We start from the raw sequence: 60,948 nt of genomic DNA on the forward strand, positions 1-60,948 counted from the left end.
TCCTTGTTAGAATTAAGGGTGATCATGACAAAACTTTTTAGTTTCTGTTTCATGTGGAAGGCAGTTCTATTTCAGAATTTTTGATCCTTTAAAAAATTTCATGCCATAGGTAACTTTTCAAACATCAAGCATTCGTAGAAACATGGTATAGTTGTGCCAATCTTTGTACCTCTAGGGTGGAATTTAATGAGACCTGGCAGTGCTCTCCTAAAAGGTCACAAACCAGGTGGTTGTGTCATCCTGCTCAGGAGGAGAACTCAGCATCTTAAATTCTTCTTTTCCTATTCAGGTTGGGGATTAGATTGAGAGTTTTTAATGTCTCTCCTGTTGTACCCTCTGAACTGTCAGAAATGGCTGTAACCACACAGGATACTGAACTCCTTGGCCTGATCCAGATTAGGAATAGCTCTGGGCTGTCACAGCTATGGACACAACCACAGAAGCAGAGGGTTCCTCCTTCAGCTTATTTGGAAAAGGGTTTGGTCTTTATCTCCTCACAGGACAGGAAGATTATTTCCCACCTGTTCTCATTTCTTTGACATGGTTATTTTTCAATAAGAGATGATGTATTCACAAAGGAATTTCTACAACATAGTTCTGTCTGGGCTGCTTCTCTCTGTGGGGAGTAATGGAGTGAACACCTTGTTTGACTTGTTATTGGAAAATATTTCAAGGTAGTGTTGTAGGAGGACTTCTGTAAAGTGTTGTGTGTTACCCTACATTTCCTGTGCCCACCTGCAGCCCACCAGAACATATCCCAAGCCTCCCAAGCCATGAATTTGCACCTCTGTACCTCAGAACATACTGTTTTCATGAGAGTTTTGTCTGGGCTGTGAATTAATCTTCCTGTGAATTCGAAGCCACACAGAAGCTGGGCTGGGCACTGGACTGGGAGCTCACTGCCATGCCTGGGTGGTGCTGAGGGCCAGCACAGCTGAGCAGAGGAGAATGCAGCCACTGCCCAGCCTGCAGTGTCTGGCTGGGATGTCTTCAGCAGGTTACCCAAGTTTTTTGGTTATTCAGAGTAACCTCCCCTTGCCATTACCCCTGATAATGGGCAAGTGGTTCATTTTTGTGGTTGTAATTAACATTGTCTGCCATGCTGTACAGTTCTCTAGATGCATAGAAGTAGGAATAGTCTTTCCTTTAAAAGTCATGACTGCAGGTGCTGTGAAGTAGTGGCTCTTTGAAATTATAAGATATCTATTTTGTATGAGAAATGTGTATCTTTGGCAGACTGCTAAATATTACTGCTTAAATCCATTACAAGGAAGCACAATTTTCTGTAACTTAATTTCCTAAGCCTAATGAACCCAGTAAATTTCCTCTGATGTCTTCCCAAGTTAATATATTAAATCTAATTTATTTGGCAAAAAATTGGACAAATTTCTTCTTAATTCAATTAACCTAGAAGAAAAAAATGTATTGTTGTGGAAATCTGGGACTAACAATTCACAGATGTGAAAGTCCTGGGTTTGGTTCCATTCATTTACTAGCTTACTATTGCTATTTTTGTTTCCTATAATTTAACTCAAAAAAGTCCATTGTACCACGTATGTATTTGAAAAGCTTGATAAATGATAACAAATTAATTTCTTGTCAGTTAATGTTGCAGAAGATTTTTCTGTCCTAAGTGATTATTTGCATACTTATTGAGTATTATATTCTCCAACTGATTTCCTTGATATGTTACTGATATTCCGTGGGCACTGCTAATGAGTGGATGATGCATTTTCATCAGCAATAGTGTATCCCTGGCAATTTGCTAGAAATCAAAGTGGTACAAAAAGAGTTCTCATTGTTCATGTCTTAATGCTGCAAAAACCAAAGCTCTAAGTCCCCACAAAAGCCAAGCCAAGCTGTGAGTGGGAGTGGGTTCAGCAGCACCACACAAACATAAGCTCATCTGTGCTGCTACTTTGATTTTATGAGGACAAGATATGGATAAGAGGGATATAGTTGCATATACTCTGGGAAGATAATTCATATTCTTCATGCCAACAGCTATAGTCCTGCTTTCCTGCCACTTCCTTAATATATGTGGAGAGGTCTAATATAAACAATGGAGCCAAAGCTCTGACAAATAAATTACAAGGGCCACTAATGAGTGCAAATCCATGTATGACCTTTAGAGCATTCGTGCAGCTGTCTCCATGCTCTGATGTGGCTTGTGCTGGAAGAAACCTACGGATACCCAGGATTTCAAAATGCCTGTGTACATCAGCATAATAGAGTTGGTTTCTTTCTGTTTGTGCGCCTCGATCAATTTCAGAATTGCTCAGGACAGGATTTGGCTTTAAATCTGTAGGGCAAAGATCTTTAACATTCCTGCATTTAAAGTGACTATTAGTGATATCCAAGATGATTTTACAAATGGTCCAGTTTTCCTGCTATAAATTTTTATCTAGACATTTGCATCTTTTCCAGCACAGCAGCAATCTTATGAAAAATAGTGAGGAAGCTGTAATACTAAGGTCAACATTTTTAGTATTAAAATCAGTTTACAGTATGTTTGCTTGAAGTGCACATAAATTCAAAGAGGCAAGAAGTATAAACAGAATAGCTGGTTTCTTGGATGCACTCCAATATAATTATAGCTATTCACCCTTGTGACTATTTGTGTGTGTAGCTTAAAGCTATTTGCCTGCCCTAAGGTACAGTAGCAGTATTTTTATACATCTTTGTATCTGATTGAAATGCAAAACTCAGTAAACCTGGAAAGGATGCTAACAAGCTTAAAGAAATGTATGAGTAAAATTAACCAGCAGATTGAATGTGCCTTTTGACATTTGTTAGCAGCACCACCCCATTCGTAGCACAGGTACTTCTCATTCCCTTCAGTTTTGAAACTGAGATATCCCTTAAGGATTTGTCACCAAAATAGTGTATTTCTAATAGGCAATTATGAAAAAAAAAATCATCATCAATCACATTTATTGCAAACATCTCATAAAACAGTAAAACATTTATGTGGCTATGGAAGGCAAGTATGTTGCCATGTAATATATTAAGATTTGCATATAAAGAACAGCAGGCAGCAAACAAGTCTCTTTCCCTTTCTTATGCCATTTATACAAATGCCTTTGATGCAATGTATCTATTTAATTTCCATCAAAATGTTATTGCTGCAACACCTGAGTGATATTGGCTGTCGTTAGGTCTCAGAAGCACGCCCTGGGAAGGGAGCGGCTGGTGCTGCTTCCTCCAGGTAGGGTCCGTCAGCCGTGTCACACCTTGTCACAATCTATCTGTCACCCAGGAGGCAGACCTTGCCTCAAGCTGATGTGCACCTGTCACTGAGATATACATATATATATACATATATATATATTTTCCACTTCCCCAGTATCAGCTTTTCACCCAGACCAGTTCTATTAGTATTTAGCTCTCAGACAGATTGCGGGGATATTGGGATTCCATATTGTGTCAGTGTGAATAGGAATAAAATGCAGTTGCTTGGAAAGGAGCACAGCTCTTTTTCTCTTTTTGCAGGGGACATGGCAACTGCCTGTCGATACCAACATCTGCTGATCTCCTCCACAATCATCTGTACCTTGTGCTCAGCAAACACTCAGAAATAATTTCCTTGAAACTTTTTTTAATAGCTCAGAGTGCATCTACCGTGAGGCTGTAGGATATAAAATGACTAATAAAATGTAGGGTTATTTCCATGTCAGAGTTGGTAACAACTGTCTTTATCTGGGTTTTTCCACAAGCCTCAAGGTAAAATGAAGCAGGAAGCATTGCAGAGAAGAGAGAAATGAATGACAACACATTGTACAAATCTGTGGGATTTTCTGACACTTGACTTTGTACTATCATTTTAAAAAATTCTACCTTCTATTTACTTGTCAGAACTGGATTTAATTCTTATATGCTGCAAGGAATTCACCATGTTAAGATATTGATATAACAAATTGCCAAATGTTTTAGAGATTGATTCTTGCTGACCAAAATGGGCTTTCAGATTGGAAGTCTTTTTTTCCAGAAAAAACCTGCTGAGATAGAAGTCTGACAGCTGCACAAAAGAAATATACAGTTTGTTTAGTCTGCTCCTATCTAGCAATCGGCAGATGCTATCAAAAATTGTGGTTTTAAAATGAAAATTACCTAAGGATTTGGCAAAGGGTCTTGCTTAAAAGGGGCTGAGCGGCCACTGTCAGGTGAGTATTACCAGGCTGATTGGTTGTTACTTCTGTCAGTCTTTCTTCAAAATTATGACAGGCCACACAGCAGGGAGCAAATGATCATTAATACTTCATCCCCTGGGACAGAATAAACTGCCATTCACTTGCATACAAATAAAATACATAAAGCTTGTCAGACAAGGTGACAGAAAAAGGGGCCTTTTCAAAATTATTTTATACTACAATGGGATGTGATCAGTTAAGACACATTTCTGTATTGTGTGGTGTATGATCTTGACAGCAGCACCTTTGAATTCATTCCGGTTTAAAAATATATTTCAGTGCTTTTCCCTGATACTTATTTTATTTCATTAGAAGAACATAAGATTTTGAGCACTCCTCATCTCTGCAGTGGAAACTTAAGAATGGGTTTTGCAGGAAAATATCCCTCTGGAGGCAGTGCTCTTTGTGCCATCTAACCCCAGAGCAGAACAACCCAGGCTTTCTGTGTGTGCTGCTGAGTGCTCAGCACAGGTGAACACTGAGTCCCCCATCAAGGGATGGCCACTGCTCAGACTCCCAAGCTAAAACACAAGCTGTTCTAAGCTTGAATAAGCCACTTTCACAATATTTTTGCAAGCAAAAAAGATCTTAAAAAAACCCCAAACAACCCAACAAAAAACTGTTATGCTGTATTATACTTTAGTTAGGGTCAGAAAGAGGCTAGAATGTGAGGTATTTGTTTAGTCACTGCTTCCAGTAATGCTTTTCTGTTCTGGGAAGTGCAGTGAGAAAGATAATTACTGATTTATGAGGAGACTTAACATATTCTGCCTATAGGGGTGTTTGGGTTTGTTTGTTTGTTTTTTTGACACATCTACCAATGAATTATTAGGTGGTTACTGCACTAAAAGTTTTATGTAGGCAAGGCACATAGGGTTGCCTAACTAGTCATTGTGGAGCTTCATAATCTTACTGTATTGGCAATGAATGCCTTTGGCTTTTACTGGAAAAACAAATTTTCTCTCATGCTCTTTTTGCTTCAACCCCCTTTACTCCTTTAACATTTCCTATAGAAATATCTGGGATGCACTGCATAATGCTTTGTGTAAGCTTTTGTTTGAAATATTTCAGTTTCAGTACTAAATTTTTTTAGGAAGCCAAAGATGTGTTATCAAATATTTTCTCTGCTTTGAGAAACTATAGCAGCTTCTATCATACTAACAGGTCCCATTTACACAATTTTGATGCTATACTTCTTTGCTTATTTCATTTTCAGGGCAGGTAAAGAAATTTTCCCTTTTCCTTTGCCAAAACTGATTCTGAATTACTGTTTTCACAGTTTGGTTGTGCTTGTGTTTTTCCTTCTCCCGATCTGGATGGCAAAGAGAGAACTGACTAATGAATGCTGTCTCATGACTGAGATAAAGAAACACTGGAAGTTTCACATGAAAGCTTGGTAGATCTGCCTGTGCTCTCTCCTTGGGTTTCTGTCCCCTCTATGTCCCAGTGTCACTGTTGGTATTGTAATGTCACCTACTCTGAAGATCTATCAATGACAATGCTATTTAGTACCTGAGAATCAACTGATTGAAAAGTTTTGATGAGGAATTTGACAATATTGTGTAAGAAGAAAAATGTTAGTGAATCCACAGCACCACCTGCCATGTGTATGACTGGGCAGAGAGGAAAGTAAAAATGCTACCAAGAAATACTTACATCACTTCTGCCACAGCTCTCATTTCTGTTCTTCCTTTGTACACTGAATTACCCTGATTCTAAACAACCACTACACAATTTGAGAATGGAGCAACAAAATTAAGTAGCACCCTGTAAAAAATATGAGGAGACTGAAGCAATGTGATTTTTTCCCTTTTATTCACATGCACTAAAGCAGTTGTGGGTTATTGTTTTTTAATAATTGAAGAAATTGAAAAATACCTGCTGGTTTCTGGCCTAAACAGAAGATTAAATAGTATTTTTAATAAATAAATTTTCTTTTGGCAGAAGTTTAATATAAAGATGAACTTTCTAACAGAATTTCAAAATAGACCTTTTATATTAAAGTCTATATTAAGGAAACATTCCATAGAGCAAACCTGGAAACTGAGAGCTGTCTGGTTAAGGTAATGACTGCCTTGAATTCAGTGTAAAATGTCATTAAATATCATGGTTCACATTGTTTGGGGATTGTGAAGTTCAGTGATGAAATCAGGATGGGATTTTTTTTGGCATAGTAATTTCCTTAAGTCCTATTCCTTCTGCTTTGTGCATGCAGAAGCATGAAAGCTAGGACTGATTAGGTGGCACTGGCATTGCAAAATCCCCAGAAAAATACTACTGTTAATGAGAATTGTATGTGTAACCCCCTGCTTACTGCAGTGACAATTCACTCAATTCACTCCTATGATTCTGTCAAACATTGCAAAAACCAAATAAACCAATAAACCTGAGAGCCCAATAATAAATAACTGCTCAAGATGCCTTTTTTTTTTTTTTTTTTTTTTTCTTTAAAATGCAATAGCTAAATCCTCAGCCAGATTGAATTCACCTCTCTCCATTGAGTTCAGTGCTGCTAAATTGATTTACAGTGGTTGGTGAATTTGGCAGTTGTGAACCAAGCTGTGAAGTGTGCAAAAGTTTTGTCAAATCTGTTTGGGACATGGATGGAAATGAATATGGGGTTTCAAATGTTAAAAAGCAGTGCTGGTTAGAAAAACTCCCAACAACTCAAATCCCTGCTTGAAAATCCCAAACTACCACTGCATATGTTCCAGTAATTTGCTCAGCCATGCAGTACGTTGTACTCAGTGAATGAAGAAAACTTCTCGTGAGAATGTTTCAAGTGTCACTGAGGTTCAGTCTGGATCAGGGTGCAGGTGGCTCTACAAAGGCTTTGCTGAGGGGATGTGTTTATACAGTTGCTGCTGACGGATGGTATTGATAGGCCAGGCCACTCATAAAACAAGCACCCTCACTTTCATCTTTGTGCTTTCTGTTCCTTCAGTAGATAGAAAAGTGGTTTTAATTATTCACATCATCCATTTTAATATTTTTTTTACTCTTATCCACCCACTCTCTTACAACCAAGTAATATTCTCATATTCTCATTGTGGAAAACCTGAAAAGGGGGCAAGAGTGGGGAGATAGATAAGAAATTTTTGAGAATTAAATGTTGATGCTGCCTCACTGATATGATTAGCAGAAGTGAAAATACGCTGAAACCTCCACCCTTTGAGATTGCCTGAGTCACCTTCAGGATGACAGAACACTTGACAGCAGCTGAGACTTGGGTATTGTCCCAGTGTCTCTGGTGTTCATTTCCATGTCTCAAAGTTTGTACAACATTTCCCTCCAGCATCAGTCCTTGCAGCCCTGGAATACCTCCCGCATGGGCACAGATTGAGCTCTCAACACTGCAGTGATACAGCTCGAGCTGCTTTCCACCAGAGAATGGATTTTTTCTCCCATGACATGTTTTTCAGCTTTCATATAGCTTGGGGTTGTGATAAGAGCTTGAGGTCTTTTAACGCTGCTGAGTTTTGCAGCTTGTTCATCCTTAGAACAGAGAGAATGTAATGGGAATTTTGATCTTAATTACAGTTGTCCATTTTTAATGTTTTAATGGCTAATGAGAGGAAAGTGATATCACATGGGTATGTGCAAATCAGAAGACAGTGCCCAACCTGACAAAACTAGAAGGAAAATTCTTCGTTTTGGGAGCAAAATATTCTTTGGCTGATTTACAGTTGCCAGCTTTAGTCAACATGTGAGCGAGTTAGTAGATGCATGCTGTCATCAGGATCTGTATGTTCTACTCATCATCTTCCCAGACAGAGTTACTAAGAAGTACTGCATGGGCTACCTGCTAATTTTGTCACACCATGGGCTTGAGTCAGGCTTTCTGATGAAAGAGACCTTGAAATTTGAGGGTTTTATACTTCATGCATGCTTCCCTGGAACTTCTCTTTCAAAAAAATTGCCCTTAGAGCTGTGAGTTATTCCACAATTGGTTTTTTTTTTAAATGCTTGCTTTTAATAAGCACATGTAAAAATTATGAAAGCTACAAAATCTTTGCTGTTTTCTGGTTTCATAAAAAAAGAAAAATGGATGAAGTAAAGAAAGGAGTTATTCAAGAGCAAAGAATTTCTAGGTGGACTGGTTGACAACTCCAAGGAAAAGCAGCAGGTAGAGAAAGCATTGCTCCTGTCCCTGGAATGGCCTTACACCAGCTCTAAAGCAATAACAAAGTCAGCTACAGTAAATAAAAATACACAGGTGTGTTTGCATTCAGAAATAGCTCCCTATATATGGCATAACAGTAAAATGAGATGGGAGAGTTCCTTAGTCAACTCATAGAAGTGATTGTTCAGACAAAGTTGTAGGGAGAGTGACTTTTCTGTGGTTTTTTTTTTGAGATGCTCCATTTTCCTTCAAGCTAATTTTAACTCTAAACCAGCTGTGATTGTTTTCTTTTTAAATCAGGTTGAGCCTTAAGGAGAAAAGGGCCAGGGAAACAAGAACCAAAAGCTACAAAGTAGAAGCCTTCCCTCCTGTGTGTGGAGTCTGCTGGAAAGCACAATTGCAGAGTCCTGTTGAATGGTAGGAAAAGCTGCCTCAGTCTCCCATGACAAATATACAAATAAAAGGATTAGAAAACCCAAAACCAAACAAACCTTACCCCCCCTCCCCACCCCTCCCCCCACCAAAAAAAAAAAAAAAAGAGAGAACAGTTTTGCAAAACCTTATTTTATGCCTCCTTCATATTTAGCATCCAATCCTGAATGTACAGTACTGATTTTTAGGGTTCTGTATATTCGTTTTATGCTTCTTTGATTCCCCTGTCACTTCAGACTGTCTGTCAGTAATAATTTGTGAGTGGGAGAACAAAAGTTGAGCTGCTAAGAGAGGATGCATATTCCCCATCCCCAGTAAAATAACCCAGGAACCCATGTAAATGAAGCATAAGGCTTGTAATGAATTGGGCTGATGGTGATGATGTGTTCAAGTGTATCTCCCAGAGTTCATTAACTTAATGTAATATACAGAGGCAAGAATGATACCTATGATCACTCCAATTAAAATTATAGTTTTGTGCTTCTCTGTGATGCAAGTTAGTGCTGTGAAAACATGAAACACACCTCATAAATGCCACCCAGCTGCAAAAGTGACAAAGTGAGTCTGCCAGCTTTTCCTAGTGGCAGTGAGAATAATAGGAATGGCTGCAACTGGCTTTTGTTATTGCTGGAAGCTCTGGCGGCTCACCAAGCAGGGCAAGACCAAGGCAGTCAGACTGTCATTGCTCAACAAGTGATTAAAATGCACTAGGGAAAATGTTAAAAATATACTCTTAAATGGAAATGAAAATAATGTAAATATCACTGTAAGTATATGGTATGCGGATACCACTAAGAGAAGGCTGTAAAAAGTGAGGATAGCACACCATCCTGCTCAAAAGAAGCACAGGATTAAAGCTTTGTTCTGTTTTGAGCTCACTGCTTATTAATAAAGAGTGGATGGTAACTGAGGAGATGAAGAGACTGTATTGTGAGATACCACAGAGCACGGCATGTGTGATGTTCCTTCTGAAGCCATAATAACCATTTGATTTCTGACCCTGAGGTGAATTTTGTGTACTCATATGCATGAAGGAGGTGAAAGGATATGCACTGAGCTGTGCTCTTCTTTCCAAACTGTGTTTTTAGAAGTAATATAATTGAGGCATAAATAAAATAACAAAGAAGACTTTTGTAGACATGTATTATTATTTCAAACTACCAACAGTTGTCTTTGCACTTGCTGGTATTTTAGAGTCCTGAATTTTAAATGGCACAGCTCTCCTTACCATCTCCTGTAAAAAACACTCAATAGGGAATACATCTTAAGGGAAATTTCCAGAAGCCAGGTCTGTATAGCAAACAGCCCTAGGAACTCTGAGCTCCTTGCTCATGTCCTATTTGTCCTGTGCCATCTCTGGCACTGAGTCCATATCCTTTCCCCAGAATTAAAATGGGGGCCTAGGGCATGGAGGTTGAAATGTCTGCCATTATCTGGGATGCCAAGAGCCCACCCCCTGCTTCTTTCTATTCAGAGGAACGGGAGACCTACGGATAAATCTCCGCCTGCATCGTGTGGTACAGACACCGTAAGCAGCTGTCACAGGCTCTCTGTAATTGTGCAAGTGTTCTGCTAATAATGTAAAATCAGATGGCCCCATCTCCCCTCCTTTCCCTGGATAGTGTCTCTGTAGGTGTCAGGAGCGCCGAGCTCTCCCCTTGTCCAGTCACTTGTGTCTTTGTGCAGCACAAGCAGCACCTTCCCAAGGGTCCTGGGGCTGGAACTCTTCCTGTGCCAGAGCCTGTCTTCTGCTGCTTGCTCAGTGCCTCATTAATGGGTTGTGTTGTGGGCTATCCAAACCCATGGTGATCACTGTCAGCCCCCACACCTTCCTTCTATTAGAGATTTCAGGCACTGTTTGCCGTTAGAAAGGTGCAGCTGGCTTTGTTCTCTTCAGCAGAAGCTTTTTGCCAGCATTTAGTGGCTGAGATGTGATGTGAGACCCAGGAGTATCAGTACATCCTTTCTGCATCTGAGGGATCTCTGTACTGAAAGCAATGGGAGAGAAACTGGATGGTGTGATGTAATCCCAACTCTTTCAAAATTAAACACAGAGTGGAGTTCTGAAGAACCACCTTAGAATCAAATTGGTAGTTTTTTCCTACAACTGGTTCAGAAAAATTGCATTTTACCACAAAATGTTCCTGCCTTTCTCATTATATTATCCTTCTCAGGATCACAGTCTATAATAAGCAGTGAATTTATGAATACTAAAAACTTAAAATTTCCTAAAGATTTTTAATAGTAATGGCTGATATTTCATTTTTTCATTTTTTTCCCTTGTAAAATCCAAGCCTCAGTGCCATTTTACAGTCTAATTCTTTAGGTTTTGTCCAGTACTCCTGGTTTTTGTTTTGGCAAGCCTTTATTTGAACAAGGAACTGGACAGACCTCTTGATACCATAGAGGGTATCAAATATCACCCTGAGAGATTGATATTTATTCTGAAGTGGTTTAAATATTGTTTGTTAAAACAATCTACAAAATACACCTTTTTTTTTCTTCTGTATTTCTTAATAAAGGAAACAAGAGCATCTGTTCTTCAACTAACCTTTTCCTATCAGACTAAAGTTTGAAATAAGTTTAGATTCAACACAAAGCCTGCTACTTAATGCCTGCTTTTTAACCTAAATTTTGGCTAAATCACAGTGACTTTTACCCTTTAAAGACTTCCTTCTTGCTGACTAAAAAATAATTCCTGTAAGCAAAAATTATGAGGCGGTTTTAAAATTGCCTTTATTTCTGCTGTTTACAGGATCCTCAAACCTTCTTACTGCAGAAAGCACAGAAAGCTTTTTCTTTGGGAAAACCCTTTTTCTTTGTGCTTTGGGAGCACCTGTAGCCATGAGCCCTTAACCTCCCTCCATGGACACCTGGCACAGACTGGGAAAGGTTTGTGGAAGCCACTGTTTTAGAGACCTGTCAGTTTGTGCAAGCTGCAGTTGCATTTCCTCTCAAGTAAACAACGAGGGAATACTTTCATGCTGTGCAGAGATGGACTTTTTCATCTCTTCCTGAAGTGCAGTCCCTTGCTTTTACATTCACTCAGATTTATGACACTTTACTGATTAATCTGCACATCTCAGAGATGTAAACGGATCTAAACAAAGTTGCAGATAAAAACATGCACATCCTGTGCTTTGAATGTCCTGAAAAGGACTTTTGAAACAGCAGACTATGTAGAACATATTTTTATGTTCTGTTCATTTCTTACATAGGTGTAAAGACAGGGATTTTGAGAGCTGGATGAATATGACAACAGCAGAACATAATTTTAAATTGATAAATGAGAAGAACAAACCATGGTAACATAATGCCCCCTATGGTTTGTAAGGCAGTATTTACAACAGCTTTAAGGGCAATGCTTTCCTACATACCTTCTCTTAGTAGAATCAGGAATTATCTGTTGTGCTCCTCAGCTAGAGAGGAAAAAAAAATACCTGGTTGGATTTTATTAATAAATAAGTCAGATAATGTTAATTTAGATGCTTTAAATATCCTCCTCCTTTTTGGAGATTCAAAGCAATTGGGATCAGAAGTGTTTTTTGAGCCATGTAGAAGCTGCTGAGCTGTTGCAGTCACTCAGCCCGGCAGCTCAGGGCGGGAAACATCCCGGGAGCGGCGCGGAGGGAAGCGCCCTGTAATTGAGGGAGCGGCCGCTTGATGGCAACATCCTCCCGTGCATGGGGACGGCGACAGGGCTGGGACCCGGGGACACACACCTGAAGCTCTCCTCCCCTGTAAAAGGCTCTCCTCTGCCCTGTCCTGTGGATCTGGAGGGAATGATATCTTAGCAATTCCCTTGTAGTTGGAGAGTTTCGTTCAGGCTGCTGGGGGTTCCCTCAGGAAGCCGGACCTTGCCAGCACCATGGGATATGCGTGTTTTTATCTGCAACTTCATTTAGATCCATTTACATGCTCTGAAATGTGCAGATTAATCAGTAAAGTGTCATGAGTCTCTTTCTGAGTGAATGTAAAAGCAAGGGACTGCACTTCAGGAGGAGATGAAAAAGGTCATCGAAGAGTCCTGTGCTCTGCACAGCATGAAAGTATTCCCTCATTGTTTACTTGAGAGGAAATGCAACTGCAGCTTGCACAAACTGACAGGTCTCTAAAACAGTGGCAGGTTTGCAGAGTGGGGACTCACCCCAGCAGTAAATTGTGCAGGAGAGAATGTGTAAATAATGACAAAATGTTTTGCTGATAAATCACTGCTGGTTTTTTACCCTGCTGCTCCATGTCTCATTTAAAGGCAAGCCTTCCCTCTTGTGCCCTGCATCCCTTTATGGTCTCATGGTGCAGTGAGGGCAGAAGCAGCACAGCAGAGCCGGGAGAGGAGCAAAACTGCCCCTTCAAGCACTGTGGGGTGAGAGCAGTTGTCAGAGTCTGTCCAAGGATGTGATATGCCTCATGACTGTCTCTGATGGTTGGGGACTGGGACCCTGGACTCTGAAACAAGCCCCTGGCCTGGCTGAGGTGGAACGTTTGCCAAGTCTCAGAGGACTGGTCTGCATCTCCATGAGAACGGAGTGCAAGAACAGTGGAACTGGTCACAGTGGACTGAGCCAAGGCTGGTCTGTCCAAATTGGTCTGTCCGTACCAGAGGTATGGTTTGCAGATTGTTCCTGAGCACCCAACCTCAACACAGGTAGTTCCTGCCTTGGCTCTGTGTCCCTCACTTTGGTTCCCACCTTGACCAACCTATAAAACCTCTGGAGACCCTCCGCTCACTTTTGTGTACATCCCACTGGAGAAAATTATGTCTATGGGCATCTCTAAGCCTCAAGGACTCGTCCCTCCATGTTGGTAGCTATAATCCCCTTCCTCTCCTTCTCTTTCTTTCTTACTAGTCTTTATTTCTCTCCCCACTATCACATTTATTGGCACTAAATAAAGGTGCATTTTTTGACTGAGTAAACTGAGTTGTCTCCCGCTGTGTCTTTTGCGCTCTGAGATCCTTAAAATGAACCATCAGGTTCCCCGCATATATTTGCGGACCCTGATAGCAGCGCCTGCCCAGGCTTCCCTGCCCTGCCCTGCCCTGCCCTGCCCTGCCCTGCCCTGCCTTGCCCTGCCCTGCCCGGGATGCCCAGGGTGCTCCATGGAGGATACTGAAGTGATCCGAGACCCAAACTGGATTAAATTAATTATGTCCACCTTTGAACTGTGGATTGGTAAACACCCCCCATTTATGATAATAATCCTCTTGCTACCTTCCAGGTGCTGCCAAGTCCATATCTGGAGCATCTGTCTCTTCCTCACTTCTTCTGCAACAGTCATTTATGTATTGGACTGGGACTGAAAATACATTTCACAGCTAAAATTGCCACAGTTAAGGTTGTACAAGTGGTTATTTGTTATTTCAGCTACTGGTCTATGGGCATATATATGGTTAAAGTTTAAAATCCACAAAAAGACATATTCACAGGGTTTGTGAAAAATGAAACAGTTTTCCTTCCCTTAATGACAGGGATCTCAAATGAGTTGTGTTGTCAATGGGAGAGCAAGAGGTTATATAGTTTTCCATAATCTATAAAGCTTCTTCAGAATCATGTCATTAGCTTTCCTGTGGTAGAGCACAGCAGAGCTAATAATGCAATTATGGTTCATGTAGTTAAACTATGCTATTGATATTTTTTTTTTCCCAGGAGGCCTTCATTTCTGGCAATTCTAATCATCTTCATTGTACAGCTGTATGGATTCCATGTTTCACTCTGAGGAAAATAAAATTGCAAATAAATACCATCTTTCCTAATGTGTCTGTAAATGCCAGATTTAGTAACCATTAACCAAATGTTGGGGTCCATAAAATGTAATGTATAATTCTGTATATATATACACACATATATATACATACACATACATATACAAATATGCATATATGTGTGTGTGTGTGTGTGTGTGTGTGTGTGTGTGTGTGTGTGTGTTTATGGAGGCCACATTCACATACCAGTCACCAGAACAATCTATTATGCTGGAATAAACAAGAGTAGAATTTCCTCCAATATTTCATTATTCTCATTTCTTGCTGCTATAATTAATGCATTTTCTGGTTTTGGCATGTTAAGTCTCTCCCTGTCTTTCTACTCTATTCAAACTGTAAGTATTAGAGTAAAATAGTATAATTACAATGGTGTGTGTGTGTTTAGCAGGAGTGGGATTCTTCTTTTAACTCCCCATTCTTTTGAATAAATCTGGAACCTGGAGTTCTGCATCTGGTTCTATATTACCTGATACACAATAAGCATGAGAGCTGGCAAGCACAGGCTAATTAAGATGTTATTTAGTCTATTATTAAGCATTCATTTAGTCCTCCTATTAATGAAAAATTATTTTCAAAAAAATCTATCTGTGCCAATCCCCACTACAGCAAAAATATCAATCCTGAGATGTTGAAACCATAATTAAAAAACATAAAATATGAAACAAGGATATTCCTTGCTTTCGCGATCTCAGTCTTCCATAATTCAGATTCTTCTGAGAAGCTAAATCTTTAGAGCAATGAATCTGAAAGCACTGCCCTGCTTTCTTGTGTGGAGGGGAAAGTTTCTCTAAACTTCTGCATTTTTCTGAGTAAACTACCAAACACATTACACAGCCTTTTTAAAAGACACATAATAAAGTGGTGATAAGGCATGTTAATAATTTTGCTGACAGTCATCCTTCTTTAACATGCCTGGAACATAAACAGTAGGAAATAAACACAGACAATAATTGCTATTAGGTGCCTGAAGAAAAAACAAAGATATGAGAGGGACATGCTAATTAGGCTTACTCAATGGACCACATGGAGATGAAAAGGAGATAAAAATAAAAATAAAGCAAACAAAGCTGAAGTGTTTAGACAGCCTTGCAAGAAGTTGTTGTCTATAACAATGAACTGTCCATGGTCTTAAAGTCTTTAGAGACAATATCTGAGACAATATCTGTCATTTTTCTGCATACATCAGAGGCAGGGTAGCACCAGGGTGTCACTTTGCAATCTCGTGGGGTATAAAACAGAACTGATCAATCCTGAGGGAGCTGAGATGAGGAGACAGCAGGAACAACTTTCCTGCCAGAGCATCTTGTTAGGGGAATAGAGCAGCTCCTGCCCTTCCCCCCTCTGTGACTGCTGGAGGAGAGAGGAGCTGTGTGGCCATGGGGCTGGCAGATGTGTTAGGGAAGTTCATATGGCTCTTCCATTACAACACAGATTTTTAAGTTGTTCAACTCTTTCTACAAACTCTGTTCTTGGTATTTGCCTTTCTGTTACACAGTAACTGTTTTGGCTTCTGTACTTCAGTAAAGCATTGAAAATATTCATTCTCGGAGTTTGAAATACGTAAGAAAAATGCTGTCAAGACATACTAATTAGAAAAATTGTGCAAACACAACCTCCAAGTGTTCACTTTTGCTCTCATTTGTTTTACAGATGGTGCTAGGTCAAACAAAGCCTGTCTCTGCAGGACAAGCAGTTCTGAAGTTCTGACCATCTTTACATTCTCATCTATGCATAGGTTTTCTCCTTAGCTTTTTTTGCTTACCTAAGCCATTGGTGATTTGCTAACATTTTCCCCTTCTCTTTTACTTTGTATAACAGGAAATCTGCAAAGTGCTTTGCAGGAATCAAAAGTACAGATTTGTTGGTTTTGGGATCAAAAACAAATGGAAAAACTTGTTGTGTTTTTTGGTTGTGTTTTTTTTTTTTTTTTTTTTTTTTTTTTTTTTTTTTTTTTTTTGTTCTTTACCAATAATTAACTTGTGAAGAGAAGAAGAGAGGAATATAAAACAAACCTGAGAAAAAAGAATCAAGTTTCCAGATCTGCTTTAAGCAGACTAATGCATGGACATGTCTATAAAAATGAGTGATTGGCCCAGTAGTAAAGTGGCCACTCAGTGACCACTGAGAGGTCCGGGCAAACTGAGGCACAAAACACCTACTGTACAGTTTGGTGTCCCAGACAAATTCCTAGGATTTTATTTGACCCAGTTGGGATGCTAATGGATAACTGTTACTGTATGTAAGTGTACTGTATGTAAATCCACATTAGATAAGGATTGTAATAAATTCCATGTTTCCCCTATTGGTTATCAGGAGGAAATAATATGAAAAATAAAATTACCTGGAATCCTGCAAGGATTACTTTTCTTAGTGGACCACTAGCACTAGCACCCCTTCAGTAGGCAGACTGTCATAAACGCAGTAAATGCAAAACAAAAAAAAATTCACATTAAAAGAAAACATTAATAGTTGGGCTGTACTATTGGGTAGAATTTCAAAACATTGGTACTAAATGTAGAAAACAAATTGGATTGAGATTCTTAATTCCTTTTATTATTTTTTTAGGGGATGAAAAGCTTTATCAGAACTAAGCTCATCTAAAACTTATTATTCTTTCAGTATGCTAATTAATAGAGCAGGATCATGAATTTGTTAATTAAAATAAGATACCTCAGGGAAACTGAAATTAATTTTGCTGTCCTAATAGAGTTACCATTATGCCATTAAATCTTATGGATGTCTTATCTACTTCTCTTTTTTCCCTTGTCTCTAAAAGTAAAAAAAAAAAATATATATATATATATATATATATATATATTTAGTTTGAATTTAGAATCAGAATATTGAATGGTGACTGTCTGAAAATGTGGAGAAGACCAACAAATGATCTTGAATAGCTTGGATTTCCAAAAATCTTGGAATGTGGCCTTCAGTTGAGTGTCAGGACTGATCCCCTCATGTGTTCACCTTTGGATCCCCAGGTCTGAGCTGCTCTGTGTAACCTGTGAACAGCCACTCCAGCAACCTGCTAGAGTCAAGTGGTAATGTTGGCTTATATTTTCCAGAGATGGAACTAGCAAAACTGAACCATTGGGAAGGCATTGTAATGGCTGCTAAAAACATATTGTACCTTAAATGGGATGTCTTTGATGGAGGGAAGGTGGTATCTGACAGCAGGTACTGTGGTGGGCTGGGTAAGTCCATGTTGGTGATTTAGCTCATAGAGAGTGTTTTAGGGGAGTCTCCTGGTCATCCTCTCTTGCTGTGATTGAGAGTAGTTTTGGCTCAGCCCTGGAGTGTGCAGACTGATTTCTGCTGGTGGGACTAAATGGTGCTCCAGGAGAGCACCAAAAGCTGCCAGGGGTGTTGGGCTGAAGAGTCCCCTGAGAGCCAAAGCAAAGCCCAGAGCTCCTGAGCACAGTGAGCCCTGGGTGTCTCCTCTTTGTGCAGGTTTGCTGCTGCTGTGCTCTGCTCTTGGGTGAAGTGGGGCTGAGCAGACCTGGCCTGGACCTGCCTTGGCAGGAGCTCACACTGCTGATGTGACAGCTGGTGCCAACCTCAGTTTCAAAGTAAGTCATTTTTGCAGAAGGAAAAGCACCTGACATATCCTCAGGGTTTTCTGATGCTCTGGCTTTTCAGTACTCTTGTTTCCAATTTAGATGCTTCAGAGAAGAGAAAGGGAAAAGGAGGGGTAAGTGTGAGTTTTTCTTCTACAGCAAAGCACTATTCTTCTAATTTTGCTTGATGAATTTTCAAGGCCAGCAAAGAAGTTCTCCATCATCACCATGAGTGTTAATTGCAATTTGTACTCAAGACTTCTGTCATTCAATGTACTAGAAGACACAAATAATCTTATTAATATACCTCAGTGTATACTGAGCACCTTATCCCATTTTATCATAGGCTTAAATGTGTAAAATTTAATTAGAGACAAGCACTAAATCAACTTGTTAGGGACTGCTGAGCAGTTGCAGTTTGGTTAGTCCTGTGAAAGCTTCTGACTTCCCGGGAAGAATGTCTGCTGTTTGCTTTCAGCCTGTAAACTGTTCAGAGGCGTTGGTTATGTGTTAGACAGGCAAGATGCAGTTCTGTTGCTGTTCCTAACAGTCTGTGTTTAAACAGGAGGCAGAATTTGAGATGTTTTGCGAATTTCAGTTGAACTTGGCAGATGGTTTCAGGGAAAAATAAAAATAATAACGGGTGAAATTAATCCCAGTTTCTAAAAGAGTAGATAATGACAGTTTACTAAAGTAAGCAGAAGAGCATCCCAAAATATCTTTGTTTCCAATGTACAGTCAAATCAAGTAAACTCTGTACCTCCAGTGTGCTTTTGCCACAAAGTTATTCTTTCTCACACTCAAACTCAATTAATATTAAAGGATATTTATCTAAAGCAGAATAGATCTTCAAGATAGATTCACCTTCAAGATAGACATAAAAATATTCCCTCAGAGTGTTCATAATTTAGAACAAAATCACTCAGAAGTGAGAGACCAACTTGAAAAATTCTTCATGACCAGTGGTGAGTTTTGGGGTAGAGGTTTTGATGCAACACATATTCATGTCCTTTATTCTGCTCCTTCCTGGTCTAATTTTTTTGCTTAAATCACACGGTCCTCTTACATAAATCAGTCTCTTGATGGCCACCCTTCCTCTACTTTTATTCTAAAACCTGCTTAATGTGATTAAAATTGAAACATTTGGGTGTGTGGATGAATTCAGTTTTTTGGACTAGTTGGTTCGTGCAGCTGTTTCAGAACAGGTAGGAAACCAGAATGTGCAGGAGCTCAGTGTCAGAGCCCACAACCCCTTGAAGGCTGTATTTTCATAAGAACAAGATTTTAGAGTTTATTAAAAAAAACCCTAAAAACTCAGTGCAACAGAAATCTACTTCCAAAAAACCCCCCTGACAAAACCAAAACCCAAACACACCTGTTCCCCTAAAGCCCCCCAAAGAGACAAACCCCAAGCCAAAGCCTTCTTTTTTTTCCTATGTCAAGATTTGGTATGGAAGCTGCCTTATGAATTTCTAATGGATTGTTGTGTTTTGCTGACATCTATATTTAGTTTCTGATCCACATCAATACTTGCTGGGGATAGCATTAAAACTGATAAATTTCAGTACCATGTGCCATCTCTAAACACAAAAAAAGGTTTCTTTCCTTACACAATCACTTTAGGATTGCTATTTTGATTCCATTTCTCCCAGTGGAGTTAAATGCAAAATAAAGATCAGGTTGCTGGAGAGCTGTTATTTTAAAGCTTGCATTTAGCTGTTAATTGGTGCACCACAGACAGCCCGTGCAGCAGCTACCTGGCAGTGCTACCTCAGCAGGCAGCCCTGCAGTGGCGCTCCGTGCGCCGGCACCGCCACCTGCCTGCGGAATTCCAGCGGGATTGCAGACGTCCTTGCGGGGGAGGAGCTCCTGGAGGCACCGGCTGGAGCAAGACGCCTCACCAACAAAAGTTCAAGGTGAGAACCCTACTAGGTGCCGGCTGATTTAAGAAATTGTTTATTTTATTTTTTTTTTTTTCTCTCCAGTGCAGAAGGCAATACTGGGTGAAATAATGTGACTTGGGGCTTGTAACTGCACAGGGTCACAGTCTGATAGTTATGATCACGCTCAGCACTTCTCCCTGTGCTGGAGGGAAGACAAGAAAAGGGAAGAAAGAAGGCTATAATAATTCTTATTTTAAAAAATGGCAATAACCATGCATTTTAATGCTGGTCACAATTGATATTTCGAGGAAAGGAAATTTAGAATGCAAAGGGTGATTGGTGATGACCCCTCTCAGCAGCAGGGGAGCTCAGGCTTTGCCTGCTGATGCTCAGGTGCGTTCCCTGATGCCTGTGTGCTGCTCTTAGCCCGCTGCCGGATGGCACAGGGCAGCCCCGGCTGCCTGGAGCTCAGGAGGGGCAGGTGGGGAGGGGCTGAGCTCTCTTGCCTGGACTTGTGGAGATTGTGGGGACACGGGCAGAGGCAGTTTCTTACCTGGAGGAGTCCAGAGTGGTAGAGTGGGAAAAGGGGAGTGCCATCTTCTCCTGCTGAGTACAAGGACAAATACCTCACACCACGTTCACGGAGCAGTTTTCTGAACAGCGGGGAGCAGGATGAGAAATCAAACAGCTTTTCCTAATACTTTGAAATTTGTTACTTTGAAATTTGTTACTGTCTCCTGTTTTTTCTCTTGGGAAGGTGTTTTTTGTTGCCATACTCCTGCTGTGTGATTAGGCTCCAGAGAAATGGCACCTATGCTGAGCCATATGACATTTTGCCTCCCTTGATCCACCTGGTTGACTATTAGTACATGCTTTCTGGAGGAAAATCTGTGTTCTGTTTCTGTGCTGAGGACAAGGATGTCTTAGTCCATGGATACGTTTCCTCCAGGCTGCAGTAATTTATGTAATAACCATTAACTGCAGTGGTGCTTGGACATCAGCTCAGCAGGGATGGATCTCTGGGCCTTTGTGGAAGTGGTAGTTATAGAAGAGATGCAATTTTTCTTTAAGGGAAAAAGGAAGGTCTTAGATGTATAAAATCCTCCAGCCAAGCACTGCTTGTCCTGATCTAGATAGGCTCATTGATTTTGATGGATCCATGCTAACTTATGCCTTCTAAGGATTTGCCCATCAATTTTTATCAGCTTTACAGCATAGGATGGAGCAAGAGTATTTTAGAGGTAGCAGGAATATATGTATGTAGACTCAATTTCTTTCTTTTTTCCTTTATATATATATATATATATATATATATATATAACTGTGAATGTGTTTCAGATGCCCAGCATATTTATGCAGAGGAAGGCAGTGTACTCTGTTTTAGTGCTGAGAGTCAGTGGTAGAGACAATGTAGACAGTGATATCCCTTCCCTGGGCCTACTTCAAGGGGCAGAGGCAGCCAGTTGGGTGTCTTGGTGAAATTCTCTATTGGGTGCTGCTGCTCTGCTTCCTTAAGGCCCTAAAACATGGTTAGAAGTAGCAGTACAAAATTCTTTAAATGCTTGTCCTCATTTCTTGAGTGCTCTTCCTGTGCATATCTAAAGGGCACCAAAGAATGACTGTCTTTCTTTCTGAATAAATATGATAAAGTCTTCTGTACCTGATGTCTTAGTGAGAATGCTTTTAATCATGGCAGCAGCCTATTTGGACCAACATATGAGTATTTATTTAAAAAAAAAAAAAGCACACCAAAAATTCAGATTAAAGAAATTATTAAATATGTGGTTTCACCTGTAAGGATTTATGCCAGTGCAAGACTCTTATTTGCAAATCCTTCAGAAATCTACTGATAAAATCTACTAAAATTATTGCTTTGGAATAAAACAGTAGGAATGGGGTAAAAGCGGACTTTGTAAAAGATGTGGAAATTTGTGAAAAAAATATGAAAAAAACCCACAAAATGTACTTAAAGTCAGTTGTATTCCTTTCTGTTACCTATTTACTGCATTTTTGCAAATAATGTCAGCAATATTAGTTCTTTGGGGCAGAACTATTTCAGGGCAATGTTTATTTCATGAGTGGCAGGAAAATGAAACCTGGCTCCTGCAGGGAGGGGAGCCTGCCCGTGCTGCCACTGCCAGGGCAGTGCTGGGGCAGGGCAGCAGCAGCAGCTCCCAGCACAGCCAGCCTGGCCTGGCCCCTGCTGCAGGCAAAGTGCAGCACAGGCTGTGCCTGACTCCTCCTCTAGGTCAGAAAATTAATCACTTGGACTTCTCAGAAAATGCTTTTTAAATGTTTGAAACATCTTCTTTAATATATATTTTTTAGTGTGTTTTGTTTGTTTGAGCACTTTTCTTATGCATTGACAGAATGCTGGGACTTCTTTTTCTCTGAAATTTTCTGGGAGGTAAAATAAGTCTTCATTCATTTTTAGAGGTAAATGAGTGCCATCTCATTTGAATTTTCATCTGTCATTTTTAAAGATATGTTTACTATATTGATCCAGAGCTTTCCCTGTACTTTTTCTTCTTTTTTTTAGGCTTTATGTCTGCTCTCTGGATTAGAGCCTCTGTTCCAAAGAAGCCCATCCTTGACAGGGAGAAAGGAAGCAAAAACTTTTGGTCATTCTTAATTTTAATTCCTGTTATGTCAAACTTCCTCCTAATCCAGAAGGATTTGTTTAGTACTCATTTTTCAGACACCAAAATTTTTGTCACTTCCCTGGTTGTTTCCAGGCTGAGCACAGCAGGGTCTGGCTCCTGAGCTGGGCTGTGCTTGCCACTGCACCCAGGGATTTCTCAAGCAGGCAATGATAAACTCCTGGGAAATTTCACATTGCCAAATCCATAGGTAGATCTGAGGCTCTTGCATTTGCTACTATACTCTATAAAAATCAGCTTCCATGTAGTTTGGGGTTTTTCTCTATTCTTTCTTCAGAGAATACTTGTCAGCATCTTCCTGAGGTGTAAACTCTGGAATTTAATCTGCTCAATCATACTTCAGACAGATTCAAACCAGTGGAACTTGCAGAAGCAAAGAGGAGAGAAAATAGTCCCCAGCACTTCCCTCTGCACTGCTGGGCTCTGTGCATAGGCTCAGCCATTCTTGCAGCTGTGCATCACAGCTGTCTGCAGATCACATCTGCCTGATGATTTCCACAGCAACTTGGGCACTCAAGGCAGGAATATGAGCTGGTAAGTCAAGGCTACTCTCCCTCCTTCTCAACTTTTCCTCCCAGTGCATTGGGGGCAATTATATATGTCATGATTTTGACTAGGACAAAGCACTGCCAGTGTGTTTCAGTTCTCCAAATCCAGTTCAAACACGTTGCAGGGATCAGCAGAACCCTGTGTGCATGTGAGTGTTGGGGGGCATGGTGGTGGGGGAATGTACAGGATGATTTTCTGGGGCTGCGTGTAGGCATGACATCCCTTGGAGGACATCCTCTGGCTGATGTTCCATGGATGGAATAGAGTAAGGAATCCAAGGCAGCTTTTCCTTCTCTGTGCATGGAAAATGTTGACTGGGGTCAGCTGTAGGGAAATTGTAGAATCATAGAATGGCCTGGGTTGGAAAGGACCTTAAAGATGATCTAGCTCCAAACTCCCTGACTTGGACAGGCACACCTTTCCCTAGACCAGAGGGCTCGGATCTCCATCCAGCCTGGCTTTACACACTTCCAGATATGGGCCACCCACAACTTCATTATCTCCTCTGTCCTTACTGGACAGCCTGAAGAAGTGGAGACACCAACACTGAACTAAACCATAGAATCCCTGTACTCTCAGAAGAAACACAGGCGTTATAAAGTAGGATTTTAGGTCTAAGGTGTTCATTTAGCCCGTGGGTACACTGCAGCTTGGTCTCTCTGCGCTGGCTAAACCCTTTTCCCTCTCTCCATGGGTGACTCTCCTGGCACTGCTCGGTGTTCCCGCAGCCTCTCCCCCCCCGGCCCGGCTCAGGCAGCGCAGCCCGTGAGCTCCTCCCGTGCTCTGCCAGCCGACAGCCAGCAGACAGACACCTTCTGAAGTTTGGTGCATGCTGTGCGCCTTTTTTTATTTGCTGCAACAAGAAAAGCCTTTTCTTTTAACCCGGCTTCCTTTGAAGAAGTAACTCAGGAAGCTTCATGGCCTCTCAAGGTAAGTGCATCTATAGTCTGTATTTTTAGATGGTGTTTACAGAAAACTGGTCTTGTGCATTCCCAGCAATCAGCAGTCTGATGAAATGAGTGTTTCAGGCTAAAACCACATCAGTCAAAGCACAGTTGTTTTCTCTTCCTTTAACTTTTCAGCATCCAAGAGGCTCCTAAGGAGACTAAAATCTATACTAGGATGTTATTTGAATAAAATACGTTATAAAATGTTAGCATCTGCATTCAGTCAGAAAATTTAGTGTTGGTATCTTTGTGTTTAAACCTGCCAGTACAGAATGCCTGGGAAGGGTGGGGACTGAGCCAAGGGTATCACTGTTTTTGCACACTTCCCTATTTTGCTTTGAATATACTGCATCAGCAAATGCTTTTCACATTCAAAAGGCCAGAGACCTGATAACCCCGTAGGAAGAATAATAACTGAAGAATAACTGAATTTAATCATATTACTCCTATCTGGGCGTGTCTTTGTCACACACTGACTTTAGCTGTAGCCAGCTGAGTACTCAGGGCAATGTGCAAATGTACAGCATCTGATCTAATCAGCCTTCTCAATTAATTTTCTCCACTTTTTCAAACGAACTAAACAGAAGGATAGAAATCTCTTTTTCACTTAACACAAGTGAATCTCCACGGAGGTCATTCTGTTGGCATGTGCAGAGGCATGTGTTGGCCCAGGGAGTTTCAGCAATGGCTGTTTTGGTTTGCCAAATGCTTATCACTCTTTCTTGCCCTCAAAACACTCAAGACATTCTGCATTAGAGCACTAAAAGGTACACAGGAACAAGCAGGTTTTACAGCATTGTTGTACTCTTGCAATATAGGGTTTTTTTATTATTTTGTTTAGCTTTAGCTGTATAAGAGAAATCTGGTTTTGCATATTTTTGATGTGTATCAGTTAGGAGAAACAGGTAAACAGTAATGGTGTGGAATATAGTTTTTAATATGAAGAAACTTGACAATATACCTCTTTCAGGAACATGCAACTCTACAAATTGTGTTTGTACAGAATACTCACTGTATCATATGGTAACTTTAAGGATTTCCATATTAGTAATGAAATGGGAATCATACACAAAAATAGACAAAGTGTCAGACTAGCTCAAATTGTCATTAATATTTAATGTATTTACTGTTTGATTTTTGTATAGCTTAAAATTTGACAGGTAGAACTGCAATTTGTTGTCTTTTTTCCTCTTTATTATTCAAGAATAACACCAACACTGGGCTACTTCATGGCATTTCATGTAACAACAAGAGTTACGGCAGTAACAGAACCCTGTGAGGTAAAATGATGCAGAAGAGCATATAAAATATTTATTACCCAGTTATACATTTTTAAAAGCCAGCAACAAATTCAAAGGGGTTACTTCTTCCTGTGGTCTCAGACTTTGAAAGAAAGCAGTGGCTGCAAAGACAAATTAAGATCAAAATATGATTGAATGATGAATCTTTCACAGTGAGTTCAAATAATACTAAAGGATCTCATTTAAACCCACAACAGCAAAAGAGAGATTCAGACTTAGAACCAAAATTCTTTCTGGACCTCAAACCCCATTGTGTCTAAGTATTGTCACACAGGAGATAAAAACGATCAGTTTGGGGACTGCTTTCCTGCCAAATCACAGGGGCTTAGCTCAATACAAGGATTTGCCATTTATATGGGGAAAGCCTCACTTTGCTCCTCCTGGTTCCTGCAGAATCAGTGCTGCTGGAGGCCAAGGAACAATGTACCTGGAAAAGGTAGCAGGAGTTTTTTGAAAATCTAGTGTTCAAGGTGGTCACTGTGCTGTGGGAGATGGTGCCTGTGCAGGAGTGTGGATGTACAGGTGCCTGTGGCAGTAAATGCTCTTGTTACCTTCACAGCACTGCCAAGGTCACCATCACTGTGCCCTAAAGGACTTTGTGATAGAAAACCAGAAAACACAGCATAATGATATCTGATCTATTCATTAAGATAATAATGAATAATACACTATAAGAGGCTATGTAGACTTTGATATCAGGGTTGTAATATCCAGTCTGGGGAATCTGAGATCCCTGGAAAGGTTATCTCTAATTAAGAGAAATTATGGGTACCCTCATGATGCTGGAAAGCATCTTGCTGGGAGCCAGACCTCAGCAGCTCAGGGAACATTGGCACACAGCGCAGCTCACAGAGAGCAGGGCTGGGCAACCTGTGCTGAGGAGCCTCTGGCCACCCTGTGCGTGAGCCCAGTCCAGCTCCAGCCTTGCCACACAGGCTCTGTGCTTACCACCTGTCAGAGCACATCAGGTGCCCTCCAAGGCCACATCTCCTGATTTAACTTCATTTGCAGTGATTCCTCTTTGCATATTCTAATGCAGCTTTATAATCAGAATGCTTCATGTGTGGGAAAATCAGGAGATTCCTTTTGGGTCTTCACTCCTGACCTGAAGTACTGATACAGTCACATGCAGAATGATGTTAGTGTTCCAGCTTTGATCCAAGAAGCTAGCTGCTCCTTGGCCCTGATATTTCTGGGTTTTTTCTCTTTCTTTTTCTGCAGAATCTCAGGGACAAACCAACTCAATATTTAAGGATTTCCTCCCTGGTTCTTCTGAGGTTCTTCAACAGAATACACCTGTTGAACCAAGTCTCTGGAAGCAAACGTCACACACTCATAATTTGCCACCTGGTCTGGAGTACCTGAACCAGGTCCTGAGTTTTTCCGAATTGTTATGTTTTCATTTTATGTTGCTTTGATACCCTGGAGGATGAGGTTGTTAAAGTTTGTCCCCTTGGGGGAGGGGTAGGAGAGGATGGAGAGGCTTTTTTGTTGTTTGGTATTACTGTGAAATAAGGAAAATAGGAGTAAGAACCTTTTTCTTCATTGCTGTCATTCATTTTATAGAGATTAGATGAGCATAAGCCTGAGTGGCTACAAACTTGCATTAACTCTGTGTGGGGAAGAAAGTGCTAATGCCTGAGAGAGGAAAATTATTGAAAATGGAGGCAGAGAAGTAGGTCGTAGGTGGGGAAGAAAAATGAATGTTTAAGTCTTCTTCATCCTACTGCTAAACATGTGTCTGTTCTTCTTGCTCTGTGAAGCCTCTCAGCTCCTGGAGCTCAGAGCACTATGGTCTGCAGCTCTGCTCCAGAAGCTCCATCTTTTCCTGAACCTTTTTACCAGAAGGGTCACTCCCTGCTGTTGCTTTGACACTGACTGAGGTTTGCATTTTACATGTGGCTGGATTGTCCCACTCTTACATAGTGATTAAGGTGTCACATGCCCTGCCTGGTATGGCAAGGACAGAATCAGGTTCCCAGCATAGTCAGATCACAATTCTGATACATCTCTGCTGTGTTTGCATTTTGGTGATGCTGGGAAATATTTACTTCTCTCAAGATGTGCATTTTAGGCACACATTTCTGCTAGTTTTGTATAGAAGCAGGAATTGAATGTATTTATATTTGGAGCTAAGTTACCTAGATAGCTAATGAAATGGGGAGACTCCTCAGAAGCAGTCTTTCATGTGGAGTGATGACTTTCATTCCAAGATGCCTGAGCACAAAATGATACATGTTGTCAATTACACAAGCGTTTGCTTACAGACCGTGGAAGCTACATTTTTTAGTCTAAAAGTGATTGTGATAGTAAGTACTTGGCAGGTTACATATTCAGGCTCCTGTATGAACATGAATTACACCTCAGATTTACCCAGACAATGTAGGCAAGCAAATACCATCACTCCATTTTATAGAAGCTTTGCATCTGACATTAAGACAAAAGAGCAGCTCGCTCTCAGAGCTACAACTGGAACTGAAGACCTAATTCCTGCTTATTCTTGGCCTGTGCTGCAGCCCTTGCTAATTATCCTTAATTTTCTCTGCAGTCTGAAAAGTGGGAAGCATGTGTGCAGTGCTGATGGTTGGCACATACCCACAGCTCAAGTTTCTGTACATTGCAGAATGCTTTAGTGGTGATGCTGAAGCCATCCTGGCTGTGTGGCAAATGAAAGGGGCTCATACAGGATAGAGGAGGAGCAGAAAGGAGGTCCACCAGCAGGGAGAGGGCTGCCTGCAGAATGCATGTGGCATCCATAGCTGCCAGGGTAATCTCTTGGGATTTATCCTCATGGAGTAAGAGATTTTCACGTAATTAAATGTTTGAATGAAGATGTTTTTACCAGAACTTGGAGTTATTTATGCCACTGGGAAGGCTTCTACAAGTCTGTGTGTCATTCTGGTGCTGTGTGCACTGGGGAAAGGTGGGTCCAAACTGAAACAGGCATAGAGAGGTGCTACTGGAAGTGAACAGGGAATAGAGAACCTCTTTTAAAACATTGCTCCATCTGCTTTATCTGTAGACTAAAAACAACATTATTGGAGAGGAAAACATACTGAGTGCCTAGGAGAGTAAACAAACTGTGGGAAAGAGACATATTTAATTTATAGGATTGCATTACTGGAAGAAAGATTATATAGAGAGTGGTTGTGAATAATTACAGAATAAGAAATAGAAATTGCATTCTCCAGCAAGAGTGGGCAAGATAACTGGACAGATTTGAGAAAGCTGAATGTATTTCTCAATAAGACTGTGACATGTTTGACTCTGATATAAGAAGCCAAATTTAGTCACTCTCAGAGAGATTCCTACAATCTTATGTTACATAGCAACCCAAAGATTGGATGAGAGGAAAGGAAAGTGTATGTCCTGTAGGTAAGGGCCAGCCAGCAACATTTCACTCTGCAGATTTTCACCCAGAGGGGGTTCAAGTGAAGGAACCATTCCTGTTTGAGGTGCACCAGAGAAGGGCAAAAAACTGCTCTGCAAACCCATCAGCTTTCCAGGACTATCACTCGTTAATAACTTCCTAAAATTACTTAATTATTAAAGTTACCTAAACCTCACTATTATCTTCCAGATTACAGCCATAGCTCAAAGAATAGTTCAGTGTCCATAATAAAAATCAAATGAACCTTTTCCCAAAGAAGGAATAGACAGGTGAAACCTTGGAGAAGAATTTTCTGAGTACTTCAGCTGCATGTTGTGCCACCAGTCAGGTTTAACTACTTTAGTAAAAAGCTTCTTCGTTTAGACTTGGCTAGACTGATCAGATGTAGATTTGATGCCCACAGAACTGAATGAGAATTAACTGTGTATAAGAAATTTTAACATATTTGAGCTCAAGGGGACCAGACCCTTGTTAAGTCAAAGGGTGCTGTCAAATGCAAGTGCAGAATTCCCTCAATCCACAAATGCCCCAATAAAAATGCATCAGAATAACTGCCCTGCAGAAATCAGTGAAAGGCAAAACAAGGATAACAAGTGGTACTGCTGTGTTGTGTCAGTATTGTTTATGCATTGCGCACAGTAAACCAATACATAGACCAAAACCACTTAAAGCTTTTAACAATTCAGGCTCATTAATTACTTTTCCTTGTAAAAGTCTACATGGGGCAAAGAAATACATATTAAAATAAATTCTAAAATATTAAAATAGCTCTGCCATCTATGTTTATTCTCTTTCCATCAGCAGAGCCCTTCCCATGAGCTCCAAGAGCTCTCTCATGAGATCCGAACGACAAACAGCAAAGATTCTTGGGAGAATATTTTTATGTCTAAATATTTTTTATTATTCCAATTACTGGCATGCACATTTCAGAGATTAATCAAAGAGATAAAGAAGTTCCTCTTTTTACCAGCTTTTCTCTGCAGCCTGAACTAGCTGCAGGAGCTGACTAGACGTGACAAATGGCTGCAACAGTTTGAATACGTACCAGGCAAGATTTGTCAATTTTAAAATATCCAGGCATTGGAGAGCTGTGACAGGCTGGTCTCAGAAGGTCGTTGTGTGCTTTGTGTCTGCAGCTGTGAGTAATGGCAAAACCTGTGCCAAGCGTTTGCCCATCAGGAATTTACAGAAAAATTACAGAAAAGAGATTGGTAAAGCCTAAAGCTATCACATAAAACAGGCATAAACAGTCACATAAAACTGAAAGGTAGACTGAAATTAAGTCTTGCTGGTTTTATAATGCTAACAACTGTTCTCCAAGAAAGAACAATGTCAGAGGGACAATAAGCACCGCAAAGCTGGGTGTCATGGCAAGAAGTTTTTCTCCTGCATTTGTAACTAGCTTGTGAGGGAAGACATTTTCAGCCAGCTGAGTGTTTTATTGCTCATTCTGGTACCCTGGCATGACTATTTGCCAGATTTAAGGTGCAGAGCTCCTGACATCAGTGTTAAAGCCACTGTGTGCCATCACTGGCATCCTCTGACTGCCTTGCTGGGCAGCTCCAGCCAAGGTCCTTTGGGATGTGGCCACTGCACATTTTGTGCCCAGGCTCGCTCACCCTGCACTGCCCCAGCACCAACACTGTATTTGGGGTAAGGAGATTCCCCTTTGACAAAGAGGAGCAACAGAAGCAAGAAGAGTGGATTCTGCTTCTTGAACAGAGCTTTCTGTTGGTGTTGTCTTCCTCACCCCCCCAGTGAAGATTATTTTTCTTCAAACGTGTGGGTGGAGGACATGGGCACAGCACCTGATGTCACATTCCTCAGCCATAATTTCAGGGAGAAGTCCAAAGTGCGACTTGAGATATCCTCCAGGCACCCAACCTGTGTGCCTCTGTAAGGAAGGAAATCTTAATTACAGGGAGATGACCAATAAAAATAGACACTTGACCACTGGCAGCCTCAGACCTATCCAAGACCCACCATCTTGTTTATTCTTTTAAAACAGCTGGACCAGATAATTATTCATCAGCAAGTGGAGCTTCTGGAAGGTATGATGCAATCCTTGTCACCCTTTAACAGTGCTGCCACATGGGTGTCTCCAAAAGGCCCCTAAGTCTTGCCCCGATATCACTGAAGTCCCTGGGAACCCTTCTGCTGCCCTGTGTCAGGCTGTTGTGCAGTGATAATGTGGGGAAGACTCACTTTATTGTTTGCCTGCTCTGCAGCAAACCACTGAGTGGGGAGTAATCTTTACAACAGTCCTAAATCCTCTCCTTCAGACACCTCCCTTTCAGTGTTATTAAAGTTTAACCATCTTTCCAATCCATGGAAAAAATTATTGCCTTTAACAATAACTAACATACTATGAGAAACAAAGCAAATAGAGAAAGGAAGATCAGAAAACATAATGAAGCAAAAAATTTTCTAATTACTTAGTTTCTCAAAATTTCAAAGTAATGAACAAGTATTAAGTTCTGCCAGTAAAACACTAAAATACATTTCTCCCATTCAAAATGGTTTTGGCGTGATTCTCGAAATGACCTGCTGGGTGAAAGCTTTGTCACTGGAGTGGGATAGTCTCAGGATATTACTTTTCACAGATGATAAAGCCCGAAAAAGCCCAAACCAAAACTCAGGATCTGAATTCTCTTTCGTTATATATACTTTAGTGTACAGCAAACCAAAGTCTGAATTAATTCCTCCAAAATACAGACCTGGCACTATTATTTCCATATACTTGTATTGCTATTCAAAGCAATTTTTTAAATAAAAAAAGTCTCATAGACTTTTAGAATAAATGCTCTTGTATGTATATATATACACTAACATTATACTAAGGTAATAAAAACCAAAACGTAAGTAAATGTTTTACTTGTTTTGCCTTATTAGCCATACTTGGCACAGAGAGTTCCAGCAAATACGAGATAAAAAACCCACTGGGCCAAAGAGTTTACTTTGCCGTGGAGGAGAACGGCTGCTTTGACCGCAAGCTGTGCTCGCCCCTGCGGGCCTTCACCATCAGGATCGCGGACAACGCGGGCCGGGAGGTGATCCGGGTCATCAGGCCCTTGAGGTGCAACAGCTGCTGCTTCCCCTGCTTCCTGCAGGAGGTGAGGGATGCCCCTGCTCCCAGCACCTCACTGTGCAGCTCCTCCAGGGTGGCAGGGAGGAATTCAGGGGTTCACAGCTCCCTCTCAGCCCGGGGACTGTGGGGAGGCCTTTGAGTAGACACAGCGGGTTCTGTTCCTTGTGTGCCTCCTCCTTCCCATGGGACCTGGCCTTGCTGACAGCCCACACAAAGCTTTGGGATCTGGTGATGTCTCTGCAGCCAAGTGACACCCCAGAACACTGCCTGCCCTGACACAGGCAGAGAGCAGCCACTGTACAGGAGAGTGCAGGGTGGAAACTCCCTGGAGGCCACGGTGGTCTGTGACTTGGAAGCAGCTCCCTGAGGAGGCTGAGCCTTCCCTCCATGGATCAGCCTCTTCAGGGCACACATCTCTGGGAAATGGCAGAACATGGAAGTAAGCTGCTGGGAGTGAAAAATACAGATCCTATAGAGCATTGGATCTTTCCTCCATATTTTTTTGACTTTCCTTTATTCACACATCTTTCTTGTGTTGTGAAAATGTTTTACAGGTTAGCTCATCCACGTGCCTTCTTAGCACTTATCCTGGTCAGGATTTTTAAAGAAAAGGTCCTTTGGTAGTACAGCTACTTAAAAAAAGCTTATAGGATACTCACTGAATACAATAACATTTTTTTCCCTATTTTATAGCATTTATGAAGTCTTTAATTGTATATAAGATCTTGGCTTCTGGTGCAATTTTTGAGTTTCATATTGTCCACTGTATTTAACAACACCGTTAGGCAGTTCTGCAATATCCAGTTCCATGTCTGGTAAAATGATATGTTACTATATTCAGTAGATAAATATTTTGTCATTATATAAACAATAAGCTATCACAGAAAAAATATATTAATCAGCTAAAACCATTTTTTTGTTGTGGTCTTCTTCTGTTTGCTAGTTAGAAGTTCAATCCCCACCAGGTACAATAGCTGGGTATGTTGTACAGAACTGGGACCCTTTTCTGCCGAAGTTTACTATACAGAATCAAAGTAAAGAAGATGTGCTAAAAATAATTGGCCCATGTGCAACTTGTGGCTGTTTTGAAGATGTTGACTTTGAGGTAGGTTTTGTATAAGTGTTAACTATTTAAAAGTTTTACTACTTTGAATAAATTTCACAGATGAGAGGGAGGTTGGGAGATATTTGAAGAAACCCTGAACAGAGTTTTCTGATGTGAACAAAGTGCTTTGCCTTAATTAGGAATCATAAAGGAATTTTTAGGTTTAACTTATCAAGTCATTAGCCAAATCAGAAGACTCCAGTGGGTATTGTCTGACATTTCAATATACTGTGAGAAAAATGCAGATGGCTGCATAATTGAGAACATGCCTGTTCCCTGAGGGGACAGTGGTCCACAGCAGTGGGGCTAGGAGAATATAAAAAATATGAGAGAAGAAAAAAGCCCCACGAGTCTGTTAAAGAAAGGTAAAACTGGCATAAACTTTCAAGATTGCTGCCTCCCAGCTCTAAAGATGCTGATGTTTCCAAACTTGAGACCCCTTCTTGGGTGCCACTCGTAAAGGGAAATTTGACACTAATAGAACATTGCAGCAATAAGAATAAAAGGAGAACCTGACAACTAAAGCATACTCTGCATGTCAGGACACAGTCATTAATTCTGTGGAGATGTCATCAGTGTGCACTTGATTTGTTTACATTTATGTCTGCTCCTGTTTTTCCTTTGTGCAGGTAAAAGCTCTCAATGAGATGACAACGATTGGCAAAATTTCCAAGTATTGGTCTGGATTTGTCAACAACGTCTTTACCAACACCGCCAACTTTGGGATCCAGGTCCCTGTGGATCTTGATGTGAGGATCAAGGCAGTAATGATTGGTGCTTGCTTCCTCATTGTAAGTGTGCAAGGTGGAGAGGCAGACCCATAGAGATGTGCAGACTGGGGCTGAACAGGCCCTTGTTGCCAGCTGAGAACTACAAAAGTGCAAGTGCATTGTAAAACCAAACCCTATATAAAAGATAAATCAACTAAACTCTTCTAACTTTTATGTCTGCCTTTTTTTTTTTTTTAATGTTCCTAAACTTTTTGATTTTTAAGCTGCTTAAATGGTATTACACATGCACTTCAGTATTTTGTACGGCAGAATCAAATCTTAACATAGGTGTCAAACCTACCAAACTCCCCCAAATGCCTTTTTGTGTTTGAACAAGTGTATAAACCAAAAAAAAAAAGTTATGCTGTTTCTAAAGGTAATTTCAAACCAATTCAATAATTCTGTTAAGGGTTGTATGTAAGACCTTCAAGTCATATGAGAATTCCTATAAAAATTCCCTTGTGAAGATAACCATAAGAATTATGAGAAGGAGAATACTCATAGCTAGGGGTAAAAATGAAGTTAAGATGCATGTTTTCTAGAATTAGAAATTGATACTTCCTGTGTAGCTCTTTTGCCAACATAATTGTGTTAACATGAAATTATTTCAAAATCATCTGTGATACTTATATCAGAAACTATGAACCAAAATTACAGTACTATTTAAATTATTCCCTGAAAAGTGTTAGCTTTAAAATTCCAACAACAATTCAGAAATTTTGCTTTTAGTAGGATAGAAATGACAGTTAAGATTTTCGGATTGTCCCCTCCAAAACTCCTGTTTCTCAGCAGCAGTGATAAAAAGTGGTTGAATAATATAATTACTTTATGTAACAAAAAGTGTACAAGAAAGACTTTTGATAATGATTGTTGTGGTTTTATGCCTTCCATATCTAATTCACAGTTTGTTTATTTGTAGGACTTAATGTTCTTTGAAAACTCTTTGGATGGATTATAACAAGATGACAGAAACAATGAAATATGCAGAATGTGTTTCAGTAGGTAAAAATGAACATAAATTGATCTTCCTGCTTTGAAGGCTTATACATTTCTAATTCTTTTTCATTTTCTTCCAGAAATCACTTGAGCTTTGGATATGATTTTGAACTGCAAAAATCCTTGTTCCTTATAGGAAAAGACAGTGAGCTAATGATGATGTTTATTAAAATATGTCTCATGTAAATAATAATTTCCCACTTACATTTTATATGTGCTGTAGCTAAACACGTACTTTTCACACAGAGCACTGTTGCTTTGGAACAGTGCTATTCTCTTCTTTCTCTTTTGATGTTCCTGCATGGGAAATCATGAAAGATTAGATGAAGGCTTGCAGCATCACTGATGAAAGTCTATGTTTAGAGAAGCCTTTGATGTTCTGCAAGTGCTGGTACCAGTTACTAACCACATGAGGGTGTGTTCTGGGGGTTTTGCTTTTTTATAATTTTAGAAGTAATTTTCTGATTTGTTATTTAATTAATAGTAGCAAACTGATTTGAAAGTAACAAATATAAAGACATACCCAATGGGAAGTTCAAGATGTTATCTGTTTCAGTGAGTTGGAAGAAGGGAAGTTATGTTTGCTAGTAAATTAATTTTGTGAGAAAGATTGTTTTAATGAGTGGAAGCCAGAAATTAGGCTTTCAGCCCTAGACTTGGGAATGTAAGGTCTATTTTGAAAATTTTCCACTATTTCCACTGAAGGCAGGCCACAGATAGTTTGAGAGATGGTCCTGTGTGTGCTAGAGGCTCACAAATCACAAATACTAGCCAGCATTAAGGATCCTTGCTGCCATCTACTCAAGGCTTTCCTTAAAAGGTTTGTTCCTCTTTGTAATATCTGGTGGCTGATAATTTTTCATTCAGAGTTGCTTGAGGCTATCCTAGAATATTATTCTAGAATTATTCTTTCCCTTTGGCAAGCTCAAGTATTTTCAATGATGACTGTGCGGAAGGAGCTTTTTGCAGTTCAGCAGTTTTACATGGCTGTTCATTCCTGCAGCCACACCTCATTGTACTGTTCTGAAACATTTCCATCAACAGGCTTTTGTTAATACAAACTTCCTTTGTAGGAATGATATGATATGCAAGACATAAACAGATTTTTTGCTGTTGTTGCAAAATATTTGCTGTATGAACTTGCTTATGCATCTTAAAATCTCCCTTCAAGAAACAAACCAGTACCATAAAATACTGGTGGCAAACCCAATTGTTCTCATAGTTACCAGCTAAGCTTCTAAGGGGAACATTTTACAAATCACAAGAAATGCTGAATTTTTTTTTTTTTTTTAGTGTCAACCAGTAATTCAATTCTTGCAAACAACCAACACATCAACGGAAAGAGAGGAGATAATGAATAATTCATAAAAATGAAAAAGAGCTAAATTTATCAGGTGATTAATTCTCAACAAATATTTAGACTAATTTTAAATTAATGTTCATGGATATGCATTCAAACACAGTGAAGTCAGGAAGTTGCAACTAACGTTCCCATAGTGAAATTAACTCAGGAATGCTTATAGATTTAAACAGTATGTTTTAGATTATATACCACACTTAGGTAGTTATACAGATTTACATATGTCTTGAAAATAATTGTGGTTAACAAGCTCTGACAATCATCATTATCTGTTAACCGTTTCACTTCTGGCTCTCGCTGTGACTCGTGGCAGTGCAATCAGGCTGCACGAGTTGGGAGCTCACAGGGAACCACTGCCGCCTTTCCCAGGAAGGAGCGCCCTGTCAGCTTCGTGGGCAAGAAGCTCCCTCGTGTGGAAATTCAGGATTTTGCAGAGGAATACAGTCTGCTTCATGCTATTCTCGCTAATCTCACACTGGTGTCGTTCTGTTAAATGCAACTCCTGCAGGCCTGACTGTAGACTGAGAAAAAGAACCAGATTTTTTTTTTTTTCGTTTAAATCCCTTTGCCATCTTAGAAAGAAGTCACTGCTGTTGTAGCCCATAATCTTGGCTCTGTGCACTGTTATTGACCTGTGTGTGTCTGTATTCAGTGCGTTAGGGTCAGCAGGAACCTCGCCTATCTCCTACTTTTCCTCTGCAATTTCCTCTCTTTTTGTGGTCCTAAACAGCCAAAGACGTCTCTAAGCAAATACGTCCAATCTCATTGAAGTCAACACAAAATAAGGTTTTATTTACCACAGGGATGAATCTGCAATATGTGCATATATTTTTAAAATGAATTGCAACCAATTGGATTTCTCACACTTAGTGACTTTGTTATTGATTTTTTTGTATTAATACAAGGGATTTTTGCTGTTAACGTGTATATATATATGTTTGAATGCCTTTGTTTACACTCAGAGGCAGCTTCTGTGACATCCAAGAACATGTTCATCCCGTGGATAAAACAAGCAATGGGGCTGGGATACCTCTTGCTACTTAGAACTCCCTCAGCAGCCTGCTTGACCTCCGTGCAACCCTCCAGCATCCTTGTAGAAATTCAGTGCCAATGCCTGTGCTTTTCCATCTGGGAGGTCATTCATCTGAACCACAGCTGCCACAAAAGGGCAGGTATCCATCCTCAGCAGAGTTTATGGATTCTGCATGACATTGCTCAAGAAGAGCTAATGTGTTCTGAGATCTTAATAACCTGCAGCTCTAATAATTTTTTCTTATTAATAGCAATGTGTTTCATGTTATGGGAGTTACCTTTCGTGGTTCCCCACGGGCTAGGAGTGAATTCAGAATCTCCCAAAGGATCACAAGTTTTTTCTAAAGCAAATTCATGCCCTGGATATCATCTAGAAAGAAACGTGATTGCTCTAAAGAAACAGGAATTTTACTTAATCCAGATAAGCAAGTATTTTTGTTCAGTAGCCAAACTGTAAATCTGTATAGTTCACACTCCTTGTGTTCAGTAGATGGCAGCAACAGCTCATTATGACAGTATTTAGTTTTTCACACATCATAAGCTGTACCCAGGATGCTGATTGAAGTTCAACATACATTTAACCTCTAATTAATTTCTACTCTTAACTTAAGGATTTTATTTTCTCTATCTGATATTAAACCTTTGCCACACAATACTGGATTATCTTTATTGCCTGCAATTCACAGCTGAATTATTGGTTATTTTATGAGATCCGGTCAGGGCGTGGGCGGAATGGAATCTACCACAAAGTGAGCTCCTCTGGTCAATACCCAGCCTAGTTTCTGCACCCGGAGCATCCCTCCAGCTTCTGCAGGTGGACAGAGAAGGCCCAGCCGCAGGACACTCCCCATGTTCTGCAGAAACAGAAAGTGCCACGTGCAAAGGAGACTGCTGTATGGTGGTGTACCTAGAAGGTTTCTGTGGTAAAAGGTCATGCCATGATGGTCTGTCACTATGTGCTGGGGCAGAGAGGGGGAAATCCCCTGTAGTGCCACAAACCCACGTGGCACCAGCACGTGAGAAGATCAGACACTTCCTGTAAGGGAGTGAAGACACAGAGTTGCTGCAAGTTCTGAGATTCTTTGGTTATCTGATAATTTGGTGGATGCAAAAGTACTTCACAGAATATTCTGTGTGTATTAAAAAAAAATCTTTTTGTGTTAATTTGTCTAATCCTATTTGTTTAAGGATTACACAAACCTGGAAATGATCCAAAATACACATTTTCTAATAGACTTGTCTAAGTGAAGCTCTTTGCAAAAAAAATAATGTGAAATTTCCTCCTTCTGACCCTCAGTTGTATTGGTTTCTTTCCAATTAGAAAGGTATGTTCTATCTTAGAATCATAAATCCTAGTTTAATTAACTCAAGGTGAGTATTGAAGGAAAAATTACCTGCAAGTCATTTCATCAGGACTCATTAACTTGATGTGCTTTTCCACTCATTTGAAGGACTTGTTTTTCTCTGTTCCAGTCACATTTGGTAAGTGCTCTATTTACACTTCTGATGTTTTGTATTAGAAAAACCCACACACAGCAACAACCAAATCATGAAACATCCTGCAGGCTTCTGTTGCAGACATTGCTCTATGAGAAATACCTGCTCCTGTCTAGAAATGACCATGGGCATTCTCTCTTTCTGCCCCCTCCCTTATACCCCCCCAGATCACAGAAGGGTTTGGATTGGAAGGAACCTTAAAGATCCCTTAGTTCCACCTCCCTGCCATGGGCAGGGACACTTTTCACTAGATCATGTTGCCCAAAGCCCTAAAGAAAATATCACAGTGCATGTGTCAAGGTCCACTGTTGCTTCGTAAGCCTTTTCTTATTCATTTATTGATTGCTTGCAGACTCTTGGGTGAATTTTGGACCAGGCTAATGATTACATTAATTTTCTATCCACGTGTCTTTTCTAGACCCTTGAAAAATTCTATTCTGCCATCAGGAATCATTTTCAGCAACTGTCGTGATAATGCCCATTTATACCAACAAGGACTGAGAAAAGAAATGCAGCCTGGGATCAGAACAAGGATCAATACTAGAAATACCTTGTATGTTTCACACTTTTCTAGAATTCAAGAGAAAGTTTTGAGCATTTTTAAAAAATATTCTTCTGGGCTCCCTGAGGAATCCAAAGTATCAAAATACTGTTTTATTTAAAAAAGAAAAATCCTACCTATTTTGCAAATCCAGGGGAGATATTTTGGCTATTATGTATAGGATAGTGTACTGAGTGTACAGGACAGGAGTAAAAGATTATGTAAAAAAAATATAGTTAATAATTAATAATTCAGAGGACTTCCTGTGACAAGATGAGAGAGTTGGAGTTGTTCAGTCTGCAGAAGAGAAGGGCCCAGTGAGACCTTATAGCATCTTTCAGTTCCTAAATCTGCTACATGAAAGTTGGAGAGGGACTTTTGACAAGGGTGTGTAGTGACAAGACAAGGGGGGATGGTTTTAAACTGAAAAGAGCAAGTTTACATTAGAACAAAGAAGAAATTCTTTACTGTGAGGGTGGTGAGGCCCAGGCACAGGTTGCCCAGGGAGGCTGTGCCTGCCCCATCCTTGGAAGTGTCCAAGGCCAGGCTGGATGGAGTTCTGAGCAAGCTGGAGTAGTGGAAGTTGTCCCTGCCCATGGCTTTAAGTCCAAGATGAGCTTTAAGTCCATTCCAACCCAAATCATTGTAGAGTTTGTTTATTTAATCTTCTCTCCTCTAGTTGCAAATAATTGCAGATTAAAGCTCAGAACACCTGGGTAAAGACCCAAGGGGTGCATTCTTTAGCTTTTGGCATTGCTCAGGACTGGGTCAGCCACACCACACTTGGAATCCTTGAAAATAAGACTGGTTTGCAAATGTTATGGTTTGAAATTCAAAGAACTTTAAAAAATGTTAGTATTTAAACCAAGAGCTCTGCACTTAAAACTCCTTAGAGTTTGGAGCAGTTTTAAATACTTGATTCTGAAATGTTTTCACTTAAGTGAACCTCGAGATGAGAGCAGCATCACTTCAATGCTCTGAAAATGCAACAGTTGAGGTAAAAACAAGTTTAGCAGAAGCCAGGACAAGTGGCTTATTACTTATATGAAAAATTTGGTAAATAAATTAATTAAATGGTTCCCTATCAGGAAGAGATTTATCTCTGGTTTTATTGCTTTCAGACTCTCAAGGGCCTGATACAAAATGAAATAAAAACTCGCAGAAGAGTGAAATCCTGCCAAGAATTAGTGGTGTACAGTGTATTTCATCCTCCTTGACACAGTGAATATTGCCCTCACAAAGTCAGTGCAGTCCCACAGTTTGATCACTCCACTTTCCTAATGGAGCCTAATAGAAGATCAAACAGATTTTTTTCCTTTTGCTGATCTGCAAGATGGTTGTTTAATGTCTTTTGTCTACTGAGGATGCTCATACAGTATTCGTCATTGTGATACCAAACCAATATTTGCCCTGCTAAAAACACACACTGTGTGCTGGCTCTGTCCTGGCCACCAAGGAAAAAGGTTGAATGGGTGCATTTGTGCTTTGTTCAATAACTGCAAACAGTGAGTAAGGAGATGATGTGAAGGTCTCAGGGCAATAAAATGAGGATAAGAAACACTAAATCTAGGCAGGACTGTAGCGAGAAGTCCTTGTGCAAACAGGCAGGTGTGTCTTTGTCAAATACTTTGTTCAATAAGAGCACAGAAACGCTACTTGACATACCAAGATCATCTGTGCCAGCAGATGTAACACCTAAATAAAGCAAGTGCATGTGATCCACAAAAACGTCTGTAAGGTGAAACTGTTTTCTTTTAGCTGCAGTGATTGAAACCAGTGGGACCAGGTGTTTTGTTCATGGTTTGTGTTTTATCAACAGCTGAACTTACCTCCTCCCATATGTTTATGCTTTGGACTTCCATATAACCTGCTGTTGTCATAAGGAGGTGTGGTTTTATGGCTGGGGAATAAAAAGGATGCATGCATGACCTAACACGCTCCTTTGAAAATGAGCTCCATAAAATAGTTTATCTTGACTCTTGTGGCCTTTTGCAATTCTCTCCTCCCAGTAACGTGTTTGAGTGGTTTCACTGAATACAAGGTTTTAGCTGAACTGCCACCACCCCGGGCAAGACAGACCCTTGGCCCTGTCAGAAGGGAAGGGGTAAATGATTGTGGAGCTGGGGAAGAGGAAGAGTCTGATGGAAACAAATCCCTGCAAAATCAGAGTAACATGAGCTAAGGAAAGAGTATGGGAACAAAATTAGCAGGAGGTGGAGGAGAACACAAGGAGAGTAAGATATTTCTAAGAGTAAATGAATGTTTTCAATCAGAAGTGAAGTCTAATACAGTCTTTACAAATATATTCTCAATGGAAAAGATTTATGGATCTTTGCTGTTTGTGAAGTCATAATTCTTTACTACATTACTGATCTGTTCAAACTAAAATGTTCTTATCTTGTACTTCAGGAACATAACTGATAAGATATGACTAACAGAGAAAAAATGTTTAAGAAAATCTGCAGAGATGCAAAATGCCTCATGCAGCATTGATGTGCTTAGCACCATATATATTTATTACTACAAATATGCGTTAGCTTTCTTGGTGAACTTTTTAATCTAAAACCATTATAATAAACCGAAATAGAAGCCATTCCTGAAGTAGATATATCATTACAGATGTAGTTAAAAAAAAGGAAAAAGTCTCAGATTCCTCTCTTTACCCATGATGTCTCAGAAAGTAAATTTTGTAAATAGCTTTGTTCAGTGTTTAATTTATAAAGCAAAAATATTATCTTAACTGCATTCTTGGTTGATGAAGTAGGTTTTAGAGTTCCAGAACCTCGGTGAAGCATTAAATCCACAGGGTTTCATCGAAGCTTGATAAAACAAATATTAGGGTTTGGATCAGGTCATAAGGCATTCTGTCAGATGAGTCCAGTGCAACTGTAGGCAGCTCTGACAGCAAGTATTTTATATTCTTAGTTCAGAGAGAATAACTAGAAACGGTGTAAAACATTTGTTGTAAAGCCATAGAAAACACTGATTAATGCTAATATAGATCTAATTGGGCAGAAATCAAATACTCTGAAATTCTGGGAACGATCACTGAAAGAGAGCCATAGAGAATAATTATAAATACCAGCATGAAAAATACTTTTACTTCAATTTTGAAAACCCGTTTCAGGAACATATTGTTTCTGGAAACTTGCAGAGCCTGCCTGCATAGGCTTTGTGGGCCACCTTATCCCATCCAGCCTGCAGAAGCTGCAAATGCCAGTGTTGGACCTCTCAGAATCAGGGGGACTCTGGATCACAAGGCCTGGTCCTGCAGCAGTGCAGGAGCATCTGGGCAGGGCTGGCTCATGCTGTGTGTCCCCAGCACGGTGTCCTCTGGCAGCACACAGCAAACCTGGCACAGCTGGAGGGAACCTGCAGCCTGGCCGGGATTCCCCTCAGCACAGGCAGTGTGGATGCATCCTGCTCTGCTTTGCCAGCAGAGGGTGGTTAAGGGGAGAGGAGAGGGCATCTGTAACAACCTGATCAGTAACAACCAGCAGCTCAATTACACTAAAAAATTGAATCAGAGATGGGATGGCAAATACAATTTATAATACCACATGATGCAGCAACCGGGAAGAAAAACCTTCTGAGCTGGGAGTAACAAATCTGGCAAACTTGATTTAGGAAATAATTAGGACTAAATGTGAACCTGCTGAAAGCTGTGCTCAGGATTTCTGGGAAATGGCTTTGGCCTGAGCGTGAGGCCCACTGCTTTGATGAGCAATTTCTTCATGTGTGATTATTCCACATCCCAGGTAATCAGTGTGAGGAAAGAGTTTACAGTACCTGACATGGGTGACTAGGTCTTAATAGTGAACAGGGTTTATATCTGATGTAAATATTTTCCATTTTCCTTTTCCTATGTTTTCTCCTCTCCAGCTTCCAAACCTCCCCAAATTCCCCAGCTGTCTGTGTAAGAAGCAGTGCCTGGTGCTGGGCTTCCTCAATTTTTGTTCTTAATTGAGCTGTAAATTCACCTCATAAACTCTTGCAGATCTAGTTGTCCTTCTACATTTACAACTTTTTAATTATCTTCTTAATTAACGGAAGCCTCAAGGTCCCAGTACATTTTTATCAGATGAGTCTGTTATGAAACACATTAACTTAGGCTTCATTGGCTTTAATAACATCCTCCCTTCAGCCTGGTTCTGTATATCAGTATTGCTCTATTTGTCCTCATGTTGATAAAAGTGCCAGTGTATATCACAGCACAAGCAAACCCAGTTTCATCTTTATCAGCAGCTCCTGAACAAGCCAAGGGTCTCTAATCAGGAATGTAAGGTTAAAAGGCCTTGTTTTTCATAATGCGGAGTTCAAATGCAACGCCAGTGTCCAAAAGATTAAGATACTATATAAATGAAAGCAGATGTGGGCCTCGGTGCTGCATCACATTCTTTAATGTGCTCAGAGGTGTGACTGGTGAGCAGGGGCCCCAGAGGATGGGCAGAGGGAGCAGAGGGGACTGCTGCCCTCGAGCCAGAGGTACCCTGTGCACCAAGGCAAAGGGCTGCTGCTTACAGGCTTCCTTGTTTTATGTTCATTTTCAAAGGGAATGTCAGCTCAAGGCCCATGGTGTCCTGACATAACTGCTTTATAGGATTCCAGTTCCAGAGCAGTGCAGCAGTGTTGGCTCCAGAGCCGTTTGTCAGGTGAATCCCACCCACACATGGTGTGTGCTTGTGAGAAAAGGCAAGGGAGGGAGGGAGGGAGGGAGAGTTCAAGGACCCCTAACACATCACTGCTGCTGTATGATTCAATGTGACCTGCAACAGTGCTTAAATGAAAGAACTTGGCTTTGCAAAAACCTTCAAACCTCTCCTTATCCAGCAAAAACATAACACAGATAACTGAGCAGCCTGGCAGTTCAGAGTGCCAGCTTTGACATACAGAGCTGGATGCCTGCCCAGGATGGGATTGTCCCGACTTGGTGGTGTTTTTTTTTTTTTTTTTTTTTTTTTTTTTTTTTTTTTTTTTTTTTTTTTTTTTTTTTGTGTGTGGTTTTTTTTGGTTTTTTTTTTGTTTTGTTTTGTTTTGTTTTGTTTGTTTGTTTGTTGGTTTGGTTTGGGTTTTTTTTTTTGTGTGTGTGTGTGTGTGTATTTCATTAATTAGGTTGTGGTATTATTTATACTTTTTAGGAACAAAATCATTTCTAGGAAAATGTTCCCTGTAAGGATCTATTTGCAGTAGCAATATCCCTTTAGCAGAAAACAGGATTTACACAAGCTGCATTTTAAACTGTTGGTACCACAGTTAATCCTAAATGCTGTAAACTGTAATGGCCTATTTCTTTATGTCGAGCTGTTCTTTTCCTCCCAATATCCTGTTTTCTGACTGCAAAGCAGCTTATGTCAGTACATTTACAGTGCTGACATTCAAAATCTTGCATGACTGGCAGCAGTAAAACTTTATTTAGCTTCCTTCTTAGTCTGAGAAAGAAATTGCTGTGGCACAAAAAACATTTAGTAGCAAACCCAAATGTGTGGCATTGCTTCCATTGTTGTTCAGTTGTTGTTTTCCCCTTGTGTTTGAATACCTCGAGGAAGGACTGATGGTGATGGCTGACAGCTCTCTGTGGGAATTGCTTTTCCTCCGTGAGTGATTATTACAATTGTTAGTGACAGCCCAGGGAGACATGTTGCTCCTCAGGATACATAAAAATATAAGGAATGCTACTTTATGTGGTTTAGAACTCACAACTGTCCACTGATGTAATCTGGATGCTGAATTAACTAAGACATTACAGCACTAAACTAATTTTCACCCACTTTCCCTCTCAGAGGAAAACCTAACCCTCATTTGTTAGACTGCAGGCTTGATGACTGACTTGACATTGTTAAATGAAATCAAATATGTGAACAGGACTGTTTACAATTTCACAATTACAAATCTTTAATACAGAGACTATGTGTTAGCTGCTTCTTCTGGCTTCATGATTGCATATTTTATTAAATTAGCGAAGGCCTAACTACCAAACAAGAGGAGAGCTACACTGAGATTCGGGGGATGTCAGATGCCTCCCAAAAGTTAGTAGGATGGAATCCATTTCCCCACTTCCTCATCAAAGAAATACTAATAGTAATATTAATACTAGTAATAGCAATTTATCTATTTTTTAAAATGCTTGGATTTAAACTGCCTTTTGCTGCATGTACCTCATGTCTGTCACACTGGTGGAAGGCTCATGCTAGAGTCATCATTCTGCATTAAAGTGTAGATATTGCCTATTGGAACATTACATTGTTTGCCTCCCCAAATTCAAAACCACCACTAGTTTGGATGTAGCATGTAGTATAAATAGAAAAAAGGAAAATAACTTACTGATTCTGGAGAAGATTCCTTACATGTGAATAGTTAGGTTGAAAGCAGTCTTTTAAAATCTAAACTTTCCAATCAAGTTCTAAATATTGTGAAAATTGTATCAGGTCATTATCACTTTGTCATCAAAAGTTGAGAATAAAACTAATGCTGTAATTTCAGTATCAGAGAGTGAATCACTTATTTTCAGCACAGGGCATGAGGGGGATCTCTCTGCCTAACCCCTGCACCACAGCTAGAGAACAGATGAGTTTAAATCTAGGTATCTAATTCAAACTCATCACATTTCCCCAAACTCATACATACATGTTAAACATTCCTGCCAATTCCTATGTGTATTTAAACCACCTTCCAGCAGCATTGCTGAGACCCACAGTTTTAAAGGCTAAGATATCCACCTGCACACATGAATACAGGCCTAAGCACTGTAAGCTAAAGGAATTCACAAGACTTAAGCATAATTTGTAACAATTAGAGGTTTCCCAGAAATGTGCACAAGTGAAGGATGGCAAACAGCAGAAAAAAAATTGTACCCCATGGCTGATGCTCCAGCCAGTGCAGCTCAGGAGCTTTTCTTGGCCTGGCACTGAGATAAATCTTTTTCTTTGTTCCCTCTTCCCTTATCCTCTGTTCCTTTTTATTTATTTTGTTCTTTAATTTATTTCCTGGTAGCCCTCTCAAGTTTGTGCTTCAAACCTCACATCCTATGTCTTTTCTATAAAGACAACGACTACTCTCAGCTTATCTTTCTCTTCATCTCCTGTGTCTGCTTACTGTTCCAGGTTTGCTTTCCTGATTACAAACACTGGAGAAGGCAGTCTTCTGTGGGGTTGTGTCCACAGGCACAGAGGGCAAACCCCTAGCAGCCACTTTTATTTCCTCTGTGGGGTTGTGTCCACAGGCACAGAAGGCAAACCCCTAGCAGCCACTTTTATTTCCGTTAGCAGTGCAAACAGTGCCATTCCCGAGGTTAAATGCAGTTAAACAGAGTTTGAGCTGCACAAAGGCTGTTTGCTCTCATGTGCAGCCCTGGGTGAACCTCCTCCCATGCCCCCTCACACAGATGTCCTGCCTGAGCACGGAGGGAAAAGGAGCTGGGTAGGGGATGTTAGCAAGAAAGATGAGAGCTTTCATCAGCTCAGCTCCAGGTTACTGGAGACCTCTGCACGAGAAGCGGGTGGAGGAACTGGTCCCATTTCTGGTGTTGGGCACCACAGGATCAGATGAGGAGTCAACATCAGGAGCATCAGAAGGTAAAACTAGAAAGTAATGTTTTGAATATCCAGACCACAAGCAAAACAGAAATCCTAAAAATCCTAGAAATCAGGGTCAAGAATCTACAAACAATATTTTTTTTTTCAGGTAAACATGTTTAAATGTAAAAGACTAAATTACTAGGAGCATGGTCATTTTCTTATTTCTCTTTAAATAATCCCAACTTCTTTTCTTATTGTTTTAGGCATTCCTCTGCTTATTAAATCTGCTCACTGGACAAAATAAAAAGATACTGACCATTTCCACTCCCTGATCTAACAGAAAAGCGCTGACTGTCAGTTACAAGATCAATGATCCTAGCTAGATAAGGACTGGAACATTATTTGATATGGGAAAGACCGATAAATTACTTTGTATTTTGTGAACCATGGCACCTTTTCTTCTGTCACTGCAGGTGAACAGGTTTTTTTCCTACTTACAGATGCATGAAAGAAGAGGTGATGCCATCTTTGTTCTCTCTGATAGGACAATGATATTCTCATCTAAGAAAAAAATTCATCTCTATGTCAAAAAGTCATGTTTGCTGGGCAATACAATTTGAATTTCAGTGTATAAGTCTGAACCAAGCTAAATATAACTATGCTATATTCCTGTAAAAAAGAAGGGTAGTATCAAAAGCTACCATGCATTTCCAATTTCCCAACCATGTCAAAATAATTCTACACCTATTTCTTAAAAGATGGTCAAAACCTATTTCTTGGTGTCGGCTATTAATCCTCTTAGTGGACTCTGCAGATGTGTGGGAAAATGCTAGTCAGCTTTAGATTAGATTCTTCTGTACCTGAGGAAACAAGCAAAATAAAATCCCCAAATCCCTGTCAAATCCGGTGTTTAGGTGAAATCCAGTGCAGGGCTAGAACAATAGTTAGAGGGGTTTTTTTATTATTATTTTGTTTTGTTTTGTTTTGTTTATGGAAAGTTCAATATTGAAATGGAGACCTTATTTTGGGAGGTAAAAGACAAAGACTACAGAGTATGTACAAGGTGACCTGCACTTATTGAATTCCTAGGCTTGGGTTTCATGCATGGACCAGTTACTGTGATCAGATTTGTGCGACCCAAACTTTTTTTACACGAAACATATAGTTTCCTTTGTGTAACCCACATTTTTTTACATGAAATGCATAGTTTCCTTTGAAGAAACATACGTGGACACCAGCAGCTCCAATCTGGTGTACATGAATGCACAAAAAAGGATGCAGAAAATCTGTTTACCAGAGCTGTTAATCAGGGTGTGAGCCAACTTACTCCAAGTCCTTTGTTTCCCAAACAATTCAGCGCTGTACGTTCTTGTTCCTGGAACCGTGACGTCCACATAAATATATATTTTGTCTGAGGTGCTGCCTTATAAGCAAGGTAAAATTGTTCCAAATACATTTGTTCTCCTTTCAGGATGGACAGACACAGAACTTGGCATTATCACTTGCATGTAACCAGATGTCCTCTGACTAAAAGGCAGAAATTAGGTTGATCAATTAATTAATTAATCTTAAAAGGACAGAATCAGCATTGATGCCGATAGAAGTGGAAAAGGTAAATGTCACGAACACCAAAGTTGTAGAAATACCGCCGTTTCCCCGCAGGGCTGGCCGCAATTTCCTGCCCGGAGCCCGGCCCTGCCCTCGCTCCCCGCCCCGCAGCGCTGGGAGTGCCCCAAGGGCGCGGCGCGGGCACGGGCGGGGCGGGACACACGGACAGCGGGACACACGGACACAGGGACACACGGAGCCGCAGCTCGGGACCGGTACGTTCGGCTGGCTGAGGCTTTAAGCGTCCTCTCCCTCCGGGATTCCTTCCAGGCGCGGCTGTCGGGTATCCCGGGGTTTCCTCACTGGGATGCCCGTGATCGGCAGGACTGTGGCAGGGGCCGGGCAGGAGAAGCCGCACGTCCTCCGGCTGGAGAGTGCGGGTTAGGTTAGAACCCATCCCTTCAGAGGAGTAACACGCCTGCAAAGACTGCATGAAAGGGAGGTGCTGCTGCCCGGGCCAGCCCCGCTGAGAGGGGAGGCAGCAGCAGGTTGGTCCTGGAGCCGCAGGTTGGTCCTGGCAGCTGTAGGTTGGTCCTGGAGCCGCAGGTTGGTTCTAGAGCCACAGGCTGGGTTCTGGCAGCAGCAGGTCGGTCCTGGCAGCTGTAGGTTGGTCCTGGCAGCAGCAGGTCGGTCCTGGAGCTGCGCTCCTGTGCCCGGCAGTGGCACCAGCCGTGATGTGCCCTGGGCTGAGCGAGGCGGTTCCCCGGGCTGGGACCTGCCTGTGCCTGCCAGGGGCTGCCGCTCCCAGGCCTCAGGAGAAATAGTCAGTGTAAGGGGAGAGGGTACTCTAATGCATCAGAACAAAAAAAAAAAAAAAAAAAAAAAAAAAAAAAAAAAAAGTTAATTCCTTCTCTGAATAATATTTGTTAACAAATAACAAAAATTGGACATAAATAGCACGTTTAATTAGATTAACTAGATGATTTTTAAGCATAGTTTCTCCAGTGGTCGGGGTTAAAATCCGGGTGCTGAAGAGTGTAATATAACGCAACATTAAAAAAAAAAAAGTCAACTAATTGCATGCCTCCTGGCTATTTGGCTTCCTGTTTTTTGAAGCATGTTTGTGCCCGGGAGCTTACATTAACACGTGCTCTTTGCAGCATTTTAGTGAGCTGGATAAGAAATGAAACTACTTGTTAGGCTACTATTCTGCTTTTCTGATAAAAAGCAGAACCTAATATTTACTGTAATTATGTCTGAATTACTTGCAGCATATCTAGTGACATGCATCAGGGTAAGGGACATGTGGCTGTGCTATGCAGTTCTGAAATGTGGAAGTGACCAAAAAGAAACACAGACATTCATAAAAAAGAAGCTATCTAGGGGTGAAATGAGGGCTGAGCTTTGTAAAATCTTTATTGCTTTCTACTATAGAGCGTATCAACCTTTTCTAAATCCTAGGTTGTACAGTGGCTTGTGTGTGTGTTTGTAGGGACAATGAAAGATTCTGGATGACTACAAAGCCTTTCTTTTAAATAAATCATATGATTCTGTCTCTACCCTCCCTTTACCAAAGGATTTAATTGTAATTCTCAGTATTTCACTGAAGTTCATGTAGCTGGAACATCTGACAGTATAAACTGATCTTTTGCTAGTTTTATCTTTCTATAATTTGTGATATTCCTACATTCATACAGTGACTACATTCCAGTCTACCCTATGACCGGAACCCAATTAAAGGATGTGAAACAGGAGGGTGGTTTTGTTAGTAAAGAAGAGTTAGTAACATAGAAAAAAAGGTGTATTAAAAAAGGAATGTTTTAAGAGGAACTGAAGCAGCAGCGCTGAAATAGGATATTCTGTGGGATTTGGAGAGTTCCATGGCATTCCAGAAGCGTTAGACATCGCCCTGTGAGATCTGCTTTTACTCGGGGAGTGAACAACAGGCAGGAATTGCTTTCAGTTTCATTTTCCAGCTTTGAACAGCCATCTTCATGGAAACAAAGTAGCTAGAAGAATCATAACAGAGGAATTATATTAATGGTTTAAAATTGAACTGGATTATTTTTAAAGAACAACTGGGATTATTTTTTATTTTAAAGCTTTCAGTCCTATTAAAAAGGAGTGCCTGTACCATTCTTGTTTAGACTTCCACTTTTGGATCTCCTGATTGTTTTGGATCTGTCTGTAATAGCAGTTGCTGCTGTTGTCTTGCTTCACCATTACCCCAGAGAAAGAAATAACTCTCAAGGTTTCAGCTGGTATCAGTAAGTGGGGGTTCTTTTGATGTTTTGGGTTTGGGATTTTTTTTAATGTGTGGTTTTATTGTTTTATTTTATTTTGTTTTGGGTTAGGTTGTTTTGTTTTTTCTTTGGAGTGGGCTGTATAATTCTGTTGGAGTTTTTTTTGTTTGTTTGTTTGTTTGTTTGTTTTTGTTTTTTTAATTGTTGTTTTATTCCTCTTGGCAAGTACCCTTTGTTATCCTGTGAAGGCAAATAGTGGATATGTGACATTTAGTAGTACCCCTAGAGAAATGGAACAGCTTAAAGAACTGAGTTGGTGGTAGCATGGCTGCTCCAGGGTTTACCTGAGCAGGTTTTGTGGTCAGCATCAATACACTGAACCCTTAAATTACTGCCAGCAAATTGTTCATATGAATTACAGGATGTTTCTGAATGGCTGAACAGTGGAGTCTTGCACATCCCAATGCTTTTCTGAGTTGAGAATGATTTCAGGATGCTTTAGGCATGACTGTAGGCATAGAAAACTCAGACTTATGGAGTGGTGGTGAGATAACCTAGAAGGAAGCTGAGATATTTATTTTTTCTTGTATTTGTAATTTCGCTTTCCCATACAGTTTAGAGAGGGAAATATCTTTTATCAATAATAAAGAACTCTGAATAGCTCTTGTGTGAAATTATGTATTTAAAAAGTCATGACACAAAAATGCTCTTTTGCAGAACAACTACAAGCAGATCTACAACAATGCAAGGTGAGTAAAATATAACCAAATTGTCAACTTTTGACACTTTTAACATCAAAGACAGCACATTTAAGCAATATTAACTTAGCTATTAGCTTACCTTCTAATCATATGAAATATGTATGAATGTTTTAACTTGAAATTATTTACATTTTAAAATGGTATATTTTACAAAATATAGAGCTTACGTTTTCTTGATCTTGATTTCTGAAGTTAAGCAAAAATAATAAATAATTTAGTAATCTTGAAATTCATGTTACTTCTGCTTACAAGCTGAAGCTGTTAAGTGTTTTTAAATCCATAACCCTCTCCATCTGCTGGTGAGGCATTAGTATAGTCTGAACTGAAGAAGTTGGGAGAAAAGGTTTTACACAGGGGGGAATGGCTCAGTGCCATGTTCTGTACTGGAGGGCAGCCTGTCAGTTCCTGGCAATGCTTTGAATTCAAGCCTCTTTCTAAATATCAATGAACAAAGACATCTTTGCTCCAGACAGAGTGAACTGACACTGCTTGAGCATGGGACTAGATGGTCTTAGGAGGTCCCTTCCAAGCTAAATGATTCTGTGATCCTGTGACATCTTCATGACATCCTGTGCAGTATCTCTCTTTTCTCTGTGCTTTAGGAACCAGAACTCCATTAAGTTTTATTGATGCATGCTTTGTTCCTAAATACAATCTTGATGTATATTGTTGCTATACAGAAAACAGCTCCCTAGATTTTGTTCTCTGTGTACTTTGCAAAAGGAGTCAGTGCTGGGGATCTTTCACCCGAGGTAGGAGGAAATGATCCATACTCAGAGCATATTTTCCATTCTTCCAGAACCTCAACCTGCCACAGCACCTGGAATGCCCTATGGCCCCCCTCAGCCGGTCCCTGGGACTTACCAAGGTGGGTGGCTTGGTTACAGACCTGTAAGACCATTAGAAAATAAGCATGTGGAATACGGGATTGTAAAAGAGTGATCATCTCCAATTTACCTCTTTGCTGTTAATTCTATAGAGTTTCTTTAAATTCCTGTTTTGCTGAAAAGTCATTTCTTTCCTTTGTGGTTTTGCATGTTAGTATGTGCTGAGCAGTACCAACAGTGGTAGGAATTAAAAATGTCAGGCCTTCCTCAGTGGTTGTTGTGGGGAGTTTGCTAGAGAGGTTTGCCAGGTGTTACTGATTGCAATTAATGTGCATTAGGTTCTTACTGATAATCAGATTTTTTTAATCATCATGTTACTTCAGTATTTCACTTCATTTTTCTCTAGAAATACACAGGTGAAGAAAAAATTGTTTTCCTCTTGCAGTTCTGCGTGTATTCAGTTCCTGATTTATGAATTCTGTTGCTGTACTTTACAGGTGGTTATATCTTACACTTTCCCTCACTCTCCTCTCCGTCTCTCCTCTTCTGTCTCATTTTCTGCTTCACTTCAAAATGCAGCACTCCTGAGCAACTTCTCTCATTCTGGCAATGATTTCTTGCTGAAGAAACAATCACAATAAATATCTAACAATCAGGCTCAGAGCATAAGTCAGAGGTAAAAAGCAAAATGTTTGACCTAAGTTACTGTGCTGTTCATAAGTTAAAGCTTATGCATGGCACTCTGAGGTCTGTAGGTACACTTGGCTTTAGCAGGGAAAAAGCACTCAATGTGCCATGGAGGTTGCAGGAGCATTGTTATTTTGGGTAATTCTATGTGCACACATTTGCCCACAGTAGCAGTAGGTAGTTTGTGTGCAGAATGTATGCTCAGACATAAAAATGATTCTGAATTCTCAAAGGGAAGATTCTTCTCTGGGGTGGGTGATATGGCCACCTATGAGTTTTAAGCCACTGTTTACATCACATGGGGTACTGGCCTGCTTATGGCCACAGCTGATCTTTCATGTGCACTGGTCCATGTGTTGTAATCTAATGTGAAAATTGGTGCTGAGCTGGTGTGGGCTGAAGGTCTTTGAGTCATCTTGAAAACCAAAGATGAACTTTGCTAAAAGGACATTTCCTTTTGCAAAAGTAGCAGGTATAGTTCCAGGGAAACTTTGTCTTAAAATTCCTCATTTGCTCAACTAAGAGTGTGTAAATGCCAATGCTTTTCATGTAATTTAAAGTATTCTTTCTTCTCTACTTAGAAATAACCTTGCTTTTTTTTTTTTATTTTTTTTTCTGAATTGACTGTCTCTATGGGAATGAAATTCTTTCTCTATTCAAGAATGATGCATTTTTAAATTTTATTTGGTTTGGTTTTGTGTGAAGCATCAGAATTTCCCACAGCAGTGTAACTTTCATGAGAGTTACTGTATTCATAACTGAAATGTATAAAGTGTAAGGATCTCCATAGTTCCAAATAGTGAATAAATCAGTTTTGAAGATGGGTGGGGCAATTCTTTTCCAACTTTAACTTTCCTAACTGTATCTCTCCTACCATACCAAATGTCACAGGTGCAGTGAACTATGGATTCCAGGGACAACCCATGGGATTCCCAGGTGGATTTGTTCCGCCTGTCCAGAACCAGCCCCCCATGAACGTGCCAATCTGGATGCCTATCCCTCCTTCTATTCCCAACTGCCCTCCTGGACTGGAGTACCTCACACAGGTACCTGCACCCTTCCTCCTTCCCAATTCTGGGAAGCAGCCTGCATCCATGAAATAACTAAATAAAGCATCTGGCTATGTTGCAGCTGCGTGGATTGCTGCTCATGGGCTGCTAAGTGAAGACTTCTGTAATGTCTGAATGCAGAGATACCTGTTAGAGATGTAGCATTTGTTCCTGGAGTACTTTCCTGCCCAGTAGGGTGCTGAAGGATGCGGGACACAGGGCTGTCTGTCATATGTTCTTCCCTTTTCTGAAGTTACTGTTTGGGAGATGTAATGTCCTTTGGAAAGGTGTATAGAATAAATACCCATCATATGGGCAACTGTAGCATGTTAAAAGCACTTAATTTTCTACATGATGCTTTTCTTCACACCTCCTAATATTGTTAGTAGAGCTGCCAGTCAGACTTCACAGCATAGAGAATGCTAATAGCAAAATAAGAATTGTTTCCACATTACTGAATGTGTCTTTGTACTGTAAAATACAGATCATCTCAGCACTGGAATGATTAATACTGATATATTGTTGGCAGTTTTGTGAAGTGCTAAAAAAAACCAACCAAAAAAAAAACCACTGATGAGGAGAGGCTGATTTTCTCCTGAATTGTCCTTAGAGCTGAGCAGTAGCTGAGCTTCTGCTCTAAAATATCCCCATTTCCTGCTTTGTCTGTATGGAGCCTCTGGGAGAGGATGTCAGAGCTCTGCCAGCTCTGAGTCCTGAAGGGAGCAGAGGTGTGTTAGCCCTGTGTGCTTTTAGCCAGACCAGTTTGGGTTCAGCTCCCTCCCTCAGCTCCAGTGCCATGAAAATCTTCTGCTAAACTGGCAAGGACAGGACAAGGAGGCAAGCAGGCTCTTTCCATAGCTTAACTGGTGGATAATCTGCCTCTACACAATGTATCCATCCATACATTTTTATTCTAAAATTAAACAGCAGCAGCTCTTAAAACTGCAGGTTTTCTTAGTTGTAACCTGTTAACTGTTTATTCTGTGTAATTTTTCAACCATGAGCAGATTGACCAGATATTGATTCATCAGCAACTTGAACTTCTTGAGAGTAAGTACAAAGTATTTTAATCTAATAATCCCAATAACAGTAAAGTTCAGGCTTTCTTTCACCGTATGTTTTTAAGGTTACCACCTTTGTTTTTCTTGTATTACCTGTGAATTCCTGCAGAAGTCCAGAAGAAGTGGAGGAGAAGAAGGAGAAAATAGGAGGGAAGAAGATTTTCAGTGGGCTCTATATCTCAAAAGATACACAGCAATGCAACTGAATAATCTTGGTTATAAATGCTATAGTTGATATATATTGTATATATATAGTTGATATATAGCTAGTTATAGATGAAGGCACACATTTCCAGTGTTACTTGTTAACAATGATTTCTACTCTCTTCTCTTCCTTACTTAAAGATATTGTTTCCTGTCCTGTCATATCCCACCTAATTCCATGGACTGGCATGTGGCTTTGATCCCTTTGACAGGCAATCCTGCTGTTTTAGCAAACTGAATGGCTTTCCTTCTCCTGCCCTCATTCTGTGCTTTAAGAATACCCAAGTTGTATTATCAGTGTCTTTCAAATAGAAGGAATAAAATGGACCGTACCTCCCAGCTGACCCCTAATGTTGCTGCTACATTTTCTTTCCAGTTCTTTCTAAAACTTAAAAGAGTGCTTTCATTTGTTATAGAAATTAATTAAAATTTTTGTCCTGGCTCTTACGGATTTTGATGTACACTGCTGTAAATCTTGACTGAGAGGGTTTTTTGTTGCTTTCTAATTGTGAACGTATTTGTGCCCTTTTCTGGCTTCACCCCCAAATTCACAACTCTCTTTACCTCTTATCCATCCATTCAGGTGTCCCCTGAGAAACTTCCCTGCTGTGTTATTGGTAATGGTGGTGCTTGTTCAGGCAGCAGGTGTCTGTGGCTGGGGAGGACACTGGGGACAGATGGGAATCTCCATTTGTCCTTGTTCATGGTGGCTTCTTCCCTCTGAACTTCTCTGTCAGGCTTTGCTGCTTGAGGATCCTTCCCTGTCATTTCCCTTTGCCAGAAGCTGCCTCTGACAGACTTTGAGCGAGTCTTGCCTTCCCAAAGAGCAGCTGCAGGGTCAGCAGGGAGTGTCTGCAGACACTCCTAGGAACTGAACAGGTTTTTTTCCCATTTGTCAGTTGTGACCGGCTTTGAAACAAACAATAAGTACGAACTCAAGAATTCACTGGGACAAAGGGTGTACTTTGCAGCAGAGGACACTGACTGCCTTACCAGGAACTGCTGTGGGGCAGCCCGGCCCTTCACCATCCGCATCATTGACAACCTGGGCCGGGAGGTGATCACACTGCAGAGACCTCTCCGCTGTGCCTCCTGCTGCTGCCCCTGCTGCCTGCAGGAGGTGAGTCCCTGCCTCTCACTGCCTTCCTCCTCCTGGGACAGGCACCTCCTGTGCAGTGTTAAGGTGGGGTTGTCTTCAATCAGGAGGTGAGGCGAAATGAGTCAGGGTTTGCCGGTAAGGTTTGGGAAGAGAGTTTTGTGGGATTTGTGTGTGGGGTTCTTGGTCTGGGAAGAAGCAAGCGTGCTGCAGCACTTGGACTCACTGGCCAATTCTGATTGTGGTAATGAAAAACCTGATGGAGCAGCGTGTCAGGGAACATGTGGCTGGTGCTGAAATCTGCACTGGGGATGGGATGGATTTGGAGTGGAAGAGTAAGGCAACAGCTTTCATAAAATAACAGAGTTTTCATTTTACAGCTCTGAAAGCTACAGTGACATTCAACACAGGAGATAATGAGATTTTGTAAATATTAACATAATTCTGGAATGATGCAACTTCTGAAACACTAAACCTACTCAGAGCTCCTGCTGAGGCATTTGTAGTAGCTGCACCCTGTAATGCCTTCACCGAATGCTTTTGGGATATTCGCTGCCTTTCTTTCACTGGACTTTGGTCTTTATACTGTAGATGCATAGTTTGTGTGTTCCAGAGCCTGAGGAGCCTCTTACTGTTTTCTTGAAGGCAAAAACTGACTAAGAGGTCTGCAGCCTGAGTGGTCTTCTGAAAATAGTCACAGAAAAATCCTTTGTGAGGCCAGATTGTTGTGGAAAAATAGGTTTTCATTTGTGTGCCAGTTTGGGTTTTGTCTCACTAGCATATGGAATCATAATCATTCACTTGGACATTTTCTGTTCCCTGTGAAGCTGGAAGTCCAGTCCCCTCCAGGAACAACAGTTGGCTATGTTGTCCAGAACTGGCATCCCTGTCTGCCAAAGTTTACCATTCAAGATGAGAAAAAAAACGATGTACTGAAAATTGCTGGCCCATGTATTGTGTGTCGGTGTTGTGAGGATGTTAATTTTGAGGTATGCAATGTAAAAATTGTTTGCATGTGTCTGTTTTCAGATAGTAGTTTGATGTTAGTTTGTTGCTCAACTTACTACCTATCTACTGAACTGTAGTATATTTTAAATAATTGCTATATCATCTTTTAATGGTGGTATAATCAAATTACTTCTCTAGATACCTTAATTACTCTAGATAAACCAGACAGACTTCCAGAGATGATGTGTTAAAGCCACTCATCAGTGATCACTGAGAATTCCCTGTGGCTGCACACAAATCACTTAATTAAAATATTTAGCAGCAAAATCTTTTTGAATCTTTTATCAGGTATCCGTTATGAGCTGTATCAGGCATTTATTAAAATTATTTCCTTCAACCACTTATTTAATCATTTAATAATCATTCAATGCACTAGTAAGTTAAGATAATTTAGACCTGAAATATGGAGTTGAATGAATGAAGAGTTACAACTTTCCTTTTAAAATAATATTGATTAATGCAACATTGTTTTTGTAGATGTTAAGTAAAAGATATACAAGGCCACTATTACATGTTTAAAATAATGTTGCAAATAGTTAATACAGCAAATTTATATCACTTTATTTTGGAAAATAATCTTTTCCATGTCCAAGATCTCACGGTAGAAAACATAATGTTGCCAGAGGGTTAATCTCTGCTTTTGAACAGAAGAATGTAATTTGTTTAATTTTCACTTGGGTGGGTCCTGATGCATGGCAGGAGAAACTGATTCACTCTCTTGGCTAAGAGACACCACTTCCAGCAGTGTGTGCATGTGGTTGCTGTATCCCAGCATCATCAAGGAATGGAACTTCCTAGTCAAATTCAGAGTCAAGTTCATGGCTCTGATACTTTAGACCAACTTTCTGATAGCCTGATTGCCTTTTGGTACAAACCCTTGCACTCAATAACTGTATTAAATAAAATAACAGTCTGCAGCTTTTAAATGAAACTATTCCAAAATGCATTTGGGAGCATTGTGAATGAGAGGTTTGATGATGCTTTTTTAAATTTTATGTTAAACTATAGGTGCAGTCTTTGGATGAGACTTCCGCTGTTGGGAGGATTTCTAAGAAGTGGACTGGTTTGGTGCAGGAAATGTTTACAGATACAGATAACTTTGGAATCTCATTCCCAATGGACCTTGATGTGAAAATGAAAGCTGTCATGATTGGTGCTTGCTTCCTTATCGTAAGTCTATCATTCACTGATACATGAACATAAACTAACTTTTTCATCTCTGTGTTTAAATTGTGATGGTAAAGGAGTTAATTTTGAACTCCTTCAAGTGGGTGACAGCTTATGAACTTCTCTGTGTAAAACTGACCACAAAAAGCAACACAGAATTATTTTAGACAAGGAGCTTATTCTAGACTACATGAAGTACTAATTCTATTTAAGAAGAGTTTCATATTTGGTGGGACTAAAAAAGGAAAAGGGAAGACTTCTTACAGACTCACTAGCAGAGGAAAGCAAGTTTATGGATGGTGAAACCAGAAAAATTCTGATTAGCAATAGCCAAGAGACCCATCCAAAGCCTGAGCAGCCCACTGTGGACAGCTGAGTGCTGCAGCCACTGCCTCCCAGGTCTCTTTGGAACCATGTGAAGCACTGAATTGAGCAGGATTAATGTTCTCAGGATGGTAATTTCCAAATGAAGGGACTACTGTGGAGGCTAAGCTTGTTGAACTTGTCAGAGCACTTCTCAGCTGCACTCAAAGTGTCAGTAGTGAACAGTGTAGCTCACTTTCCTCTTTGAAAACAGTGTGGAACACACTCCTGTTTTACCTAACAGTAGAATTATGCATCAAGGTACCGTTTCAAAACATGCACTGCTTCTGTGCTGGCTGGGCTGCTGATGGGCAGGAAAGGGGCATGCAAAGCACCTTGCATTGGGAAAGGTCTCACCAACCTCTTGAGAGCCCTGTGCATGAACAAGGTTTTGTTCAGCTGTGTGTGTTCCTGTGTTACTGAGTGCAGCATTAGCCAGTGTGAGCAACCCAGGCTTTCAGGCACAGAAATGGAGCCCCAGCAGTAAACTAAAGCCATTGTTGTGGTGGGCTCCAGTTTGAGGTAAAATGAGAGGGAATGAGTCAGGTTGAACAAAGTCAGGGCAGAAGTCCTGAGTAAAGGAAGCATAGCTTTGGCTAGTGATAAATTAGAAGTTCCCATGTTGGTGTTTCACCATCTTTCTGTCTCTGTGGATGTCCCATTCTGAGAGACTCAGGTGGTGAAGGCATGGCAAATGTGCCCCCACCTTCTCCTCACCCTTTCAGGTTTTTTAGAGGAAGGTGTATATCTTGCAATGCAGCCAGGGGATCTCGGAACTAAGGACCACATTTAAGAATTCTTTGTTTGCTTTTTTTTTTATCTCCTTAGGACTTCATGTTTTTTGAGTATAGTGGTAACTAAGCATCAGCGAGCAGGAGTTTGGTAATGAAATCTAGATGGTCTATATGGAAGGAAGAAGAACATGGATCTCCCCACTTTCCAATGAATTGCAGAGCTTCAGTAAGAATATGAGAAATGTACATGTTGTAAGTACATTTCTATAAGCTAAAAACTTTATGGACTTTTTTATTATTTTTTTAATCTGGTGAAATAATTTGTAGTATTCAAATAAGGACTCTATCTGTACAGATCAATTATATGATTTAGAGAAATATATACCAACCTTTTTCTTTTTTCTAAGAACTCTGTAATTTTAAAGTAACTAAGTAGAGTAGTTATTTATAACTTCTATAGTAATAGTTTAAATAATAATACAAAAAAAATACTAAAAAAGAAAACTATTTCTATATTTAATATTAATAATAACCTAAGCCTAATAAGGAGACACTGATGTTTTTCTGGGTGTTCTTTGGTAGTTTTGTCTTGGTGTTCACATTCTGTTGTTTCCATCTTCCTATCAAACAAATATATCAAATATATCAAATATATACATTCAGAGCAAAGTAATGCATTTGAACAGAGCCATCTGAATTCAGTGTAAAATGTTATTACTCTGGTGTACTGGGTGTGTCTGAGCTGGAGTTGATTTCCCCCAGCAGCCCTGACAGAGCTGTGCTTTGCCCTGGGAGCTGGGAGGGTGCTAATAACTCAGTGCTGGCCCAGCAGTAGGTCTGTCCCTGCAGCATCCCACCTGCCTGGAGTAGGGGATGGGCAAGGTCCTGGGAGGGTACACAACCAGGCCAGCTGACACAGAGTGACCAAAGGGACATTCCACACTCTATGACATCAACTGGGATATAGAAGATAAGGAAAGGAGTAGGAAGGTGTTGCATTCATTTTTTACAGTGTTTGCTTTCCCAAGCAATCACTTCCATGCTGAAGCCCTGCTTCCCAGGAAGTGGCTGGGCATTGCCTGCTGATGGGAAGTGCAGAATAACATTTTTCTTTTTTTACTCTTTGTTTGTGCACATGCAAACTTTTGTTTTAGTAAACTGCCTTATCTTAACCTACAAGTTGTTTTGTGTCTTATTATACCTCCCCTGTCCCTCTGGGAAGGGGAAGCACAGAGTGGTTTGGTGGGCACCTGGCACCCAGCTTAGACCAGCCCCCATCTAGTGATGGATATGTTGTCAAATATTACTCCTCCTGAGCATGACCTAATTTTATTTGGGCTGCTTTGAAACTTAAGGCTTGCGTGTTCACCATCAGAAGTGTAGAAGTGGCAGGAAATAAAACTGTCTGTGTTTGCTTCTGTTTAATAATCCTTTAGTAATTGCTTTGTGCATGAGTGTGACCTGGGGCAAGGGAAGAACGGTGAGTTACTTCTCAGCTTC

General features: G+C 40.4%; 2 protein-coding genes across 2 annotated transcripts; both read left to right on the top strand.

Annotated features, from left to right (window-relative positions):
• Window positions 1–13,155: 13,155 nt before the first annotated feature.
• LOC310913129 (phospholipid scramblase family member 5-like) lies at window positions 13,156–34,718 on the top strand (the record flags this gene model as incomplete). Its single annotated transcript, XM_083868264.1, has 10 exons — window positions 13,156–13,350; window positions 19,804–19,982; window positions 25,310–25,385; window positions 25,800–25,842; window positions 26,628–26,776; window positions 30,806–30,848; window positions 31,690–31,910; window positions 32,829–32,990; window positions 33,620–33,781; window positions 34,680–34,718. The coding sequence occupies 10 exons, from the start codon at window positions 13,156–13,158 to the stop codon at window positions 34,716–34,718; spliced, it is 1,269 nt and encodes a 422-aa protein (XP_083724390.1).
• Window positions 34,719–48,465: 13,747 nt separating this feature from the next.
• LOC310913334 (phospholipid scramblase 1-like) lies at window positions 48,466–60,615 on the top strand. Its single transcript, XM_083868676.1, has 10 exons — window positions 48,466–48,523; window positions 50,396–50,515; window positions 51,209–51,240; window positions 52,052–52,120; window positions 53,658–53,812; window positions 54,823–54,865; window positions 55,980–56,200; window positions 57,004–57,165; window positions 58,193–58,354; window positions 59,543–60,615. The coding sequence occupies exons 3-10, from the start codon at window positions 51,234–51,236 to the stop codon at window positions 59,573–59,575; spliced, it is 852 nt and encodes a 283-aa protein (XP_083724802.1). The 5' UTR covers window positions 48,466–48,523; window positions 50,396–50,515; window positions 51,209–51,233; the 3' UTR covers window positions 59,576–60,615.
• The last annotated feature ends 333 nt before the right edge of the window (window positions 60,616–60,948 follow it).

This window comes from Zosterops lateralis (genome assembly GCF_965231275.1).
Source record: "Zosterops lateralis genome assembly, chromosome: 10".
Taxonomy (NCBI): domain Eukaryota; kingdom Metazoa; phylum Chordata; class Aves; order Passeriformes; family Zosteropidae; genus Zosterops; species Zosterops lateralis.

Excerpts from the sequence above, each read along its gene's own strand:
- LOC310913334 (XM_083868676.1), top strand. Across the intron at positions 53,813-54,822 it reads GACTGGAGTACCTCACACAG|ATTGACCAGATATTGATTCA; the intron begins GTACCTGCACCC and ends AACCATGAGCAG. Across the intron at positions 58,355-59,542 it reads TTGGTGCTTGCTTCCTTATC|GACTTCATGTTTTTTGAGTA; the intron begins GTAAGTCTATCA and ends TTATCTCCTTAG.